This window comes from Panicum virgatum, chromosome 1N, assembly GCF_016808335.1.
Source record: "Panicum virgatum strain AP13 chromosome 1N, P.virgatum_v5, whole genome shotgun sequence".
NCBI classification, from domain to species: domain Eukaryota; kingdom Viridiplantae; phylum Streptophyta; class Magnoliopsida; order Poales; family Poaceae; genus Panicum; species Panicum virgatum.
Window position 1 is genome coordinate 57,145,618 of NC_053145.1, and position 68,588 is coordinate 57,214,205.

A 68,588-nucleotide genomic window follows, 5' to 3' on the forward strand; every position below is an offset into this window, starting at 1 on the left:
CCACCAGTGACACCATATGGCATAACTTTGTATTCATAATGACCATTATGAGTTTGGAAGGCAGTTTTATAAGCATCATGAGGAGACATCCTGATCTGATGAAAACCAGAGCACATATCCAGTGAAGAGAACCAACAGGCACCATACAATTCATCTAAAACTTCATCAATAATTGGAAGAGGATACTTGTTCTTGACTGTCAAAGCATTGAGTCTTCTGAAATCAACACACAGACGCCAATCTCCAGTCTTTTTCTACACTAGCAGAATTGGGGAAGAGAAAGGACTGACACTGTGCTGAATCCACCCTTTTTGTAGCATTTCTGTGACTTGCCGTTCAATTTCGTCTTTAAGTGCAGGGCTATAGCGGTAAGGTCGCAAGCGAAATGGTTGAGCACCAACAACTAGAGGAATCTGATGATCACCTGCTCTAGGAGGTGGTATGGTGGTAGGTTCTTGAAAAATGTCAGAAAACTGAACTAGCAATTCTTGAATAGCAGGTGGAAAGGAAGATTCAGTCGATGGTTCTGAATCCACAGCCAAAAGATGCACCATGTGACTGATGGAGTTGTGTTTCATCATTGCATTAACTTGAGTTGCAGAAACTGAAGATCCAAGTATAGTATGAACAGGAATATCTTGCAACCGAATAGTGGAAGAGTTGTGCTCAAACAATAACCATTTGTGTTTCCAATGGATTTGCATGGGACTAAAGGATTCGAGCCAATCCATGCCCAAGATAGCATCATAGTTGCCCAGAGGAAAGATCTTGAATGATGTTTTGAATGTATGACCTTGAATTGCCCAAAGAAGATCAGGGATTTCATGAGTACACCACAGCATATTGCCATTTGCAACTGTAACAGGGAGGGGTTGAGGCAACTGTTACCAGCCAGGAATGTTGACAGCCAACAGTTCATTAATGAAACAAGTTGTACTTCCAGAATCCACTAAGAAAAGTGCCTCCTTATGCTGCAAAAAGGCTCTGAGTCTAATAGTTTTTGAACCCTCTATACCTTGCATGGCCTGAACAGAAATTGTACACAGATCCTCACCAGAATCTGAATCATCCACAGGAAAAGATTCTTGGTCAGAACAAAGCTGCCAAACTTCCTCGATAGCATGCAGAGTAACTGATGCAGGACACTTGTGACCAGGATTCCACTTTTCTCCACATTTATAGCAAAGCCCTTTTGCTCTTCTATATGCTTTAAGTGCTGTAAGCTTATCATCCACAGCTTTAGATTTGACAGATTCAGGAGGTCTCTTATCTTCAGATGGACTAGAAAACAAAGACTTGTGAGATGAAGCAGGAATAGAAACCCCCGAATTTTTGCTGACATCAACAGAGAATCTCCTTGAATAAGAGGTGCCTTCAGATCGTTTGAATTCCCTCTTGGGACAATCCAGTGAAACTTCCTCCTGCAAAAGTGCCAAAGAGCTAGCAGTATCCAAATCTTGAGGGCGATGGACAATAACAACTGCTCTAATATCATCTTTGAGACCATCAACAAATCTATTAGTAATAATTGAAGGAGCAATAGTGGGTTCATGAGCCAACATTTGATGGACTAGGTCACTAAAAGTTTCTATGTAATCAGCAACAGAGGATGTTTGCCTGTGGTGAAAGAACTGCCTAATAATGTGGTTTTGTTCATCACGATCAAATCTAGCACACATAGCAGCACAAAGTTCCTCCCAACTCAAGGATTTGACATTGGATTGAACAGATTGGAGCCAAAATTCAGCTGAGCCGATGAAATTCATGATTGCTAAATTGATCCAATAGTGTTTATGGACAGAATAAACATCAAAGAATGTTTCAGCCTTACGGATCCATAATTTAGGGTTTGAGCCATCAAATTGGGGAAATTCCAGTTTGGGAAAAACATGGTGGAGATGGGAAGGAAAACTCTGGTCACGGTGCTCCGAGTCACTCAAATCAAAGGAAACAGGAGTGAAGTTACGGGGTTTTGGCGCACCTGTGACCGGAGGCGGATGAGGAACGGTATAAACCACTCCAAATCCAGACCCCCGGTTGTAAGATTCTTCACGGTGGCCATGAGGCCCTGACGCCGCCTCCTTGGAGGTCGTCACCAGATGTGCGGTGACCGGCGCCTGTTGCGACACCGACTCCGGGATCTCCGATGTAGGAAGATCGGTGGAGAAGCCGGTTCTCTTAGCAGCCGATGGAGAGGCGGAGACGAGCTGGTCGAAACGGACACCGAGGTTGTCGACGGCGATCTGAAGATCCGCGACACTCTTGTCTACTCCGGGCTTCTAGGCTTCGAATTCGTCCTTCGCGACGCGCATCTCCGTCATCGCGGACTTGATCTCGACGAGGCCTTGCTTGTTCTCTTCGAGCATCTTGAGGATACGGTCGAATTGCTCGTCGGTCTTCATAGTGGTCTGCAGACGCGTCTGGTGGTCGTGGAACGCCAGGATCGTGTCTCTGATACCAGATGTTACCGAACTACTACCGGAGAAGTAGGAATCGTCGGCGATATGGTGGAACTGGATGGATCGGATTCTCAGGCGACGGCGGATTACCGTCCCTGCCAACGCCGGCGACTCGCGCTCGGTTCAGTTTAGTCGATACATTCCTGTTCAACTTCTTCTCCACGCAGGGAGGCATCTCATATACTACTTCCTCACCACTCTCTCACTTGGGCCTAGCCTGTTACATTCGCGATCCAGTCCGGCCCAACAAACCGGGTGTTCGGCTTGCGGTGGCGCCTTGCCGCTTCCCGCTCTCCCTTAGCTCTTGGCGTAGTAGTAGGTGCTGGTAACTGGTCGGTAACACTCTGTCCCTTTTAACTGTCGCTGTTGGAGTGTATGCCACAAATTTGACTCGATTTATAAAAAAAATGTAAAACATTTGTATCTCCAAATAAATTTATTAAAAAATTAGATTAAAAGATTTATCTAATGATATTAATTATGTATTATAAATATTAATATTTTTTAACAACTTGAGGCTTTGACGTGACGAATCGGTATGTGATTTAAAATTAATTAAAGTTATTTCTTAGAAAGCCAAAGCTATAGTTATTTAGAAACGGAGGGAGTAGGTCTTCCTTGCTTCTGCTATCTTGGTCTTTTCTCCTCTCTGCCGCCTGTGCCGTCGAAGTTGGAATCGCTTTTTGCTCTTCGCGATTTGCTGCGTCTTGCGTTTCGCCAGCTTCCTCCATGCGTGCTCGCTGCCGTTTCCTCCATTCTCCATGTTGACCTCCCGTAGTTTCTGTGATTTGCTCTTGCTTGTTCTGTTTTCCTCTTCCTCGCTACGCCTCCTGTTGGATGTGTTCGCGACTCAGTAAACAACGATTCAGGTACGCATATTATTCTGACCCTTTCCACGGTACATCGACTCCGTCATCTCCTTCCCTCCGCCATGGATGTGCCAAACTTATGGATGAAGCATCAGGCAACAGCGGCCGTGCTTGGTCCTTGAGAGTGACGGGGCTGCTCTATGCCTCCTTCATATACTGTTTCCTGAATCTATCAGCACTTCTCCTCACGTCATAACTGTTGCTTGAAAGGTGCTCGACAGAATGCTCCAGTTGTGACATGACACAACAAGCTCTGTTGGCAATGGAACAATTCTTTGGCAAAGTGAAGGCTACATCCAGAAGATGGACTTCTAATTGTTTTACACTTACTATGTATTTTTCCTGCTTGATCAAGATTATTTGATATTAAGTCAATTCTTTCATTCATTAGGTTATGATTTAAAAGCCAAATTGAAATCCTTTTGCTTTCCTAGTTTTTCCTTTTCAAGTTTATTCAGATTCCATTCCATTTAGTGTAACATATCTAATTAAATGCCCAGCTAATCTTGTATTCACTTATTACTTATTGCGAGCTGTCAATTTATCTTGTCTTTAACTTATACAGTGCTTTAGTATTCCAAAGAATCTCATTTTCTCCTTTCCAATTTATTTTGATCAGTGGCTGGTTGCAACTTATTTTGGTCAGTGGCTGGGTTCTTCGTCTTTATTGCTTAGTGAATCAGAATGACAAACACCTTACAATCAAGTTACTCCAACCATTCATGTCGGAAGTATGCTATTCCTTGTAACATCATTAAATCCACTTGCTTTGCATCTATCGCAGCAAATCAAAATGCCATGCAGATAACCCTTCCAGAAATATTTGTTCAGAGCCTTCAAATGACAGCAGCCATGAAACAAATAGCGCGGGCCCCTACCAACTTACAGGCAAATGACAAGATTCTAGAATGGCTAATATTTTGACAATTACATGTCAAATAGTTTTAGATCAGTAAACCCTTTAGAAAAAATTCTGATCATTTGAAATTGATGTGCAGCTCGTACCTGATTGAAGCTATATAGAACCTCAGTGATTAAAGATTAAGATGCCTTGACTAAAGTATCTTATTTTTCATGGTTGAAGTTGTCAGATGATTCTATATATACTTCCTCAGTACTACTACTAATATTGTGTAAGATGGAACAGAAATAACAAATGTACCTGCAACCACTTTCTATGTTAGATCCATACTCTGCAATGAAAAATGATACTTTTTTATCTATATCTCGGATGTTTTTTTTGTGTAATTTTGTTGGAAAGAATTTCAAATGAGTTAAGCATCTAAAAGTGTTTGTGTTTTTGGTTATCTGGTCATGCAGGACTTCCCAAAAAGCTTCAGAGCTTTCTGCACTTGGGTAAAAATTTGTCCATATGTTATCTGCAGTTGAGCAATTTCAACAAAGTTTAAACCTTCATTGGATCTGCTCTTACTTGAGGCTCCAATTATGTGTCGCAACAAGTTGTCTATCTGATCATCAAGCATTTAATTTTCTTCAGTTAAGTTTTGCAAAAAGAAAAAGAAATCAGTTAAGGCATGAATTTTGTTGTAGAGTTAAAGAAAAGTATGAGCCAATTTGATTACGCTTTTTATTTCCATATTTCCACATGTACACTACACAATTTTCATTTGCAAAGATTTCCTTTTACCAATACCTTATCTATATGGAGTTGATCAACAAGGGAAATACAAAAGGTACGTTTGAGGGCTTCATCCTCCTATATTCATCATTTACGTAGGCTGTTCAAAAGTGAGGTAGGGTAGAGAACATTCTGAGTATCGTTCAAGTTCAGTTCAGTTGCTACTTGGGCGCTGTAGAAATGGCAATAGATCGAACTAAATAATATGTCATGTCTACATGTTGATATGATTATTCCTTTCCCACGGACAGCAACAAGCTCTCTTAGTTTACGGTATTATGAAAAATGCCTCTCCATGCTAAACTAATAACCGTGTATGTTATATATGGCGTGATGTCCGCGTATCGTGTTACCATGAAACGTGTGATCTTTTGAGTCATGGCGAATTCAGCACATTATGAAAAATGTGGAGTGCCACGTGCATAAAGATATCTGTTTATTGGTTGCTGTGACTTTAGCCTACGATACAATATAATTTCGCACTGCAATCTTATTTTTCCCTTTCCATCCTAGCCACTTTTGAAATACTATTCTTTATCGTGCGCATGGGCGCGCGCAAAACACTAGTGCTAGACACACGCGCGGGTAGGGAGCGCCGGGGACTGGCTCTGGTTGGCCGGGGCTTCCATTAGCCATATCCATAATCTATCATCCGGGGGCACCTAACCTACGTACCGAAGTCCGACGAACTGGGCAGCGGGCGGCTGTTAATCCATTTCCTAGCGCCGAAGTAAAACAGCACACTTCGCCCCCGGTTGCCCGGGCCCATGCGGTGGCGCTGCAACTGCAACCACGTACGGAGCCTGCAGGCCGCACCGGCTCGGCGTGTAGCGATCCAGCAGCGACCGTTCTACCCATGTTGGCATCGGCAACAAGTTCAGGGAAGGTCAAGGCTTTCAGGGTTCGTGCTGCGCGCAGCTGCCTTGCCCCGGTGAAAAACCACGCTGTTTTGAAGCGGTCTCGCCTCGCGCGCCCCCAATTATTTTACGTGAGCCGACAGCAACTTCATCTGCCCCATTATCAAATCACCTGCGGACCCGACCGACCGAGCTCGCCATTCACCAACCAATCTCTATCACTGCCTGGACGCTTCTTCCTATATAAGCCGCTGCCTGCTGCGTCGCAGCAGCTCTCGGCACCAGCACATCGCCGGAGCAGCGCAGAGGAGCCGGCGGCCGGAGGTCGGAGCCTGACCGGAGGAAGGCGCCGAAGCGCGCGCGAGAAGCACGGCTCTCTTGGCGGGATCAGCTCGTACCCGTTCCCAGGAGCTACCTCGGACGGCATGGATGCGGGGGACGCCATGGAGAGGGGCGAGCGCACGCGGCTCCGGCCCAAGGTAACCTAGCTCTTTCCGTTCGCTCTCGATCTCTCGCATAGTCGCATGGAGACGGCTTCGTTCTGCATGCGTGGGAGAGAGCGAGACGATTAGTTCCCAGGGATGAGAACATGGGAGGAGTAGGTAGCTCTAGCCGCCAGCAACAAAGACCAAGTCTAAAATGAAAAGGAACTTATTAAATTTTTATCCACCGGCACTTCTTATTGTCACCCACCGGCACAACTGGAGTTTTTTTTTAACGACAATTTATTTGTTGCTTGAATTTCCCTCCCAAAATATGGTTGAGACCTTGAGTACTCCTATGTTTTTTATCATCCTCTCCACCCATCCCCACTAAGATGAAACTGTTTTGGGCTACCAGCCCAACATATAGTCAAGCATGAGCATGACGACGACAACTGACGCTGTGCACTCTGCTGCTTGTAGCTGCTCGCTCTTCCATCAGGCCTCGGGCGCTCACCGTCCATGGGCACTCCACGCCACCTGACACTGACGCCCCACACACCGTCCAGGAGCACTCCACGCCGGCGGACGCCCCGCACGCCGGATCGGCTACGATGGACGATTGGAGCGAGGAGCCCAGTACCAGGAGGCACGGAAAAGGTAAAGAAACATTGCCTTGACTGTGTTCGATTAATCAATTTAGTTTTATTTTTTATGAAGGTTGAGTACTGATCTTGTTAAACTAGACAAATTTCATGGTAGAATATCACAATAATTGCTAAATGGTAGTACTGCTATTTTTGAACCTCAAAGCATATAGAGAGGAAGAACTGTTAGATTCTGTGGATCATCTAGGTGTGGATCAGTCGGGTAAACAACTTTCTGCTGGGGAAAATACCTTTGCTCATGTCCTCTGTGACCTCCACGTCACGTCATCGTCGAGGAACGCAAGGGTGGAGGACTCGCGGAACAGAGGCGGCGGCTACCTTGACGAAGGCGTGACGCAGTGGCAACGGCGGCTGGTGGCGCTTCCCGTCGCTTCAGCACATCCCTGATCGGCTAAGGTTTCTGTTGGGGCAAAGGGCGACGATCTTTAGACTATCTGTCACTGACCCCCACTCTTCCTTTTATATGTGTGCTGCGCGACGGGGGCCCACCAGCCTTCCATGGGCTGGGCGCCCCCGATCAGGGCGCGAGTCAAGGCCCGTTTGGTCCGTTGGGCCCAAACGGTGGAGATCAACACTAACATTCTCTCCCCTTGATCTCATCTCGTATTTTAACCTATCTCAATCTTTACTTCTTCATTCTTGATTCTTTATCTACCTACTCCATTACGGATTAGTGCATATGAGCATGCCTCATCGTCACGGTCAATAGCCGATGGACTTAACAGCTACAACACACCTCTCGGTTTTGAAATAGATATTTTAACTTTGGGCCCTTTATCATCCGGAAAACATAGGCTATACCATAAACCCATGTCGACTGTGTGTTCTCTGTACACACTAGGCGGCAAGCCTTTAGCAAGCGGATCCGCAGACACTTTCTGTCATTTATACTCACAATGCATTTCATCATGATTCCGGACTTTCTCCTTTACAACGTATAACTTTGTGTCAATGTGTTTGGCACCACACTTGACTTGTTGTCGTAGGAGCAAACTACTTTAATGGTTATTGCTGTTGTCAACCATTATCAACTACGGGTACAGGTTCCCTTAATCATTTTGCCTGACCCTCGGCCTCATATCATGCTATACCATGTTTTTGCATCACATTGATGATAATTGTTTCATTTTGGAGCTTTTCCACACAAAACCTCCAAGTGTGAAAGTTAGCGACAATTGTGGATTTCGCTACACATTTCACAAGTTCTACTTTTGTACTCACAACCTTTTGAGAGTACTTGATCTTTCCAACTTAGCATGAGGCCGATATTCTCAATTTCACTCCAGTGATCTATATCTGGATTGAACTTTTGCCAAAATAACCCGGATACACAAAATATGTCAGGGTAAGTTCTTTTCTTGCGCGCTTATAATGCTTTCAGCAGCTGAAGCATTTAGAACTATTTCCATTTCACATTGGTTCCTGGAACACTAAAGTTCTCAAAACTATTACCCTTGACGATAGGAACAGGCATTAGTTTATTCATATGCATACTTCATTTCTTTAGAATCTTTTCCAAGTATGTCTTTGTTGTAACCATAATACCCCTTCCTTTTATCTTGATGTGTTTCAATTCGTAGAATGAAAACCCATCACCAAGATCAAAATTTGAGGACAAGAGTTCTTTATCTATAACAATACATTAACACCACCACAGAAAGTAGGATGCTATCTTTATTTAAGATGTGGAAATCAGATTCCCATTCTTTAACTTTTCTTAAAAACTATTGTCCTCCTCAATCTCTTGGAAACCCAAAATTTCATACTGTTTCATTTAAACTTTAGATACCACCGTCTCTTGGCTTTCTTCAATCCATAAATGAATTTACTATTGTGGTATCCCGTATGTTCTTTCTTCTCTTTGACTAAAACTTTTGTCACAAATTTTGCTTTATATCTTTCAACATTCCCTCTAGAGTCACATTGCATTTTATAGGTCCATTATAACCTACTGTGATGGCTCTTTTAGGAATCACTTCTTTTTCCATGACCTTAACCCATGGAATTCTCGTAACTCTTCAAATGGGGTGGAATCAACATCAATTTGATTTTCTTTACTTTGTATAAGGCTGTTGTTGCTCCTTATTTGCCAAATGGCAATAGACTAATGAGATCCTGCATAACAAGATCCTTCTTTACTTTATTCATTTTCTTTAAGAGCTAACAACATGTGTTGTATACAACATCAGCACGTATGAGAAATTTGTTGTTCTCGAATCATCGAAGTGGACACGCATTCCCACTTCTCTTCAAGTCTTAGATCTCTACATGCCATGCTCCCCCAGATTTTGCCATCTTTTAAAGATGGCTATCAATAAATCTCTTTGTTTGGGTTCTGTTTGTTAAAAATTTTATATGTGCTCTGTAAGTATCATCTTACTATCTTTGAGGGCCGTCCAGCATAAATACTGGAATTTAACTATTTTTTTACATAGGGGTATCAGTATAGTGACTGTTGTACCCCCCTGACAGTCACATTCATTCTTTAATAGATCATCTCTTGCTTTCAATGCATAGTACGCATCAAAAAGTGCAGGGAAGTATCTTTCTTAACTGTTTCACATTTCTCCCCCCTCGAAATGTGGCACGAACTTTTCTGCCACAATTTCGAAATCTATTCATAACTCTTGTGAATGAGGAAACTTTTATTACTTCATCCACATGATTACGTCATGCAGGACAAAGTAATTTCTTAATTCGTATGGGAGTACTTTTTCCACATTTCACTTCGAGAACTCAGCAGAGTCCTTTATGACCGGTAATTTAGCGAGTCACGCTCGCGTATCATCCTTATCTTGAGGTTCGCATTTAACTTTCCATTCTTCTTAAACTCATTAAGCGCTTAATCACTGTGACACAATAGAAGTGCCCGATCAATTTTAGAATAGCATAAGAGATACTCCAAAAGTTCTCTCCCAGACTGGGATGCACCAAAAGCACATGAGTCATCACAACTTTCTCCCACCATGCGGGATAAAACTATGCCAATTTTAACTGCAATGCGGGTATTATTCTATACTTTTCCTGACAAAAAAGTCAGGATTGGTTCTTATCAAATTCAGAAATAAATCTGAATATTCCATGACACACATGCTTAATCTGATGTTGGTCAAATTAAACATGTATTGACTTATCACAACTTTGAATGAACTCAAAATGAATTCTTATTGATAGAGAGTACATAAGAGGCATTTCTCAAAATGAACTCTTATTGCTTTATCTACTCTTCTTGGATAAATATCCTGAGTACTTTTTCCAGTCAAGCCGTTCTTTACAGAGAATATATTCTCTTATGTAATGACCTTCTTTCTTTCTAAGTCACAAGTACCCAGTTCATTGTCTTTCGTCCTTCAAGGACAACATAGAACTCTTTGTCTGAAAAGTCAATGATCAATACTTTAAGTTCTATTCTATATCACAGTTGGGCAGAAATAGAATAATCTTTTACATTAATTATGTATCACCGTTGGGCAGAAACGGAATTAATGTATGGAAAACTCAATAAACTTTAAAACCATATATCTGCTCATCAAAATTAAATTCTCCCGTTGATTCGAATTTAATTAGAGGATAATCAACTTTATTGCAGCGCAAACTAGAAAATACATTTCTCTAGTTTGAGAGCAGTTCTTTAGCTATTCTCTGAAATGGTCACTTTGATGCAACATTTACCAGAGACCTTAAACTTCAAGGTATGATTCATGGAAAAATTATAATAATGTTATCATCAACGTTGGTCAGAAAATAACAATACCATAATTTACTTTGTGATTCCAGTAATGCTCAACTTTGAGACTTCAAATGGCAAAATGATGCCAAAACTTATCTTTAACTTAAGACACCATAAGCTTTTCTGAGACTTTAAACTTCAAATGTGTATTTAACCCACAGGGAAAAACTCATTTAAGAGTTTTATACTATTCTTTCAATTAAATCTTCTCGTTAGTTCCGACTTAATTGAAAGATAACATCATTGTAGCAGCGGAAAACCTTTTCTTTACAGATAAAACGCTTTGTACTCTTTAATTGTACTTTGTACTCTTTTTCTCTCCAAATAATTTATCTCGTTGGTTCAAAATTGAATAGAGATAAAACTGTACAAAACTTACTCAAAGTAGGCTCTCTAAACATGCTCTTAAAATTTAATTGTCCCGTTGGTTCGAATTAAATTGAAGGAGCAACTATTTAAACTTTGCAGCGGAAACATGTAGGAATTCTATTTTCAGAAGCATTACTGTACTCTTTTATCTCTAAACAATATACACGTTGGTGCAAAATTGAATATAAATTCAAACTATAATCAAAATCATCAAGAAAAACTTCTAAAAATAAGAAAACTTGAAATTTTCTTTTCTGTTGAAGCAGCCCGCTTGCGATTTTGGCCCGTGGCCGGCTCGCGCACGCCCTCCTGGGCCTTTGGCCCGACAGCCAACGACCGGGCCGCTAAACCGGCCCGGCTCGGCTCGCCCTCCTTTCCCTCACGGGCCGCATCCCGGCCCACGAGGATCCAGCCGCTCTCTGGCCGTCGGATCTTGATCCGACGGTCGGCCGTGTTCCCCGCGGGAACAAAAATCCCGGCGACCGGCCCTCCCCCTGAAACCCTAGGCCATTTCTTTCCCTCCCCCTTCTCTCTCCACGACGGCGGCGGCAGCCAGAGTGAAGGCATCGACGGCCATGGCGGCCGCGGAGGAGGACAAGGCGGCGCCGCCGCGGCTTGCTCGCCGGCGCGCGCTCTCACCGGTGGGTGAGCGCGTCGCCGTCGAGCTTGTCGTTGACGGCGCCTCGCGTTCGCGTCCGCGCGCATGCGCCCCGACGTCCCGGCGGCGAGCGGCGGCTCGACGTGCTGTGCTCCGGCGATCCGGCGTCCCGGCATGGCCAGCAGCCTGCGGTGGAGGAACGGCGGGTACGTCCCTCCGGCCTCAAACCCTAGGGTTAGGGTTCGTCGAACCGAATCCTTCTGTTCTTTTCCTTTTCGATTTGAGATCTATTTTCTTTTATTCTTTCGATCTGAGGACGAATCCTTCTTTCCCGCACCGAGTGGGCGGCGCCGCCGCCGTGCCGCCAGGCCCGGCCACCGGTCCAAATCCGGTGACCCTGGAGCGAGCTTCTCTTTTCTCTAGCTCTTCTTTCTCCCGGCTCGGCGTCCGCGCCGTCGACGGCCTCACGCCGCCTTGCCGTCCTGCTCTCACCCCTTTCTCTTTCAGCGCACGGAGCGGCGGTGACCATGAGTGGCCGAGGAGATGGCGGCGCCGCCGAATCCTCTCTTTTGGTCTCTGATATGAGATCCAATTTCACTTTCTTTCGTTCTTTTGATTTCTGATCGAAAACATTTCTTTTCGATCCCCAAAACTAGATCCACTCCGTAGAGCAGCTCTGATACCAATGTTAGATTCTGTGGATTGTCTAGGTGTGGATCAGTCGGGTAAACAACTTTCTGCTGGGGAAAATACCTTGCTCATGTCCTCGGTGACCTCCACGTCACGTCACCGTCGAGGAACGCAGGGGTGGAGGACTCGCGGAACAGAGGCGGCGGCTACCTTGACGAAGGTGTGAAGCAGTGGCAACGGCGGCTGGTGGCGCTTCCCGTCGCTTCAGCACATTCCTGATCGGCTAGGGTTTCTGTTGGGGCAAAGGGCGACGATCTTTAGACTATCTGTCACTGACCCCCACCTCTTCCTTTTATATGTGTGCTACGCGACGGGGCCCACCAGCCTTCCACAGGCTGGGCACCCCCGATCAGGGCGCGAGTCAAGGCCCGTTTTGGTCCGTTGGGCCCAAATGATGGAGATCAACACTAACAAGAACAATCTGCCTCTTTTTTACAGTGCATGCTCATGCTCAGAAAGCATAAAAGATGTCCACCAAAGATAGCGAATATCGACAATGCTTAGATCATATTGCTTGAATTTTGGTGGCACACCGCTGTTTAAGTTTGCATCGTCATGGTTGGAATCATAGATCCTCACTTCTGCTATGCAAATGGCGTCCACGTCATACCATACCGTTGGATTTTAGCCATGACATTTCAATATTCAGAGAGTAAACTACGCAGATTCATCATTCAGTGACAGAATTTGTACAGTTTTCTCCATTGCAGGGTCACAGGCCAGATCCTCAGGACGATAGCTTGCAAGTGCCGCTCCTGAATGAAAAAGAATGCACCGGCAGCAAGGCGCCAATGGTAGTTCTCGGTGAGAAAAAAGCTCCATGTTGCATTTGTTCTTTTCGAGGAACAGAATATTTATGACACCTTTTTCTAGCGGAAAAAAATACAGACACAAAATGGTAGTTTTACTGTGATAATTTACAAGAACCGAATCTAAAAACTTTGGAACATTATGTGTTCGGAGCCGGTACTAATTGCTGGAGGACCGCTGCCGCGCGCAGGGTTCGAGTGCTTGGAGAGCACAGCGTTCAATGGCATCTCGACGAACTTGGTGATGTACATGGAGACCGTCCTCCACGGCAGCAACCTGGCCAGCGCCTCCAACGTCACGATGTGGTTTGGCACCAGCTACCTGACGCCGATCTTCGGCGCCATCATCGCCGACGCCTTCTGGGGCAACTACAACACCATCCTCGTATCCCTCACCATCTACCTTCTTGTATGTGCCCTGCTTTCTCGTGCATCCCAACCTAACTGATTTGCATTCCGGACAAGGACATTGATCAGTCATGTCCTCATGGCAACTGATTCTACATGGCAACTGATTTTATCTGCGTGTGCCGGCCATCTGCAGGGAATGATCCTGGTGACCTTCTCCGCATTCATGCCGGCAGCCACGGTGCTCGCTGCCTCCTCGGTGTTCAGCGCGCAGACCGTAGCGTTCGTGGGGCTGTACCTCGTCGCGATCGGGAGCGGCGGTGTGCGGTCGTCGCTGCTGCCGTTCGGCGCGGAGCAGTTCGATGACGACAACGCGACCGACCGGGAGAGCAAGGGGTCCTTCTTCAGCTGGTTCTACCTCTGCGTCGACTTCGGCCCGATCGTCTCTGGTCTCTTCATCGTGTGGATCCAGGAGAAAGTCAGCTGGGGCCTCGGCTTCGGCATTTCCACCGCCTGCCTCGCGCTCGCCTTCGCCGCCTTCGTGCTCGCCACGCCCATGTACAGGCCCGTATCTGGGCACGTGCAGGCCGTGCGACCGCACAGGGCCCCCCGAATTCGAAGGGCCCCCAAAATATTAGGTATATATTAGATATAGTCATGCAAACATTTTAATTTAGTTGATTGTTTAACCCAATTTGTGGTAAAATATGGCCCAAATTGCTCCTAAAAGATAAATTGTCGTAGGCGTAACACTTGCCACTTTTTTTTTACATGGGTGCTATTTGGGGTCACGTGTGTGATCTCAAGTGTATCTGTCACAGCACCCCAACCTCTTCAAGATTTCATGTTTTGGAGATAAAATCGGCCTAATAAACCAGACCCCTCAATGCTTTGTTGCTAGAACAAACTTTTTTTCGGAAAAAAAATTTTGTTGCCCAAACAATAACAATTGTTCCAGCAACAAAAAAAATTTCCGGAACAAAAAATAGTTATTGGGCCTTATGTGATGATTTAACTATCAGTCACACGTGTGACTTCTAACATTTGTGCTTTCACACAGCACATCGCGCTCGTGTGACTTCTAACATTTGTGCTTTCACACAGCATATCGCGCTTGCCGACTGGTATCGCTTGGTATTCATGATCCTTCACTAGATCACCAAGGCCCAATCCATTGTTTCGCTCAGGGCCCCCGAATTTGCCGGTACGGCCCTGCCCATGTACAAGCTCCCCGTGCCCACGGACAAGGAACCCGCCGACGCTGGCACGCTCTGCGATGACGGCGACAAGGTGGACATCATCTGCGAGTCGGCGGACTTGAAGGATATACCGGAGGAGGCGGGCTCGTCGTGGAGTCTCCGCACCATGCTGCAGGGGGAGGAGCTCAAGATCCTGCTGCGGCTACTGCCCATCTGGGTCACCAGCATCGTCATGTCCTCGGCGTACACGCAGATGAACACCACCTTCATCCAGCAGGGCAACGCCATGAACGTGTCCATCCTGTCGGTGAAGGTGCCGGCGGCGTCGATGGGCTCATTTGAGGTGGTCTGCGTCCTGACATGGGTGCTGCTTTACAGCAAGGCGATCGTGCCGGCGCTGAGGGAAAGCGGATTCTCGTTCGGCGGCAGCGGCGAGCCGACGCAGCTGCAGCGCATGGGCGCCGGCCTGCTCCTCATGGCTCTAGCAATGGCGATCTCGGCGCTCGTGGAGATGAAGCGGCTCGGCAGCGCGGCGCGCGGCGAGGAGATCACCATCGCGTGGCAGATCCCGCAGTACTTCTTCCTGGCGGGCGCGGAGGTGTTCTGCTACATCGCGCAGCTGGAGTTCTTCTACGCCGAGGCGCCGGAGACCATGAAGAGCACGTGCACGTCGCTGGCGCTGCTCACCATCGCGCTGGGCAGCTTCCTGAGCTCGTCCATCTATGCCATCGTGGCGGCGTTCACGGCCACGGGGGGTAGTGCAGGGTGGATCTCCGACAACCTCAACCAGGGACACCTCGACTACTTCTTCTGGGCCATGGCCGCCATGTGCACACTCAACTTCTTCGTGTACACCGCCTTCGCCAAGAACTACAAGCTGAAGAATCAAGACTCCGTTCTCATGACATGATTAGCAGCTGCTCTGTTTGCTTCTCGTATCTTGTCCATTGTCCATAACAATGTTGCCCAATTGCCAAGTTCTTGCTCCATGGTTAGTATATCTATCGATAGGAAATGTACAGAACAGAGGTATTGTATAAGAATATAACGGATGATTTTTCCCTATTGTGTTTTTTCGTTTTTGATAAAAATGGAAAGTGCACAACAATTTTTTCTTAAACTTTTGGTTACTTCTTCCAGCTGAAAGATTACATGACATCAATGTCAATGCGTTCCTTTTCTATTGTACAGTTGTATATACTCCAATTCGTCAAGGCAACGTATCTAGTGCAAACCAAGGACCTCGTGCAAACCCGTGCAAACCTACTAAACAAAGTTTCAAAAAATTCTGAAAAAAATCATGAATGTGCTTCTCACGTTACGTCATCAATATATAAAATTTCATGGTCAAATTCGTCTTACTCTAGAAGTTACAAAAAAGACAAATTTGAGATGCATTTGAACCATTATTGTTGTCAGAAAATTTGTCTTTTTTGTAACTTCTAGAGTAAGACGAATTTGACCATGAAATTTTATATATAGATGAGGTAAGCTGAGAAGCACATTCATGATTTTTTTCAGAATTTTTTGAAACTTTTTTTAATAAGTTTGCACGGGTTTGCACAAGATGCTTGGTTTGCACCGGATACGTTCCCATTCGTCAAAGTTTTTTTTTTTTTTTGAATTCCAATTTTGATGTCGCTTATGCATTTTCAAATAAATTGAGAAGCGGTTGGATTGGGCCTACATTTTGCTTCCACTGGTCCTTTCTGGCCCATCATGAAAACAGGGAATAAAACGGTGTGCGCCGCCGTACCCATCGTTTGACGGGACGGAGTCGCCGTCTCGCAGACCGCGTGCTTGCTACGCACACCCACCTTCTCGTGTAAGGATCGGACGGCCCAGATGCGTTCCCAGGGCATATGCTCGAGAAACTTCTAGCCTTCGTCACAAAGGCTTGCACAACTAGTTCTGGCCTTCTGGGAAACTACTCCGCAAGGACCAAGAGTCCAGAACCTCGCCAGCTTTCATCAGCTCCGGCGACTTGGAGAAGGACGAAGCCACAAAATCCGATCGAAAGTTTGGTGCTTGCAAGGCGAGGGGAGTGGATTTCTGTGCGTGGTGAGGGAAGTGGATTTCCGTGCGCGGATGGGGCAGGCGTTCCGCAAGCTGTTCGATGCCTTCTTCGGCACCAGCGAGATGAGGGTATGGTTGTATTTTTTTTCTGAGAATTTTGTTCCCGCTGTTTGGCTGATGTTCACGAACTGCTTTCTTGTATCTTCTTGTTGATTTTGTTTTCGTGATGCTTGATTTCAGGTCGTGATGCTTGGGCTGGATGCCGCGGGCAAAACCACCATCCTGTACAAGCTGCATATCGGGGAGGTTTTGTCGACTGTTCCCACGATTGGTAGGTTCCAGAAACTGATTACTATGGTGATTTTTTTTAGTTGACTTAATGTTACCAAGAATTTACTGATGTATTGCTGAGGCAAAGAGGAACTGAGGAAGAAATTTATGCTTTTGCTAGATGAGGGTTGCGACTTTGCTGTTACAGATTTGTCCTAATGATTAGCTGAGCACCCTTACATGACCAGTACATCTCTTGTGATTAAATACTTATTGTAGCAAACTCCTAATAGCCAATTCCAGAGTTATCCTGCTAAACAGCTTTACCCTATCAGCTAGTATGTTTTAAGGGTTTTATGAGGTCAATTCCAGGAACATGTTTTGCTTTGCCTGCAAAGTGCAAACTAAGTGATGATTCTATGTTTCTGATGCTACTACCCCTAGGTTTCAATGTCGAGAAAGTGCAGTACAAGAATGTGATGTTTACTGTTTGGGATGTCGGTGGCCAAGAGAAATTGAGGCCCCTGTGGAGGCACTACTTCAACAACACAGATGGCTTGGTATGTTCATTTACTTTGGAGTCAAAAGAAATTTGCAAAATGATAATGTTCTGTACCCTTTGCTGTGTAATCATTCTGCTTACTGAGCTGTATTATTTAAAATGGTTGAAATTTGTGGCTCTCGAAAGTATATTGTAATGTGATTCTTGTTGCCTATCTATGATCTTCAGAGTTGTTTCTGAAAGTATTTGTTCAGTGAATTAGCGTGGAACTGGGGATAATCTTGAAAATATTTAATATGTGAAACTTTATTCATTTATCCCTTCTTACAAAAGAGTTCAGCTTCGAATTCTGGAAAAAATTTCCATGATCATGACGAGTTATTCTTTATAATAGATTGCTGAATTTCTATGCATGTCCTGAGTTGCAGATCTACGTGGTTGATTCATTGGATCGAGAGAGAATTGGAAAAGCCAAAGCTGAATTTCAGGTATTTTAAATTGTTGTACTCATACCTGCTCATCTGTGAGTTGAACTTTCATTAACCAAGCTAATATTAAATGCCTTTGTTGCAGGCAATAATTAATGATCCTTTGATGCTTAACAGTGTCATATTGGTATTTGCCAATAAACAAGATATGGTGAGTCAACAACACTTGGCACCTCCCTGGCTCCCTTTAACACAAACATTCTTAAAAATAATCTCAATTGGAGTACAGTGGACATGTTTTCCTTTATCTAAGTTACAACGCTGCTTTGTTATAATGTATTTGACAGTTTGCAAAAGTATTGTACTTATCAAATCCTTTTTGTGTCCTTTGATTTAATTTTTAATTTCATATGTTTTACACTTATGTTAAAAATTGATGACCACCCCGTCCAATCCTTTATTTTTTAATGGAATGTGGTAATGTCAGAATATTTGTTCTTGCTGAAAATTGATGCCCAAGCTTTTCAAACATGCATTTGTATTCCAAGAGGCACCTTTACTTCATTTGAATGAAGATTAGTCCATATGAATAACTCATATAAAACTGCATTTCATCGTGTCATATCAAAATCTATTGTCTTTTTGAACAAATCAAAACCTATCGTCTTAAAGAATGCTTCAGTCACACCTTAACTATATTGTGTTGGATCACTTTTACTCACAGTATGTAGTATAATTTATGTGTATATGAGATTGCATTTCTTTGACATCCTTGTTATGAGGTGAGTACTGCATGGAAAAAATAGAATCATGTGCCATAAAACATATTATTACAGTCTGCAAGCTGCATCTCATTTGCTTGCTTGTTGCTATAGATAGTCTGTGTCTGGATCAGTTCCTGTACCTGTACTGCATAGAACGCCCTCTGTATCTTTTTGATGAGGTAGCGAGTAGACATATCTTTGCTGCTTCTCTTTGAACTTTTTAGACTTAGCTAACTGAAACTTCTGATGTAAATTTCCTTGTTTCTTCAGAAAGGGGCAATGGCACCAATGGAGGTGTGCGAGGGCCTTGGCCTTTATGATTTGAAAAATCGCATCTGGCACATCCAGGGCTCTTGTGCCCTCAAAGGTGATGGTCTATATGAGGGCTTGGACTGGTTGGCAAGCACGCTGAAGGAACTGCAAGCTTCAGGTCGCCTACCGTCAGGAGGGACCTCGTTGTTCTAAGCAGCAAGCCTGCATGTAAAATCCTTTGGCTGGAGGATGCGCTTTTGTCCTAGATTGTACTCATCCCTGGGATAAGGGGATGACCATTTCTTGTCTATGATCTAACCTGTGACGTAGGTCTTGTAAATTTCGTTGCAAGTTTATATACAAAGCTAACTGGGCGGATGCATTTGTTCATATATGAGAACTGATAAGTCAAAATCCTTGTGATGTAAACGTTTCTGTAAATTTGAGTTGGCAAATGCAATTTATCTCGACAAGTTGCTCATTATAAATTTATATCTGATCTGATGGTTCATCGGGATGGAGGTTTGCACGAAACATGAGCCCTGTGCCTCCTAAAATTCTGGTCGGATCTTTTGGTGGGCTGCTACACCTAATTCGCTTCTACCTGTTCTTCTGGAACGCATTTGAATATGTGGTACCTACGGATTTTTTTTATTTGATGCGGTGCCTAATATGTGTGTGAATAATCCAGGTCGAGAGCAGCCAACGTAGGCTGTACTTGTGCCATTTCTTTTTTGAAAAAGAATCTTCAGTCATGCCTAACCGCTACAAAATAAAAAATAAAAATATCTTGGAAAACCAAGCCACGAGGCAGAGAGACAGCAGCAAGTCGAGGGCCATGTTTAGCTATGGGTCACATCAAAATTTCACAAAAAAGACGAATGCCATCAAAATTTCACAAAAAGACGAATGCCCACATGCAGTACTAAATGAAATCTATTTGCAAAAAAAATTTAGAAATTGGTGTAAATTTTCGAGACGAATCTAATGAGCCAAGTTTTATCATGATTGGGTACAATTAAAATTTCACAAAAAGACGAATGCCCGCATGCAGTACTAAATGAAGTCTATTTGCAAAACCTTTTTAGGAATGGGTGTAAATTTTCGAGACGAATCTAATGAGTCAAGTTTTATCATGATTGGTTACAGTGATGCCACAGTAACCGCACCCAATCATCTTCTAGTCGTATGGTCAAAGACCTAATTAGCTAAAGCAACTGCTACAATACCATAGTTGTGGAGGTAATTTTATAATTAGACTTTATTTAATACCCCTAATTAGTGGTCAAAACATCATTTCTCTGAATTGGAAACGTTTTCACGCCTAAACCAAACATGGCCGAGAGGCGAGAACCGTGACGAACACAGCGACAGAAGGAGAACAGGAGACGCAGAGCGAAGCAGCAAGCGAACGCAACTCGGCGTGCGCCCCGTGACCCAGTTCCCAGCAGCAGCCACACAAACGGACCGCCCCTCCCGGCCTCAGCTCTCCCCAGCTCACCCCCTCCACTCCTCGTCGGCTCGTCGTCACTCGCGCGCGGTGCGGAGTGACCCTCATCGCGAGGATGAGATAGGAGCGAGGCCGCCCGCCCGGCTCGCTCGCTCGCATGACGCCATCGCCAGCGTCAACTTCAGCCTCCGACTCCGGGATGCTCGGCCGCCGCCTCGCGCTGCTCCCGGCGGCGGCCGCCGGGGCGCGCGGGGCCACGGCGACGCGGGCCCGGATGAAGGTGGGGTGCGTGCTGCTCGACCACGTGGCCCCGCGGCTCGCGGTGGCCTCGACAGCGCTGGTGGGAGCGCGGGAGGTGATCGCGGCAGCCGCCGCCGCGGGCGCGGGGGGAAGCGGCGCGGTGCACGGCGCCGTGGCGTCGACGCTCGCGCAGGTCGCGGTCACCGCCGTGGCGATCGCCTCGGGGGCGTGCCTGTCCACCAAGGTCGACTTCCTCTGGCCTCGCATCGAGCAGTTGCCAGGTAACAACGTTCTCTGTGGAATTGTGTCGATCTCTTGTAGTCTAGTGAATTGACTACCTAATTGGAAGTATAGGAGCATTTCATCAAGCAGTTAATTGCTGAAACGTGACTGTTTTTTTGGATGCGATAAGCAGTTATCTTCAGCCATAAGCGATTCAGTGAACTGCACGCACAGTTCTATTTGGAACGAACTAATTGAGCATACCTCTATGCTTCCATTTCGTTAGCATGGATCCGTGATACTGTTGGAATATAAGTGAATTGCCCACCTCTCCCCATCAGCTTAACCTTTTGGGTTGAACTGTGCACCGACCAGTTCAACCCAAAAGCTTAAGCTGATGGGGAGAGGTGGGCAATTCACTTATATTCCAACACTCCCCCTCACGTGGAGGCTCCCTCAGGCCTCGGACGTGGAATAGGAGCGATCAACAATTATTTTATTTAATTGCGCTAACTAGGATTCGAACTCGAGACCTCTGGCTTTGATACCATATTGAGTTGCATGCACCAACCAGTTCAACCCAAAAGCTTAAGCTGATGGGGGGAGGGGGGCAATTCACTTATATTCCAACAATGACTATATGCTGTTTTCATTGCATCTTAACTTATTTCGAATTTTGTCTTGTTTTATCAAAAGGCATTTCGTTCCATATCAGAATGTAAGACGCCAACATGCTAACTCATTGGATTAATTTTTTTCTTTGTGGTTTTAACATTGTAAATCAGTAATCCAATTTGGTTTGTACCTTGTAGTTTTCTTGTAGAAACACTCTTACTTCACCGCTGGGATTATTGACACAGTTATAACAATTTGTGACTGCATGATCTTCACCAATTAGATGTTTGTATCATTCTGATGACTATCTCATATTGCATTCTGTGCCTTCGCAGATACACTTATATTTGAAGGAGTAGAGGTGACAGGATACCAGATATTTGAGGACCCAAAGGTGCAGAAAGCAATAGAATTTGCTAGTACAGCGCACCTTGGCCAGTTTAGGAGAACAGGAGATCCATATGTTACACACTGCATACATACTGGGAAAATTTTAGCTGCCTTGGTTCCATCAACTGGAGAAAGAGTATGGCTTACCTCTCTTTTTGTTTTCCGTGAGTATATACTTCATTTTTCTTCCAAAGCTTAATTGGTGAGTACTTTTCTTCTTTCATGAGTGTTTTTCTTCTTTCTTCCCTTGTAGGCGGTTAATACAGTTGTGGCTGGCATTCTTCACGATGTTGTTGATGATACATCAGAGAGTTTGAAGAGCATCGAAGAGCAGTTTGGTGATGATGTTGCTAGCTTGGTATCTGGTGTATCAAAATTGAGCTACATAAATCAGGTAACATCTATGTTAGTGAAATGCGTTATTGAGCATAGAAATAATACCCTGCTAAGGGCCTGTTTGGGACCGTGGTATGCAGAAGCGGGTTGCAAATAAGCAGAACGCAGCTCTCCCCTCGCTTCTCGCGTTTTGGCCGCTCCTAGTTCATTTGCTCGCTTATCACGTTGAGCGCGGCTGTCGAACGCGCATCCGCCGCAGGCCGTTTGGCAGGATTTTTTTGCTTTTTTCGCTGAAATGCGTCGTAGACGCCGTCCCAAACACAAACAGGGCCTAACATTGTTGAGGAATCCTTGATGGCTCAAGTACTCAGACATATGGTTTTGGAATGTAATACATTATTGAAGCATGCCAATTTCCATTTATATTTCTCCATTATATTGAAGCATGTCAAACTATCCATTATACACCTTACACATGTCAATTCCTTTATTCCATGTTGTTAAATTTAGCTCTTGCAACTTTGATCTGTCCAAAGTCTTTATTAGCTTTATTTAAATAGCAGCCCCTCTGTTCTTTTTTAGATGTTGTTTTAGCAATCAACATATGGAACTTGGAATGAGAAGCAATCAATTCATACACGTATAACATGTTAATCCCATCTTGATTGCCTAGACATCCAATCAATGGCACCCAATCAGCCAACCCACCACACTCATTTGATCCAAACTGCACCTTCAAATAGTTTTAAACATGTGCTCTTCAGGAAAACTCCACCTAGAAACCAAAAAATAAGACCTATTTAAGAATATATCCAACTTTCCTTGTTTGAGATTGGAGAGAGTGCTTTATTTCTGTCAGAAAAGTTCTTGCTATTATTCATTATTGTTTTCTGTGAGTTGCAGCTACTGCGCAGGCATCGGCAAAAAAGCACTGGTGGGAGCACTCTTACTTCAGAAGAAGTATGTTCCCTTCTTCTAGCCTTTAGTGCATGGTGATGTGATTATATTGAACTATTTCAGTCCACTTGCTATGTACAATTTTAATATCTTCAGATGCCAGAACAATTAATCAGCATTCTTTTGAAAAAAGCTGTCAGATGCCAGAAAAGTATATAACACTGCTTTCTGGAAACCCTGGCTTGATTATCCTCTTTTTGTCAGTCAGGCAAATAATCTGCGTGTTATGTTACTGGGGATGGTTGATGATCCTCGTGTGGTGCTCATCAAGCTGGCAGACCGCTTGCACAATATGCGAACTATGTATGTCATGTCACTCTAAGACTTTCACCATTATTTTGTGTGTCCTGCTTGTTATTTATCCTTTACATGTAAATATGCCCTTTTTATCTTATAAAAATTTGAGAGCTTCAGTTCTTATCGATGTTCTCTTTATTCACCATGTTCCCTTTCCATGTTATGCTGTCAGCTTCTAATATTTCCATCAGAAAATAGCAAGCCTAAATTTGAAGGAATTAGGAATAGGACTGCTCATGGAGAATGAGCCATAGCAATGCAGTACGAACCTTTTCCCCCCTCAAATGCGCAAGAGAGCTGTGTAATTGCATTCAGGAAAAGAAAGTGACTACAACCCCGACACACTCCACACAAGGAATAGTTTACATTAGCGCCACGCATGAAAGGAAGATAACGACCCAAGACACACACAGCCCTAAATCAAATGTCCAGATGCGCTAACCCCCTGGCACCAGCATACCCCAAAGGCCAAAGCTGTGGCTCAGCTCCATTGAAGACACAATCATTCCAATGCTTCCATAGCATCCAAGCACTAAGAACAATCAGCGAATTCAACCCCTTGTTTTATGGCCAGGCCACCAAGAAATTGACCTTAATCCACCAATCACTGAACACATTATCCTCTAAAGATGGCGCAAGAACCTGGAGACCATCTTGTTGCAGCATGTAGAACCACACCTGCAGCCTCCTTGCAACATAAGAATCATTTCGGCGTATCATAAGACAGTCCAACTCATTTCAATGCTTACCCTTCTAGGTACTTTACTTTATCTGCATGCAGATATGGTCCAGTTTTATTGAGATACTCCTAATCTTGACTTCACTATGCTTTCAAAGGGCTGTTGGATTCCATAAGTTTCGGACCTTACAGAAAGCTTTATTGCAGTTATGCTCTTCCTGTACCGAAAGCTGAAGCTGTTGCTCAAGAGACATTGGCTGTCTGGTGTTCACTTGCTTCTCGTTTGGGAGTCTGGGCTTTGAAAGCTGAGCTGGAAGATTTATGCTTTGCTGTTCTTCAGGTTTTAATTCTATTTGACATATTGATTTACTGTGAAATGTTTACTTCGTACCATAGAACTTCAAGGAGTCTAACAGGCATCTAGATGCTTTGGAAATTTCAAAGAAACAATTTTCTTGTTGAAAGTGTGTATTCATTCAAATTGGTAAATCCATGCAAGGCACACAAACAAACCTTTGATGGTCTTCTATCCTTCACGCCTCCTTGGCTGGGCCCCAGTTTTGTAATTTGCCATTTTACCCTTTATTTTATTTTTGAAATAAAGTTTCTCTGTAATGCACTTTCATAATGTATGTATGTGTATATTTTAGTTATTAAATACCTCTGTTATCCATGCAGCCTCAAATCTTCAAGAAAATACGATCTGAACTTACTTTAATGTGGAGTAGTACGGGCAAACCTAAAAGTATGAGAAGATCATCAATTAGAAGTGAATTGCTTGCCTCAATGAAAGATGGGCATATGGCATCTATCCAAGATTTGTTTAGTTCATGCAACCAAGAAAAACCAAATATGAAGGTGACTGTATTGTAAATTGCAAATGTTTGGGTTTTCAGTGATGCCTGTACACTGATCTTTTATTGTCAACATTGACATTTTTCATCAGTATTCTCATTTGCATTTCCTAATGGCATATTTGTTTTTTTAATATTTTCATATAACAGCAATTACCTCTTGTATGGACATATAGATATGAACAAAAGCAATGAATCATTCCTGATGTTCGTTGCCGGGTAGAGCATCCGTATGTGACATCCAGTATCTTAATATATGAATTATGCTTTCTATGTGCAGGACCTATTGCAGGCTGTATTGCCATTTGACATCTTTTTGGATCGGAATAGGCGCTCGTACTTCCTTAGCAATGTCAATAGTAGTTCTGGAGAACCTATACCGAAACCTAAAATTGTTGGCGATGCTGCTGTTGCATTAGCATCTTTGGCATCTTGTGAGGAAGAACTTGAGCGAGAATTACTCATATCAACATCGTAAGCTCGATTCTTATTAATGTCCTGAGTGCACAAAACAGTCCCTCATTTTGTTACCATTGCAGAATACTAATATTGTAGTGATTTTTAATTCCTGAATTATGTAATTTCTTGTTTAGGTATATACCTGGGATGGAAGTGACTTTGTCGAGTCGACTCAAGAGTTTATACAGTATCTACTGCAAGGTATTACTATATATACAGAAAAATCAAGTGTGTTGTTTATAAGTACATGTCTCATCTACCATGACCTTAAAACGTAATTAGTTGTGCTGGAGTTTTGAGTTAATCAAATTATTTTTCTTTTGGAGGAAATTATTATTTTTAGTCTAATCAAATTAGTGTTCTTGTATCAACTGCATTCTATGTGATGATTTCCTGAGTTACTAACCGTCTAACACATTCCATCTCACAGATGAAAAGGAAAGATGTAGGACTTAGACACGTGTATGATGTTCGAGCATTGAGGGTGATTGTTGGGGACAAAAATGGTGCATTGCATGGACCTGCTGTCCGGAGTTGTTACAGCATTCTTGATATAGTACACAGGTAATTAGCATCTTTTGCTGGAATTACTCATGTCAATGAGGCAAGACATACTAATGCATGACTTGATATAAGGAAAAAAACTTTAAAACATTTTACATGCGTGAACTTATTTCTGTATTACCTAATAACTAGGTCTTATCATGTTTGTCGCATGAAAGTTTGTTGTCGGTTAATTTGATATCTGTTTTTATATTTGATTTGAGTCCACAATGCACTAGATGATGTTTCAGTTTAAAACTTTTAAGTTGTTCGCTTTCAAGCTTCATAAATTGTCTGCTCTACCTGCAGGCTATGGACTCCAATTGATGGGGAGTTCGATGACTACATTATCAATCCTAAGGGTAGTGGTTACCAGGTAAGAATCATCTAACCTCAATCTACACATAACTTGCTTCGTTAATTTGAGGCAGTACCCTTAGCAACCTGGAGCCGGTAGCCCAGTCTAACATGCACATGTAGCCACTAGCCAGGATGAAATTTTCCAAATGTTAGCGTTCTGAGTTATTCAGTGGCACTGTTGTGGTGGCCCAGGTCCCAGGCTAGGAGTACGCCAGTTCCATTCATGGACTGGGCAAGAGTTGAACTGATTTGCTTACAATTGTAGGCTGCTGAAAATAGTAGTACACGTCTGATTCCTCCTCCTTTTTTGCTTATTAGTTTGCTGGGTTTTTTTTCTCTGTAGTCACTCCACACAGTCGTTCAGGCATCTGATAGCTCACGACTGGAGGTCCAAATTAGAACCCAGGTAAATAATTTTCTCTCTCTTATTTGAATAACTTCATATAGTTCATGCCTCATGTTTATCCTGATGGAGGCCACTCTTCACAGCGAATGCATGAGTACGCTGAACATGGACTTGCTGCTCATTGGCTTTATAAGGAGAGCAAAGTTGAGTACAGAGGTGGCATGAGTAAGAGAATAAGCCAAAGTACGTCGTATTCATCTAGTTCTTCAGAAGATGAAAGTTCTATATCAGATGATCTTCCATCAAAGTACAGTTCTTTGAAAGTGGGGCATCCGGTGCTACGAATTGAAGGTAGTCACTTGCTAGCAGCTGTCATAGTCAGGTATAGCATCATTCAGAAACAGAAACTGTATTTTATTCTGGAAGATCAACTTTCAGCTGATATCTGTTTATATCAATTTGCAGTATAGATAAAGGAGGGAAAGAATTGATTGTTGCTGTAAGTTTTAGCCTTGAAGCTTCTGAAGCTGTAGCTGAGAGAAGGTCATCTTATCAGTTGAAGCGTTGGGAAGCCTATGCTAGGCTTCATAAGAAGGTCAATGTGATAGCAATTTCACTCTTCCTGAGTTATTGTGATAATATTTTCTGTCTAATACAGTAATACCAACACTAATTTCAGGTTTCTGAGAAGTGGTGGTGTGCACCTGGACATGGTGATTGGTCAACAAATCTGGAGAGGTACACATTATGCCAGGATGGCATATTTCATAAGGTCTGTACTGTACAGGTGAAACATTATTATCTCTTTATCACTTTGTTTCGCTTCTGTCTTTTGTTTTGTTCTATATTTCCTGAGAATAGAGGACTGCTCTTGCGTGTACATTTGGAACCATTGAAGAAACTGAAAATTGTAGCAGTGACACAAGTTACTTTTTTTCCCCCTGAAGTCCTAATGTGCCATTTCAAGTCATGGTTATGATTATATCTTTACATCAATAATATCTTGTTGCAGCAAGACCAATTTGGGAGACTTTTGCCTACATTTATTCAAATAATTGATTTGACGGAAGAGGAAGAGGAAGAGTATTGGATGGTCGTATCTGCCATATTCGAGGGCAAAGAGACTTCCAGTCTACCATCTGAATCGAGTTATGCTGATAAATCGCCATCTGATCCTCCGAGTTCTACTCCATTAAGTGACCCCATCAACAATAAGGTTAGCTAGCCTACTCTATCTGTCTACATGTTCTCTCAATTTTGAGAAAGGAAAGCTTCTATACAGTCGTTGTAGCTGCTGTTCTTGCACCATTCAGTGTCTACATCTACTTATCTCTCTGTCTCTCAGCTTCTTTCATGTGGAATTGATAGGTATTCCAATTTCCAAAGGGAATATATGAATCCTTATTGTTTCCATGTGCTCCGACAGGTGCAATTGCTCAGGACCATGCTTCAATGGGAGGAGCAAGTTCATCGTGGCACATCTTTGGCAGAGAGAAGTCTTGGTGCAAGCACCTGCACAAAACCAATCCTGCATGAGGTGGCCATAATCTTCTGGCCAAACGGGAAGATTATGAGGATGAGCACTGGTAGCACAGCCGCTGATGCTGCTAGAAGAATGGGCGTTGAAGGGAAGCTACTTTGGGTCAATGGCCAACTAGTGCTGCCCCAAACAGAGCTCAAGGATGGCGATATAGTTGAAGTGAGATTGTAGATGCAATGCAAGCTCCAGTTTCTGTTACTCCTTTCTCAGGATTATTGATCATATGTTCAGATCAGATTGGTTCCTCAGTTCTTGCCTGAGTCTGGCAGTGCACTAGACTGGAGAATTGTAGACAGAGAACCAAACCCCAATTGTACAGTCCATTTGTCGAAATGAATCGAAGGATGCAGGATTTAGGTGTTGTAAGTGTTGTATCGTACACGAGTTTACTGTGTAGTGTGTACATAAGCTACTGCAAGTATAAGCAATATGTCTAACTGTGCTTAACCCACAGCTACTGCGGCAGTGTAAATTCCTGCAAGTAAACGCTGTAGTATTGTGTAGTCAGTGATGCACAGTTCAGTAGAGGGACTCTTAGTCTGCAATGTGTTTGTACGTAACGGCGTGCAGATACGAAGTATCACTACTTACTATTGGATTTCCCATACTATAAGTTTTTCTGTCCATATTATACATTTATCTGTGTCCAGTATGTCCAAACTTTATTCCCCATAATAATAATAATTTGGCAAGTAAAGATTGCAAGAAAAGACTTGGAAAAACGCAAGCATTTGCAACTGCCAACTAGTACTTCGGAGCGATTTCAGAACAAATCAGACGAACGCTGTGATGAACTGATGATGACTATTGATTAACAGCATGGATTGGCTGATTTTATGGTCTACAATTTCGAAATGAAAACAGAAATAAAATTGCGCTATTTAGCTGGTTGCTTGTTCATACTACCTATCTTGGCGAGTTCAACAAAGCAACACGACTTTTGTTAATCGAATGGTGCCCGTTCACACCGAAACGTGGGCTCTTCATTTTCCAGATCAAGCAACAAAATATGAAACGATACGGGTCGCAATTCCAAGTGGAAAGCTTCAAAACACCCGTCCTTGGCCTCCTCAATTAACGCCTTCCAAATACCAATGGGAGCCGTGTTCACATCTCGTTAATCGCCCCCAGGCCCACATGCAGCGACGCTCTCAAACGGATGCTAATCAATGGAAGAGTTACTGTAGACAGCGTGCGCCACCTCTGGGCCCACTTGCAGCGACACCTCATGCTCCACTAAACGCCATCGTGGTCACGGTTGGGTTCAGCTTGCAAGATACGCCGCTCCACGAAGCCGCCACGAGGCGGCCCCTGAGCCGAGCCGAGCACCGTTCAAACTTCAAATGAGAGGGGGGGGGGGGAACCCTAGACGAGCCCCCTCGCAACGGTCAGATCCATTCCTATATAATCCCCATGCCGCCGCCCCCCTCCTCCGCATCTCACCTCTTGATTCGCCAAATCCACCGCGCCACACCCACGCACGCACCCGGAGGAGAAGGTAAGAGAAGGTAGGGGACGAGATGGAGGCGGCGGCGGCGGCCATGGACTTCCACGCGCTCTCGCGCCGCGAGCTCCAGGCGCTGTGCAAGCGCAACGGCGTCCGCGCCAACATGACCAACGCCGCCATGGCCGAGGCGCTCCAGGGCCTGGCCTCGGTGAGTCCTGGATCCCGCATCCGTTTCCATGAATTATTTCGGTTTTCTCGATCGCGTCCTCTGTTCTCCGGTAGTACCCCCATTTGTTTCGATGGAATTGGTTACGGGTTCCTCTTGTGCGTCGATGAGGCTTTTGGAAGGCGGGGTGGTCGTTGATTTGGGGTTTTGGTTATGGATCAGGTCGACGGGATCGACGAGATTGACACGACGCTCTGCCTCCCGATGCCGGGGAGGTCGGCGATGAAGTCGGCGGCGAAGAAGGCGGAGCTGGCTGATGAGGAGCAGCAGCACGGTAGCCCGCTCCCGCGCGGCCGCCGCGTGTCTGTGAAATCGCCCGAGGCCATCCGGATGGAGGTCGAGGAGGGCGAGGACGAGATGAAGCGGGATCTGGTGAAGGAGATCGTAAGGACCCACGGCGTGGCGCTGCGCAGCACAAGCCGTCGCGCGCGGCTCACGCCCGCGCCGCTCCCAACTCCGGTGCCGGCGTCCAGCGCTCGCGCGACGACGAGGAGGGCCCCCGCGCGGAAGGCGGAGGAGGTGGCGCCGACCCCAGGCACCCTGCGGAGGAGCCAGAGGACCGCGGCTCGGAAGGCTGCGGCACCCGTGGAGGAGGAGCAACCCGCCGAAGATGTGTCCGCGGCAAAGAGAACGACGAGGTCCACGAAATCCAAGATGACGTTGGCTTTAGACCAGGAAGAGGAGGTGGTGGCAGCCGCATCTAAGGAGGAGGAGAAGGTGCAGCAAGAGGAACCAAAAGGTGAGAGGCTTTCACTTTCCCTGATCAACTTATTTTTACTGTTCGATTTCTCGGGGCAGCGTTTGATGCTGGTTTCGTTATCATGTAGCCGTCGCCTCTGATGTGCGATGTGATGACCCCGACGAGGACGAAGTTACCAAAGACAATAAAGAGGAGGAAGCAGAGGAGGGCCTGGAAGGTGAGTTTATGTTCCGCACTGTGCCCGTTATTTTTAGTCTTAAGTTCTTCCTTTTTTTTCTGTAATTCGAAATATTATGGTCAGATACTGTTCCCGAGCAGTCATTGATTCAAATTTGTTTAAGTGCAGCTGATTCTTCTGATACGGCCATCGGGTCTGCAGTACCTTCAGATAAGAGTTGCGACGATACTAAGATGGAGGAAGTGATGGTTGTGATGGAGGAAGAGGACACAAAGACCCAGGAAGGTGAGATGCATTCCTTATTCCTAGTTGTTGAGATTATTATGAATTATATGTGGCATCATGCAATGTATATATTTGTTTGTTGTTTGAATTTATTATGAAATATGGCATTATCCTAGTTTGTTGTTTAATATGAATCCTTCATCTGACCTTTTGCTCCTATCTCAAGTTATTAACTGTGAATTCCTAAATTCATCCAGTAGCTGTTTGCTTCCTCTGTAGCTGCTTATATTCTGAACTGCATGCAATTTATTTTTTGAACCCTTTTGTTCATTGTTTATTGTGATTCATCTGTCAGGAATTGTTGAAGAAAAGGAACCAACCAGTGTTGAGAAGCCTGCTCCCTTGGCAACCATGGAGGATTCACCAATCCTAGGCGTCCTGTCCAAGTCTGAAGCCTCGGAACCAGTCATTCAGAAGGCACAAGATGCCACACTTGGAGATGATGAGGGCTGCGCTGAATGGTCACCTGTGACAGAGATTGCTGATGAGATCGATGCTGTCATTGCAGATAAGGAAGTGCCTGTCGATGAGGAGGCCATCAAAGAAGAAAGTTGCACTATCACTGGTGAGACTGATAATTTCCATGAGATACTTCCCACTGCTGCAGAAGAAGATGAGACCAGTGAGGACAATGGCCTCACTGAAGTAAAAGAAGGGGCTGCTGATGAGATGCCTCAAGCTGGAGTGGAAGCTGGTGAAGAAGATGACCTTATTGAACTGAAAGGAGGGGCTGCTGATGAGGTGCCAAAGGCTGAACTGGAAGAAGATGACCTCACTGAACTGACAGACGATGAAACCAGTGAAGAAGAGGAGGAAGATGACCTTCATGAACTGAAAGAAAGGGCTGCTGCTAAGATGCCGCAGGCTGAACTGGCAGATGACAAGACCAGTGAAGAAAATGAGGAATGGGCTTCAGATGATGCTGAGGCCTCTGAGGAAATTTACTCCACTGATGACAGCGATGAAGAGACTGACACCGCGGACGTGGTCCAGAGGCTGCAGGGAACTGTGATTGCTGAAGAGGCTGCAGTGGAAGATGCTTCTACTGAAGATGATGATTTCAGCGGTGACCTACCACCAGAGTTTGACGATGTTGCAGTATTCAATGATTCTGATACTGAGAGTGACATTGCTGCTCCGGTGCTCGAGGAAAACCAGGATCTTGTTGCATCTGCAACCAAGACTGCTCTGAAGCCCCTGGACGACTCTGACATCACTGAAGAGCATGCGCAGGAGGCTGATGCTACTGAAAAAGCAGTGAAAGAGGTTGACAAAATTATGAAGTCCTTGGATGCATTCACGATCAAGGAGGGAGAAGCAAAGGAGGAGATGCAGAAGCTACCACAAGTTGATGATTATGAAAGCATGAGCCTGAGGAAGCTTAAGGCCACATACAAGGAACATCTTATGGCTTCAAAGGTATAAAATCATCGGCTCATTTTTTTTTTGGTGCATTCATATAGCGCTGCTGTTACCAACTTTTGTTCTTTGGTATCTGCAGGCCGGGAAGAGGTTTCCGCTCGAGGAGGTAGATGAGAACGCCTGCGGCGACTGCTGAATGGCAATGGTGGTTAAACGGGATCAGAATTTTTTTGTGTGAGGATGGCATCTGCTTCGACGGGATTGAATAAAGGACGCTCTGGTTGTGAAGTGATAACTAGGCTACCGTTCATTTCCGAAAATTTTCATGTGTGAGAGGAGGTCGTGATCAGGTGTGAAACCGTGGTTTCAGCCAACCAACTTGCAGATTGTGTTGGTTCTATCTTTCATCTTCTTTGTTTTTTGTTCGTTTCGTGTCAGTTACAAGGTTTATTCAGTGGATATGGGGTGAGTAATGATGAGACCATGTAATCGGTTAACATATAGTATGATGGTCTTGAGTCCATGCTTTACGTATCTGCATTTTTCCTTGCGTATTTTGCGCACTTGCTGTCTTGATCGGATGACAACTTCCATGGTAGTCATCAGTTTGAGAACTGAATGGCCATTTGATGCTACTTCAGTACTGTTTCCTGTGGGAGCTATTTGCAAATGGTTGGGGCCTATTTGCAAATGCTGAACTTTCTAGCCTGTTTTCGAGCTAGAGGTAACTGCAAAAGTTCAAAGAAACATTAATTTCACTATTTCGGAGTAAAGGATGGTACTTGACTCCTTATAAACAGGCAGAGTTGTAACTGAATGAACAATACCGAAATTGTTCAAAAAAACAAAATAATGCTCACCCTTGGTCGCACGGGCGTTTGGTGCTCTCTTGAGCTTTCTGAAATTCGTCCAATTACAAACTTCCCCTCAGAACGATTGAACCAGCCACTCGGCCCAGTCCACGAGGGCCCAACTAGAGCCTTAGCTCTTATGGGGACGGCCTTGATATACCCATGCGACCCCGCCGCCACCAGACATGCCGCCCAAGCTCGACCCATCGCAGGTGGTGGAGGTGTTCGTCCGCGTGACCGGCGGCGAGGTCGGTGCGGCCTCTTCCCTTGCCCCCAAGATTGGTCCGCTCGGTCTCTCCCCCAAGAAGATTGGTGAGGACATCGCCAAGGAGACGGCCAAGGACTGGAAGGGCCTGCGCGTTACCGTCAAGCTCACCGTCCAGAACCGGCAGGCCAAGGTCTCCGTCGTGCCCTCAAGGCACTCAAGGCTACTGCAACTCGTCATCAAGGCACTCAAGGAGCCCGAGAGGGACTGCAAGAAGGTCAAGAACATCAAGCACAGTGGCAACATCAGCCTCGATGACGTCATCGAGATCGCCAGGACCATGAGGGTCAGGTCCATGGCCAAGGAGATGGCCGGCACCGTCAAGGAGATCCTCGGTACCTGCGTCAGCGTCGGGTGCACCGTCGACGGCAAGGACCCCAAGGACACCTCCAGCAGGAGATCGACGACGGCGAGGTCGAGATCCCGTCAGCTTAAGAAGGTATGATGTTGAAGTTTATGTTATCTGATTTGGAATGTGGATATGGTCCATTTTGCCTTGCCTTTAATGCTGTTTAATGTTTACGATATGTTGTGCTCAGTGAAAACTGAGTATAAATTGATATGCTGCTCATGTGTTGTGTTAACGGAATTACCTGCATTCAAGTAACTATTAGGAACTGATGACCATCCATGGTTAAAAGTACGATTCCTGGGATCTACTTTCTTGAAAATTGAAGTATTTAGTGCCCTGAATTGGTAGTTTAAATACTGTTGCAGTAGCCTGAGTTTGATACCTACATGGCAGGTTTGCAGTCGAGGAGGTGGCCATGGGAGGCTGCTGAAGTAGTTCTTTCTATCTAGCTGTTTCCTGATTCAGTTGAGGGGGAATGATACATTCACTTGGACTTCAACTCCTGATGAAGAAACTTCTGTCATGCTTTGGTGGTCGAGACTATTTTTGTCAAGTTTTTATGAACATTCTCAAGAAATATCGATGTTATTAATGCGGTTAGAAATATATGTTGTCCTGCTGAGTTCTGTTGGAAATCTTGATATGTTTTGAATGTTGACTATATTGCTGGTTTACTGACTGCCTTGAGTTTTCAGCGAACCTGATAGCTTTTCTGTTGGCCCTTCGGTGATCTCAGGTCGGTTGGGACTAAGAGATATTCTGTGATGAGCGGACTCCATCTTTATGATAAACAACGATTGATCCTGTTGATGGTCTGAATTGAAAATTGGCAGAATAGGCGTTTTCATCTTCAACTTCGCCTCGAGGGTCCAATTCGTTTCAACTTTTAAATAGACCAATTTAGCCTCTGAATTTTTATTCTTAGATCAAACTCATCATTATGCTGTTGTGGTGCTCCATATTAACATGAGGCTAATGAAAAAATCATTTCTACCCCTTTGCTCCTTCCTATTTGTAGTTTCTGTTGTCGTTGTTTGCGCTTGATATGGTCATGATGCTTATCTGATCAAGCAGACCTAGCTAGTAGTGCCACCAAATCCAAGAACTAGTGCCTTTTCCTTTATGCTTCTAGCACCATTGAGCAAGCGACCTAGGGTCTATTTCGATACAAGGGATAATCTTTAGCCCTCATCTTTTAGCTCTAAATTATCCCTTATGTATCCAAATATGTGGGATAATTTTGAGCTAAAGTGGATTATTCATCCCAAAATCCTTAGCTCCACAAGAGGTAATAATGGAGCTAATTTTGCATGATCCCCACAAAAAAAAGTGAGTATGCACACACATCTAGACATGAGAATGGGAGAGAGGATGGGCATTAGTCCATGGATCCAAAGAGCCTACCATGAGCTAATTTTTAGCCTACCAATTAAAGGCTAAATATTAACCCTCAAAATTAGCCTTGAGCTAATGTTCCAAACATAGCCCTAGTAGCACATTAACTGCCTGCTTGTTTCTCTCCAATCCGAGCTTCCCCAGAATTAACTCCCATTTCCCTTTCTCCGTGAAAGCTAACAAGGAACAGATACAATGCACATACTATTTAGCATCTCTCTGTCCTCACCCACAATCAGTAAGCAAGCAGTTGGCCGCTGCTCTACTCCAATTTCTCTCAGCAAATAAGCCACCAACATTAACATACCACATGTTAAGAATAGGCCATGTACAAAATAGCCCGCTATAGTCCGCTATTAGCTTTTTAAGAGATCTACCGCTACGCTATACAGCATTTGTCCGCTATGTCCGCTAAAGGGGTTTTTACATGATTTAGTGATAATAAATGTCCGCTACTTCCGCTAAAGATGTAGTCAAAAGAAATAAAGAATCAATATAACTAGGGTGGACCATAGACAAAGCAGCACGGGCACAGTTAGGCAGTCAAGAGACGTGTTGAGTCTATTTTAGAATGTTAGACCATGGTGCTTCTAATTTTGTATGTATTATGGACGTATGGTTCTGAAAAGTTTGCTGAAATTGGTTGCATTACTGGTTTTATTGACCACATTATGCATATCTTTTTTGCAAACCGCTAAATGGATAGCTCCGCTATAGCTCTCTTAGCTTTTTGGAAGAGATTCCGCTAAGCGTCTTAGCCCGTGATTTTAAACATGGAGAATAGGACAATAAGTTCACAAAAAATGTATGTGCAAACCCCCTACTTGATCACATGTTACAACAGTGCCGGCAGAAAATAAGGAGAGGAAGAAGTATTTAGGGGTAAAAAAGGACTTTTAGCATTAGTCTCATACCATTTTGGAGTGCCACATTAGCATAAGGATAAGTTTGACCCAAAAATAGAAGTCGAGGGACTGGATTGGCCGATTTGAAAGTTAAAGGATAAACACATATTTTGCTCTGAAAATTCACATACATTTTGCCTTGAGACAAAAAAAGAGGGACTGAAACGCATATTTTGCCTTGAAAATTCACATTATAGCTACATCATGATTGCATTTGACCTCTGATGTGTGCATTGAGAGTTTGAGTGGCTCCTGTTTAGTTCTATCCTGCTCCTGCGTATGTGTATCCTAGCAGTGCTTGTGATTTCTCATTTATAAACATGTGAGAATTTTTTTTTCGAGCCATATAAACATGTGAGAATTGATATCCTAGCAGTGCGAGTTTATAAATGTCAGTCCTTGGGATTTCTCATTTATAAATATGTTCCGAGTTCACATAAAAAGTCAGAGAAACCTGCCGTGTTGTTCGCCAAGTTCAGTATGCAAGGGCGTTGTAGCCAACGACCCCATGTCGCAAGTCTTCAAACACGAAACCTGCCGTTATATATTTTTCGCCTGTGCATGGTTACTCCGAACACAAGAAAAGAAGAAAAACTCTGATTCAGTCGGCCATTGTAGCTTAGTGTACCATAAACTCGATTTTCCAGACGCTACCCCAAAGCAGCTGCCCTGCAACATCACGAGAACTTGTTGCCATTGTCACCTCGAACCTTGGAAAGAGGACAGGTGTGCGTGACTACAGAACTCAACCACCTCTACCCACACCAGCTCAGCCAACATAACTTAGAGCAGTAGATGGGTGCCAGAATTACAGACAAAAGACCAAATCAGTTAACCGAGCAGTGTCTTGGCAACAGGACATATAACACCACATACACAACGCACAAGATATGCATCACATCAAGTACCTACAGCCACACGGCACCAGAGCACAAAGTAGACCATAAGACACACACAACGCACCGCATCAGAGTAGCATGTAACAACAAACTAGACCATAGCACACACAACACATGAACCGACGTAAAGGACCCGAGTTCACTCGTCATCAGAGTCACCATCCACGTCGAAGTCTGAATCATCAGTTAACTCCACCACTTCATCCTCTGGGTCGCTCTCGGAGATGTACACAGGCTTACTGGTGGTGGCCCTGGCTGTCCTCCTGGGTTGCGGGGCAGCAGCTGGCTCTGCAGAGCTGCCAGATGGTGGTGAAGCCTCAGCGGTAGTCTCAGAGCTTGATGCGGCAGCAGTAGAGGCTCTCTGCAAGATCGAGCCACTCTTTTTGTTGAATGGAGACTCCCTCATCTTCCGGACCTTCTTCTCAGGAGATGGGGCGCTGGTGTTGCTGTCCTCTGTGGGCTTGAGCATCATGGCCTTGCCCTGCGCTGGCGCCCTCTTTCTGGTGGCAGCAGCCTTCGGCTTTGTAGCAGCAGCATCAGTCTTCCTTCCTCTACCTTTCTTCTCAACTTGGACTTCTGGGACTTCCATGGCAAAGTCAACATCGTCATCCTCATCATCAGAAATCACTGCCAAGGATGACAACCCCTTCTTTACTCTACCTCTTCTGCTTGGTCCGTTCGGCCCTTTGTCTTCATTCTGGTCTTCTGTAGTTTCAGTTTCCAAGGCTGCAAAGTTGTTGGACCATCAGCTCAAACTTTTGAAATAGAGTGAGACCATCAGTTCAAATCGACATATTATACTTGGGCATTACCAGAACTATCCGGAGAGAAGTCATTGATACTAAAAGCGGCCATGCGATCTTTTAGTGTGGGCATGTCATCTTCATCCACAGGAGCACTTGCCTGTGACATTGTCGAATTTCAATTGTAAATAGAAACAGTAAAAGAAGTTATTACCGAATTACTTAAAGTATAGCTTTGAGGATCTCACCTTCTTAGTTTGTTTCTTCTTTTGGTGTTCCGGTTTAGCATTTTCAGCTACATAATCTTCATCGTCAGACCCAGCACCATTCACCTTAAGGATGTATGTGATTTTGTCAGTAGAGGGCAACTACGTGGTCAATTGAAGGGTCGACATGCTAGGTTCTAACCTTTTTGGCTGGTTTTTTTCGTTGAGCTCCACGCTTTGCAACCACAGGTTCAGCACCATCTCCTGGTATGGGCAAGTTTCAACATTAGTTCAAAGTACAAACGGAGCCAACACATCCCACAGGAACATGACATAAAAACTGTGTGCAATGCAGGAGCAGATACCTTCCGTGTCACTTTCCACTTTTGGCAGTTGAACTGCAGCATTCTTGCGTTGTTTCTTGGGGGCAGCTTTCAGTCCTTTATTAGTGTTCTTTTCCCTCTTCTTTCTCCTTTCCTCCTCATCTGCTAGATCAATTTGATCAAGCACCTGCATCAAAGTTGACAAGTGACCTAGCAGAGCAGAAAACTATAAACAGAACATATAAGAATGGCATTACTTACATCCAGTTCTTTCTCTAAGGTGTCAAGGTCTCTCAACCAAAGCGATTTTGGTGCAGTGTTCTCCAGTTCCTCAACATCTTTCATCAATTTCTCTCTCTCAGCATTGAGCTCCTGTATCTTCTCCAAAGTTAAAGTACCGATTGCCATTGAGAGGAGATACTCATAATCACTAGGACCAACTCCGTTTGCAGCTTCAGGACTCTCTTCTTCATTTTCCTCCTCTTCTGTAGCTCCTACAGCAGCTGGTTCAGCTTTCTTCTTTTTCTTCGGGAAAGGATCGAAATTCTTCTCCCGAAGCTCCAGAAATAGATCTGCCCTCTTCCTGTTATTTACTACAATTTCATTGTCAACAACACAGCGGATAAACCTTATTTTGTTTTCATGCTTCTTCAAGTCCAGCTTGATATTTTGCAATAATGCTTTCTGCAAAAAAAAAAGAAGGGTGGCAGGTAGGGGGTGTTAATTTGGCATTGAGCAAATATTCAAAAAAGAACAAAGTACAGCAGCAAATATTCAAAAAAAAAGAAGGGTGGCGGGTAGGGGTGTTAATTTGACACATGTACCTTTCTGTTAACATAGAATTCAAGCCTTAATTTATAGAACTCTTCAAGTACTGCAGAAATGCCACACTTTCAGTGATTAGATGACATATCAAAAAGGTTTCCGTAGCAACAAATAAGATGAGATACACTTACTTTGCTCAGGAGTGTCATACTTCCGAATTTTGCCATCTGAGTCAAACAAGTGCATGTTTGATGTTCCAATTGTTGTTGTCAGCTTAAATTTTTTCACCAGTCCTTCTTCCATAACCTTATTCATGTTGTCTTCAGTTAGTTTGAGCACAAAGTAAACATCGTCACTATCACCTTGCATTGTGAACTCCTGTAAAATAATTCCAATTGAAGAATAATGGCAATTAGGTATCAAATATTACAAACTCAAGTGAAGGTGTTTTCCAATGATAACTACCTCGATAAATGTTTCCTTGTCTTTGTCCTTTGGATCAAAAGTCACAGAGTCTATAAAGTCTTTGTAATCCTGAGTCCAACGGCGAATTGGCAGTTCGGTAATCCTCAATGTAGTGCTGTCAACAGCTTCTATGATGCCGGTGATGGTATATGTGGCACCAGCTACCTTTGCATTATGTGACTTCACAATAGAACCCTGTTTATTTGTGCAAAAAAATTTTGATTCAATACAACCATTAATTTCTTTTACAGAACTAAGCCTTAGTGCAGCAGAACTACGAAGACCAACTTGTATTACTAACCTTGAACCCTCTGTACCACGGATGCATTGGCACAGTAGACTCATCATTCAGTAACCGCCTGAGGTTAGCAACAATGTCTCTAGGATTGTAGTTTGGAATATATGTGCTCCATCCAGTACCAATTCCTTCACTTCCATTGACCAAAACCATGGGAAGGATTGGCACATACCTAAAGAAAATAAGGTTCATCTTAGCTACTTCAAATAATATTAATATATATAATATATATAAAATCATAATAAACGAGGATGGATCATTCAAGTCATTCAAGAGCTAATATTACCAGCTGGGTTCAACTGACTGCCCATCATCATTCAGATAGTTGAGAAGAATGTCATCATCCTTCGGGAAAATCGAACGTGTGATATGTGACAGTTTGGTGAAGATGTACCTAGCATTCGCAGCATCTTTGCCTCCCTGAAAGTAAACAAGCATAACAAAAATTGTGACCATGTAATCACAAAATACTGTGGTACACAGTTTTTGCACTACTATCCCACCTGACACCTGGTACCGAACTGGCCTCCAGGGAAAAAAAGGTTTATGTTATTGCTGCCAACAAAACTCTGAGCCATTCCAACAATTGTGCTTGCTAAACTCTGCTCGCCATGGTGGTATGCTGAGTGTTCTGACACATAACCAGAGAACTGAGCAACCTGTGTTCAAGAGAAAAACAGCAAAAAAAGTTAAAAAGAATCTCCTGATAATCCATAATATAAGAAAAGGATTCACTCATTCTCTTGAAGGTCCTAATTCCTAAATGACGCACCTTAGTTTCCTTAACAAGATTCCTCTTGAATGCGCAAAAAAGGATCTTCCTCTGACCTGGTTTAAAGCCATCTACCATTGAAGGTATTGATCGCTGCAGGTCCACCATCGAGAAGAGAATCAGCTCTTTGTTGATGAAATCACGGTACTTGATTTTTTTCTCTTTGTGGTCAAGGTAAGTTCCAGGCTGAAAAATGGTTGGCACATTATCATTGATCCAGCATATACAAACCATGCCAAATTGGCAAAAGAAACAATAGCTAACCTGAAAGTTCGTAAGCCACTGTTTCCTATCAGCAATCCTTTTCTTGCTGAATGCCAACTCAATTTCATTGCCATCTTGATCATCTACCCAGACAAAATCCTTCTTGTGGTTTCCGATATCTGAAAAGTATTCTTTAGCTTCTTTGGATGTGCTTGTTCCCAACCCCTGTATCAATCATGATTCACGTAAGTGATTAAGTATACAACGGTGGTATCCTCAGCTAGTGACAATAGAAACAACACAAGACTACAAGAGGACACATGTGGCACCACACTGAAGTAACAACAAATGAAACTAGAGGGGCAAAGCAGACCTTATAGTATTTTATGGTCCAAGAACTTGCACTTGCTCCTAATTTTCTTTTCCATTCTTCATACTCTGGTATAGTGTAAAATGCTTGGGTCTTATTGTTTTTTGTTGCCTGCACATGTAAATTCAAGTGTCAATATTGCTGCCAAACAGACACTTTACATAAATTACACATCTGGAGAGGGAAAAAAAAACCTGCAGTGCAAATGATTAGGAGACCAATAATGAATGTTGAAAGTGCAGAGAAGATGCACATAGACAAACCCCAACTGATACCCACCTTGATAATTGGAGTGGTGAACTCTACCAGGAAAGATGGAACTTTAAGAAGAGATGGCCAGAATGAGTGAATGAAGTTGATCAACAACCCTTTGATGTGGGAACCATCATGGTCCTGAATTTATTTGTAAAAAACAAGTGAATGATTGACTTGAGTTTGATTAGTTGATATAGAACTGGAGATGTATGCCAAACCTGATCTGTCATTATCATGAGATGGCCGTATCTCAAGCCTTTGGTGCTGTCATACTGCTTCCCATGCTGCAAACCAAGTATTTGCTTTATGTTCTGAATTTCAGCGTTATCCATTATTTGCTTGTGGCTTGCTTCTCTCACATTTAGAAGCTTTCCCCTGAGAGGAAACACACCATAGTGATCTCTCCCAACTTCAGCAATGCCCGACATCTGCAGGGTAAAATGCTTAGCGCTTCAGTTTGGTAGATTACACAATTTGCTATATGGCAGGTTGGAATTACTCACAGCAAGAGCTTTTGCCGAATCTCCTTCAGTCAGGATCAAGGTGCACTTGTCAGAGTCCTTCCCACCAGCTTCATTTGCATCTTCAAGCTTTGTGAGTCCAGAAATTCTTGACTTCTTACTTCCATCAGTCTTCTTAAGTTCTTTGCTTAATTTGAAATCAGCCCAGGAAAGGACATTGCTGACAACACCGATTTTCTCAACTGCAACCGTGAGTGAACATTAGCATTGATGATGTAGCCAAACTACATGACAAAGGCTACTATAATGTATTGTTTCACATACCATCCTTGAAGAATTTAGGAGAAAGCTCGCACTTTGACCCAAAGCTTCCCTGACGAGTTGTCAAGGTCTCCTTGGTCTGCGAGTCGAATGCAGGGTTGTCAATAAGCGCATTAACGAAGACCCACAAATGGCTCTTCACATTATGCGCTTTCATGTTTGCATGCTTGTTTTTCTTATTGACAATGGTCATCACATAGTTGGCAATTTGGTTGGCGATATAATCAACATGTGTTCCACCCCTTATGGTTGCAATTCCGTTGACGAAGCTGACCTGCAATAGCACAACAGTTGTTTAGGATGCAAGTGTGACCATAACACAGGAAGCTGCTTGCACATAACAAATAACCGAAAAATACCTGCTGAAACTGCCCTTCACTTTGAGTAACACACACCTCCCACCGCTCATTTACATACTCATAAGCCCTGAAAGGATAAACCAAGTCTGAATGCTCAGAAACTCCACACAGCAAGTATTGTTCGTGGATATCACCCAAAGTGATGTTTGAATGGAACTAATACAAACTTTTTGAGAGCGTCAGGTCTGTCACTGTTAGCAGATTTCATATACAGGTCCACATAGTCAGAGAAGCTCTTCACCGACAACTTCTGGCCATCCAATTGAACCTTCACCGTGTTGCCAAGAGTGCCCGCCATATCAACTACTCTCTTCCTCATGAGGGCTACAACATCATCTTCGAGATGGGTCATGTTGAACTTGGCAAGATCAGGCTTGAAGGTGACCCTGGTCCAGTTCTCCCCCTGCTTGCACTTGGTAATCTGGGGCTCTGACTTCTTCCCCATGTTTTCAGAGAAAACCTGCATTTGTATTCATGGATCATCACACTCTGTATCTGGATATTTGGGGCGGCTGTCCCTTAACTGGAATAGAATAATTCATATCAAGTGTGTCATTAGCAACAACGTGTATGTTTGATGCTAAAGCTTACTGACCAATGCTACAGCCAATAATCTTTCAACAGTTTAAGTATGAAATTTCGTCACAATTTACAACTTAGCATGTCTTACAAAAGAACCATACATTAGTACTGAATCTAAGAGGGTCTGAAATAACCATGTCATATAGAGGAAAAAACTATAGACCTATCCACTCCAAAACATTTAGCCAATCGAAAGAACAGAGGTACAGAATGTTGGTGATATGCCCAAGAGCCCATCATCACAATACGGTTTAAAGGCCCAAGAGGATATTGATCCAAGAGGGATTAGGATTACTAATGAGCCTATGAGATAGAAGCCCATTAGTACGCCCTATATATATGAGGGAGGGGCTAGGGGGCAACAGAACCCTGTGAGCCGCACCACCTCCCTAGCCGCCCCCCCCCCTCTCGGCCGCCGCCCTTGCCGTGCGTGCGGTGCTAGCACACCGACGCCCAGCGTTTCATCCCCGTACGTGTGGACTCCGTGGAGGCGCTGCTGCGACTGCTGCGCTGATCGGCTGTTGGGATCAAGTACGAGGAGCTCGGTTCGTGGGACGTGATCGACTACTTCCTCTACATCGATGCGCGACTTCTTCCACTGCACTGCGCGTCTAGTAGTAACGATCTATGATCTTCTACTCGTAAGCATCTTGGGTATATGCGGTAGTGATACTAGCGTAGCCTGCCCGTTTACCTACACAGAACTGCTGACAAAATTTTGTGCAGACCTACAGTTCCAGTCTTGCAGTCAAGTTCTCTACTCACAAGTTTACAAATTGACAACAGAAGTCACTTGGTCCAAATAATTGCATTGCTAGTCAACAGAAATACAAAAAAAAATACAATCCCCCATATGTTTTTGCAGATCTGCCCAGACCTTCATTTCTAAACCAAGCCACACCGTAATAGCAACGCAAACGGCAAAATAACTGTATTAAGAGCGCTCAAGAGAGCCAAAGCATCTCACCTGTTTGTACTTCTTCTGGCGACGCCCGTCGGCTGTCTCTATGACGAACTCCGTGGAGAAGATGTTGGTGAGCTTGGCTCCGTATCCGTTCCGCCCGCCGGTGGTCTTCTTCTCGTTGTCGTTGTAGTTGCTGCTGGTGAGGAGGTGGCCGAAAATCATCTCCGGCACGTAGACACCCTCCTCCTGGTGGACCTCGACGGGGATCCCGTCGCCGTTGTTGTAGACAGAGATGCAGCATCCCTCGACGTCGATCTCGACGCGGAGCGAGTCCATCCGGGGGTCCCGCTGCTTGTTGTCGGCGGCGTTGACGAGGATCTCGTCGAAGATCTTGTAGAGGCCCGGGACGTAGGTGACCGAGCGGTACACCATGGCGCCGACCTCGTAGACCCAGAGCGTCTGGGTGTGCTTCTCCACCGAGCCGATGTAGGTGTCTGGGCGCAGCAGGATGTGCTCCAGCTGCGACTTCTTCTGGTACATCTCCTCGATGGTCTTGCCGCCGCCCCCGCCGGCGGCGGCGTTGTGGCCGGAGCTGGAGTGGAGAGGGCCCGTCATGGCGGCGCCGAGCAGGCACACGGAGGTCGTGTGCCTGCGTTAGGGTTTCGGGTGGGGGTGCGGGCGGGTCTGGGGAATTGGGGATCTGGGGGTAGAGGGGAATGGGGCGGTGGCCGGTGGGGTGGGGGGTTATCGAAGCCCAAGGGGTGCGGGGCGGCCAACGGTGCCGGGATTCGAAATTTGAATTCTGGATGCGGGTGTCACTCGACACTCGGTGCCCTAGGGAACGGACGGTGGGGATCGTGGGTGAGGGATCGTGCGGCGGAAATTGAACCGGCGGGGGTTATCCAGAGGCTTCTCTCCGACGCTCCAGGGACGCGAATCCATTACGGCGCGCGAGCGTCAGCAAGCGTGCAGGCGCTCGATTCCAGACCGCCCAATGTTTCACGTGGGTGGAGCCTGCTGAACTATTTTTTATTTATCATCCAATTCATTTTCTTGCACGCATTTAATTTCTTTCCTCACATGTTAATTTGGCTTGTATTAACTAACTTTTTCATGCGCACATCGCAAGCTGTAAGATATAAAAGTCTAGTTATGTAATTTAGAGTCACATAGTCTTTTCTTTACCTTTTTTTTCAATCTTTTTTGTTTTACCTTCTTTATGTTTTGTTTTTAATATTCTTTTTGACAAATACTGAGTTCAAAGTAAGCTAAAAAGTTAACTCGATAAGTTGTATTTTTACAAGTTGTATCATGAACTTATGCATCAAAGTTGTGTGAGAAGTTTTGGCGAAAGTTATGTTCAAAGTTATCATTTGGTAAGGAGGTTGGAAGAAGTTATGCGTAAAATTTATAGGTGTCATGTTAAAAATTATCCTACAAAAAGTTGGTTGAAAAAAGTTATGCATAAACTTACAAGTATAGTAAAAGTTGTGCTGAAAAATTATCATCTAGGAGTAATAGTTATGCGTAAAAATTTATACGTGTCAGTTAAAAAATTGACCTACAAAAAGTTGGTTGGAAAAAAGTTATGCATAAAAGTTACAAGTAAAGTAAAAATTGTGCTGAAAAATTATTATCTAGAAGTAATAGTTATGCTGGAAAATATCATCCAATAGTTGTCTAAAAAAAGTTATACATGCAACTTTTACTCATAACTGTTTCAGCCTACCTTTACTCATAACTTTTACCCATAACTTTTACTCAAATCTAAACATAACTTCTATGTAAATGTTATCAGAAAAATTTCTCACACAACTTTGATGCATAAGTTTGGCATGCGTGTGTAAAAAAATACAACTTCTCGATATAATTAGAAAGGAAAAAATTAGAAAGGAAAAGAAAAAATAAAGTAATTGATACCAGTCACATCACGTATGCAACTGGTATGAGAATATGAATTCCAACCAAGGCTGGACGAAAAACTCGTAACTCGCTAGCTCGCTCGACTCGCTCGTCAGTGGCTCGGCTCGAGCTCGACTCATTTTATAATGAGCCAACTCGTTTTATAACAAGTCAGCTCGTTTTATAATGAGTCAACTCGAACTGGCTCGCGAGCCATAACGAGTCAAGATAAATAACAAATATTATATGAATTACTCGAATTGATCAACGGATAATGATTGATCATGATCATGAATGATAACATACTTATATTTTTCATTATAAAATTCACATATATTTTATTTATTTCACTTTTAATATGCATGTGATGTATTTTTTATGGATTTACGGTTACCATCTCTATGTAAATATTTTTTAGGCACCGGCTCGCGAGCCAAAGGAACTAGCTCGAGCCACTAACGAGTTGAGCCGAGCTACCTTTCTGGCTCGTTTGTAAACACAGCCCAAGAGTGCCATGAAAGCAGCGTGTCTGGTATTTTCAAAAAAGAAAGCAGCGTGCCAGCGTGTCTGTGATTCAGAATGTCAGGCCCTGTTTAGTTCCCACCCCGTAAACACAAAAACGCAAAATTTTACGAAAGAATCTTACTTATTTGAAGTACTAAATGAAGTCTATTTATAAATTTTTTTGCATGTATGGGCTGTAAATCACGAGACAAATCTAATGAGCCTACTTAATCCATGATTTGTAACAGTGATGCTACAGTACCCATCCGCTAATTATTGATTAATTATGGATTAATTAGCATCATTAGATTCGTCTCGCGGTTACAACACATCTGTGCAAAAAGTTTTATAAATAAACTTCATTTAGTACTTCAAATTAGCAAGGTTCCGTCGCAAATTTTTTTTCGTTTACAGCATCATGGAACTAAACAGGGCCTCAGTACCGGATTCTAGTGAGAAATTCTACTGAGAAACAACAGCTTTGTTCCTATTTCTCCCAGAAACCACAAACCAGAGAAGCAAACTAGGGAAAATGTAACCCAGAAACTAGCATGTCAACATTTTCCGTATTGAGCGGAGTGCAGTTCACGATTTTTCTCATGAACTTACAAATATCAAAAGTCATCATATCCCCTACTCGTGGTTAGGCCAGCTGGAGTTAGTATTAGCAGTAATAATTTCCAATTTTCCATGTTGGTAGCTGCCGATGCACGCACCAGAGGATATTGCGGGCTTGCGGCACGAATCAAGGCAACCGCCAGTTCACAACGGTTTTCCAGTCGATAAATTTTGAAACCTCGCTCCAACAAACACAGGTTAAAATCTGTCATACAGAATTCAACCACCATTTATTGCAATCAAAACTTAAATAGTACTTCCTCCACTCCAAATTTAGTCGTTTTAGCTTTTATAGTTGCAAATGCATCTAGAAAATCAAAATGATTAATAATAACTATGAATGGAAGAAGTATTTCACTGTCTGCTTTTCCATCAAGATAAGATACAAATCGGGGAAATGTTGACTCAAAACAGGTAGTTGCTTCATAGTTCATATCAACATGACAGTGAAAATGTGGAATAATCTTTTGTTGACTATGGAGGAAATTTCACATGGACGACTAGACTGTTACATCATTTGGATTTTTGAATACTTGCCTGCTATATTACATCGAACTACATACATGCTTCTAAACATACAGTTGAATCAACTACTTCTCAACAACAAATAACCGACAGATCAGGATATAATTGAGGCATTATACACGACATCAGGAAACCTATGACCTATAGACTATATATATAATGATGCAAATGTTTTACCTAAATTGACACCTAAAATGCTGATGTTAGACTTTACAGGAGACAGCTGTGCCGAAACCAAAAGACATGGTCACTAGATGCTAGTTACACAAAAGAATGCCCCTTCCTTTCATGGAATCGATGCCTCAGCTTCTAAACTGCTGTGAAGCATTCATGATTTCAGTCTCCAGTCAGAAATACACAAGCGTTATTGATCTTTACATGTAGTCACCACTGCTGATAAGAGATCAGCTGTTCCAAGTTATCATGAAGCAACCATATCAATCTGACTCTTCACAGGTGTTACCAGATGATTGAATGGTCCGCCTCTTCAATTAATAGGAACGTACATGAAACTTGCAGGTCTACGGCTGGCAACACCAACCGTATGTAGTATCACACTTGAAGCCTATGGTGGATCCCGCATTGAGGGACTAGGCATTCTAACACGGTGAGCAACAGATAGAGGTGGCCTGCCAACTGCTTCCAATATCCTAGTGAACACAACCTTTGCTGGGACACATGTCACTAGAGGAACTGCTCCTCCTGGCCCTGATCTGATTAAACCACCAAATATGTCATTGCGCCAATGTGCCTTTGTTTGGCTACCTTCTCCATGATGTTTTTTCCCAGTGGAAATGGAAGACAGGGCTCTAACTTTCTGGCTCGAGAGGTGTGTTTTTTTGGAAGATTTCTTGTGGGACTTAGCTGACGACCTCCTAGCATTTGAACTGCTTTTCTTACTCGTCTTAACCTGGTGATTTGAAGAAGATGAGTACTTTCTTAAGGTTGGTTTCATCTCCCAGTGAGAATAAGCAAGGCCACCATCATTATCACCATCCAACAATGCTCCTGATGGATTTGAACGGGGAACTCTTTGCATGGCAGTCCTCCTGCCTGTTGGCCAAGCAGGTGGAGCAGCTGTGCTCTCTTGGATACTACTATCACTGCAGAATACAAGATGATCTGTGGAACCATCTTCAAGTATTTCAATTTGAATAGGGTGTCCAACAATTGCTTTGCCATTCAGTCTGCTCATTAAGGAGACAAGAGGGACATGCTCTCCTTGGTAGCTGGCCTGAACTTTCAGGTCAACATCAAACAACATTGGTCCCATGCCACCAAAACGCGAAGTGAACTTTCTTTGGTAAAATGTAGGTCCATCCCAATATTCATTCCGATCAACTCGATATACTTGATCAGCATCCTTCTTTAGGGGAGAAAGATTTGAAGAGCCATTCTCGTAGTCATTAAAGTAACTATAGCTCCGATTAAGATCTCTAGTGGTTCTCAAGGATGAATGATATTTTTTACCATGGTACAGGTTAACCTCTGAATGGCTTGTGTCCTCGAATAAATCAGTTTCCTCAGAATCATAATTGGGCTCCTCTTTAACTTGGTAAAAACTTTGCCCAAGAAACTGGTCACCAGAGGTTTGCATACTTTCTTTTCTGGGTTTTCCACCATTTGTCTTATGCAAAGGCCCTTTTAATGAACTATTGTATTTATTTAACCAGGTATTTCCATCTGTCATATCCACCAATCTCTTCGCTGCAGTACGGCTGTTGCGTTTACCTTTCATATGCCACTGGGAGACGCCTAGCTCAGAAGAACCATCTTCTTCCTCTAATTCATTCAACTGGGGCATATAAGTAGAATAAGTGGTCTCGTTGTCATCATAATCAACATGCCTGAACTTGTCAGAAGCTGGAATCGAGTAAGGATCAGGAGCACGTGACTCTGTAGGTAGAATCACATTCGCAGCTGCCAAAAGATTTCCATATCAAAAGTCATCAAACAAGGAAAAGATTGAGATCTCTTCAGAAAACTAGGATGCAAGAACTTGTACTAGTAACGTAATATGAATTTCAGCACTAAAGGCCTATGGCAAAACAGAAGGTATAACGAAGGTAACATCAAAATAATGATGGCTTTCTGGCAATTCTTTTGTTATCGAATCAGGCTCCAGGGTTGCTCCCAGTTCCTTGTTTTGCATGATTTTTGTCGAAGTTATATTAACTCAGCTATATTCTGATTGTGACATAAGAGCATCTCCAGCAGATTATTATCTCCCGTACCCTATATATTTTCTCTCTCTGTCACCAATAATACTTTTTACATTTTTGGTGGCAGTATTGTAACAGATTACTCAAAGGATAGGGTGGAGGGAGGAATCCCCCAACATTTGATCAAGAGGGAGGTGTGTATTGGCGATCACCAAAAATTTTTTGTTGTTGGCGATGGAATTGAGTCTGCTGGAGCACCTATTACCAAAAGGACAGGTTTTTGGTATTGGGGAGGGGGATGAGTAAACTGCTGGAGATGCTCTAAGACCAGAAGGAAAAAAGAGCATGCAAGGCAAGATTGCAGAAATAGTAAGGAGCAATAATCTACAAGTTAGACCTCTAACCTACAAGTTTCAGAAACGCCAACTTTTAAGTGATGGATTACTTTGAGAAAATGCTAATGATCCAGAATATACTTAATGACTAATTATTGCATTACTTAAAAAATAATTATTGCATCTTTCCGAGTCTCATAATACTATAGAAGTATGACCCCTTGTAATTGATCCCTCCACCTTATACCAATAATATTTTAACCGGTCAAGGGCATCATATCGCTCATACCTACAGTTGTTCTTGATTTTTTTACATATTTACCTCATAAAACCGAATCAATTATTCATCAACATCATCCAACACAGCCTTCCCCATGGTTTGAACAAATGATCACAACTACATGTAGAAAATAATTATAGCAATTAAGTTCTTCGTCACCCTTAACCCTGTGCATGTATATACTTACAAATAATCAAGTAGTCAAAAGGGGTCAAATGGTCAATCATGCTATGTATAAGTAATTCAAGAATGTAATCTGAGGCATGTTTGCGTGAAGTGAAAGCTTCGAACATGTTTTATACGAGGAAATGAAATGCCTACCATCAAAAGTTACAAAAGCCATGTGAGCCAAACACCTGCCTTGCCATGTTTAAGAAGGGATATGTTTAAAATGACTCCCAACTGCAACGTGTAATTTCAATCCTTACTATCGATATTTGCATCACTAAAGCAGTATGTGATGCAAATACTAATGTTTTGGTATGTCGTCCCATGCTATAAACCAGCATTTTTTTATAGTGAAACATGAATTCACATTCAAACTTCATAGAAAGCATTGGAAAGAAGAGAAGTGAGGTATATACACATACTTTGCAAAAGTTCAGCATCATCTTCAGTCTCACTCTCTGAGCATTCCCTCTCTGAAGACTCGGTTATTTGTTTTTCAACAAAGTCAGAAGAAGTATGCTCCTCAGAAAAATAACCAGGCTGATGATAGCTTTCATTCTCAAAATCAACTCCTGTAGAAGCCATTTGTACAGAAGGTAAATCACTATGACTTTGAGTTTCACCAGAATCACTAGCCAAATATGTATATTTAGTTCTTCTGGACCGAGAGGTGGCAAGTGATGGATTATTCTCCCCAATTAACAAAGCCCCGTAATCATCATTTTGCTGAAAATGATGAGGCAATTTTTCACTGCTCTGCAAAACTTGAGCAAGGGGTCGGCGTCTATCAGATTTTGAAACAAGAGAGTCTTCAAAATCACTTCCGTCCGACCTATTCTTCTTCACAATTGTACTTCTCTCGCTCTCTAAAGTTGCACCTCCCTGAGAATGTCTCAAATGGGAGAAATCACCCATGTGATTACTTACAACATTTCCTTGTGCAAGGAATTCCGAAATGTTTCTCTTTGAACCAGCATGTAGAAAACATTGACCTGCTTCTTTCTTTACTTCAGGAGGAACAGACACATCTTTACGTTTCTTGCTCTTTTTGCTCTTGTAGCGAGTACTTCCAAGGTCTTTGCGGTGTTTAGTGCAAGCTGCATTCCATGAAGATAGCAGATTTTTAGATGCAGCGCACTTGAAGGTCAAGCATAATGTATAAGTAACAACCTAAACAAGAACACTGTACTGTCATCTTAGAGAACTTACCAGAGATGTTAACATGTGGTCCAGGCCGGAAACCTTGAGTCTGATACTTCGATGCAAGCTGCTTCCTCTCCAATTCAAGAGCATGAAGAATAGCATCCTCTCTCCGTGCGTACTTTTCTCTTTTCTTCACAAGAGTCCCTTGAGTTGCCTCTGCCTTCTCAATACAGGCATCAAACTCCCCACACCTAAATGCTTTAACACGCTTCGATTTCTCAAGGTTATACCAGTCCCTAAGAAGCAAAAGGGTAATAAGTAAATACAAAAGGAATAATATGTGAGGAACTTCAATTTTCAGATTATGCCAGGTAGTTAGCACCAGTAAAAAGGGGCTTGAAGGAATGAAAAGTATCCAAGGAATCATCTCTCGTTAGTGTTCCACATGCCAGAATCATCACCTATAATCAAATAGTATTATTCCTGGTACTATATTTCTATTTCATATTACTACCATCTTTTATCATTTGTGTGAAGTTGGTTTTCATCTCTAGTCTACCCCAACTTGCTTGGGGTTAATGTTTTGTTGTTGTTATGGTTTTGAATGAAACGGAACTGAAAATGGAAGAACAATTGGAAGAAGTCTTAAAGATATGCATAACTTAGCTGACAAGCATTGTAGAAAACAGATCTGCCAGAAAGGAAGTTTTGGAGGTATAAAATTAGAGGTAATAATGTGATCTTTATAATAACGGAGAAAAGGAAAAAAATAGTGACCTCTTGAATCATTAACACCTAAACACCTCACAGATAATAATTCTACATTATTATCTTTTTTAAATGCATTTATCGGGACTATATCTGCCATATATTCCAAAAGATATCACATGAAAGAATCCACACAAGAGCAAAATCATGAACGGCGTCTTCCTCAAACTAGTGTATGTGTCTTTTACTCTTCCTTGAATACTCATCCAATCAGGATATCAAAAGCAATCTACTATATTTTTTTATCTATCCTGTCTCACAAAACAAGATACAGACCTACATGGGAAAGTATCATTCTACAATATGTCTATCAACAAATTTAGAAGCTTAGAATATTGCACAAGAGCAAGTACTATAAACATTGTAATCTTATCTACAAGCCGTTTCAGTTCCATGAGAAAACAACTCTATGTGCTACATAACATCTGCACAAACAAAGTACTGTAATCAAGATGTTATAGCAGCCCTAGAATACATACACCCAGTAATTTCAGTTCTTCAGAAAGCATGGGATACAAAGCAACCACAATTCCATATTCTAGATGTGCCCTATTGTTTCCACTGCATATCATGAATTATAATTGTTTTCCACTTCTAAAACTTCCATAAATCAAACTGTTTCCACTACATATCCAACCAAAGGATACCATGAAACCACCCGTAAAAGTTTTCCAAGAAAGAAAGAAAAAAGAACAATTAACAGATTCAAAGATATAAAGGAAGTAGAGTCGCTATATATTCTACGAACAGCAGCTCTAATTTTTCCAAAGCGTATGACAATAAGGTACATAAGAAATAAACTAGTGATCAGGCTGACTACAAACAAAGGAAGATCATATGTCCTGGTGCACCCCCATTCTCTTTGGCAACCCAAGTTCGTTAAAAGAAATAACTCAGCATCTCAAATGGATCAGAAATAACAGGAAGTCTGAAATGTAAATGTAGCACAGCCCTCCGGGGCAAAAACAAAATAAAAAAACTAAAGGCAAACAGGGACTGGAAGTTTACACGCTTGCGTCCTCCCGGCCGAGGAGCTTGACCGGCGTTCCGGACCTCGGGGACATGATCTGCGACGGCGGGAGCTCCTCGGGGCCCAGGATCCTGCCGGGCCACCACGACCCGTTCCTCCGCCGCACCCACACGATGGTCCCCGGCGAGGTATCCCCGACGCCGCAGCAGCCCCCATCCCCGTCCGCTCCTACCTCCACCGAGCTCCCCACCATGCCGCCTCCCACCAAACCCTAACCGCCGGCCGGCCGGCCCGCCCGCCTCACCCCGCTTCGAGAAGCTCCCCTCCCCCTCGAGATCTGGCAACCATTCAACTCACGGTGGGTGCCGGCATCCAGAGGCGCACCCTCCCCGGCGGCGCCCCCACGCGACTTTTGCCGCCGAGATCACGCTCGCCGCGGCGCTCGCTCGTCCCTGCCTCCGGGAGCTTCTAGAAGCTTCTTCTCCTCCGGGGCTCCCAGAGCCCCCTTCCTCCTTGTACTGCTCCTTCTTCTCCCTCCGCCCCCGCCGGCGCGGGGGGTAGGGGCCTCCGCGGAGTCTCCGGCTCGCTGCCGGCGAAGCGGTCGGTTCCGGCGCGGGCGGCCCCCGGAATATTATTTCCCTCTCTTTTGTGAAGGAAAAAAAGGCGTGAAATAGAAAGGTTTTCTTTTCTTTCGGGGGCAGTTTGGCTCCTGGTTTCGGGTGGTCCGGTCCGCGTGTGAGAGAGAAACAGAGGGGGCGAGGAAATGCCAGAGGGGGCGGGCGGACCGGCGCGGAGGGAAATGGGAAGGTAACCGACGGGCCGGCGCGAGCCCTGTGGCCGGAAGGAAACGTGTGGGCCGAGCCGGGGCGGGCGGGCGTGCTCGCCCGACCGCGGCGCTCGACAGGGGCAGACAGCCCACGTGGGTGACGGCGTGAGAGGAGGAGCGTCACGGCTTGTCTCTTCCCGTTTCGCAGCTCGACTGCTGGTATACACACGTACGAATTACTACAATACTGCTCGTATGATCGGTGTACCAAAAAAAAGATTATTGGTTGTGGACACACAGTGTACTGATGTCGAATGCATATATGTATCATCAATTCGTCAATAGATTTGGCTGCTAACAAAGTTTTAATTTTACTGTAGCTAATAGTCTAGCACTAGAATTATCTAAGTGAGATCGGTGTTTTTGAGTTTTCACCTCCTTTTTTAAGTCGTGTTACTAAGTATCACCATGTAAAACTTTCGCAAAAAAAAAGTACCACCATGTAAAACCCTCGCGGGTGCTATAATTCCAAAGGGCAAGGTGCATGAATCAGAGTAGCTATCGGATTTTAACACTTATTGAAGTTATTTGAAAGTGAAAAATAATATACTTTGCTATGTTTTTTTTTGAAAGATCCTAAACCTTTCGGTTCAGCGTATATTGATAAGGACAAGAGAATTGACTCTTTTTATAGGTAAATCGAATCCAAAAACTGCACAATGTACTACAAAATCTACCACTACAACGCCTACAGCTAGCAACACCAGCCGCTTGGATTGGGACATCAACAGGAACTCACTCGATTTTGGCTGGTTGGATTGGGACCTCGAACCGAGCCACCACAACCTACACTCCGCCCTGTCGGATTGGAACATCGACACGAGCTACCACAATCTACACTCCGCCCGGTCGGATTGGGACATCGACACGAGCTACCACAATCTACACTCCGCCCGATCGGATTGGGACATCGACACGAGCCACCACAACCCTAAAGAACAGAGAAATGAAGAAAAAAAGAAAAAAAAGCCCTTTCGGAAGCCGCCAACGCCGAGGGAGCCTCCATGCCAAAAAAAACCCGACACAACTGACATGGGAAACCGACGCCCATGGCCACAGACATGAGTTATGTCAGAGCTGGAGATGCTCGACAGCGCCTTCAAAAAAGTTATGATGCCAATGGCGTCATCGACGCCGTCCCATGGAGGGATAGATTTTCACCCGCATCGACACCACGGTGAAAAGAGACGGCCGACGTCACCAGCCCCACCACCATGGTGTAGCTAGTTAACCATCGCATGGTCGCAGCCAATGACGCCACCACGGCGACGCCGGAAAACGCTCGAACAAATCGCTCTCGGCACACACCACCACGGCGGTGCCAACACACCTGAAGCGTCCCCTCATAAGAGGTGACTCAAATGTGATACAAATATCAGTCTCAGGAGGCTGATAACACATTTATTATATCAGATGGTACATCACCATACAACTCTACGCGGTAATGGGCAATGAAGCGCCACTATCGCGAGGACAACAACTAAAACCCAAACAAGAACGTGAACCACGACGAGGTCATCAGAGTCTTGCGCCATACAAAGCTTCCTGCGGGTGACCCTAACCATAGACAAGGTTGGGTGCAGAACGGAACCCCTACTCAACGTCCTCGGGGATAAAGTCTGGATCTTCCTCTGTAAAAATTTAGCAAGGGTGAGTACATATGTACTCAGCAAGTCCAACGACACCCACGGAAGGGGTATAACAGAATATATGCACATGATAAATCATGGATAAAGTTAGGGTTTAATTTGCGGAAAGCTAATTTTTATGCATGAGTTTATTTCGAAACAAGGTTTTTCTTAAAACAAATCTTTAGTAACTGAGTGGGGTTGATCCTACACAAAGGATCCAAGTTTTAAATTACTACCGGACTCCTCATCCGCCGTAGCACACGACACACCTGCCGGACACTTTTTCAAAACAACTCACGCCAACCCATCCATTCCCAGAAGAAATACTAGTTGTGTGACCAAACCGTAACTTGCCTAGTACCGTGGGCACGACTATTCGAATAGGTTTTAACTCTGCAGAGGTGTGCAACTTTACCCACAAGTGGGGCACTACAGCATGATCATCTTAGTGTCGGTGCAGATTCCAACAAAGCCATTACCACCTTAGCTAGACCTGACTAGCCAACACGGAATCCACCAAGGGGTCATTGACCTATTACCGAAGTTTAACCGGGGCATAAGTCACCACGATTTTATCCCTTCTCCTTGATCACTCGTTGCTCTCAGCTCTCCTGATGGCTATCAGACTAACTAGTGGGGTTTATGCTAAGCTGTTGCCACATACAATGGTCGAGTGATTTGCATGATAATTGAGTTAGGTAAGATGGCACATCAACTCGGTCCTTAATTGTGACAAGATGGATATCTCCCAACCTTGCTCAACCACACAAGTACGAGCACACCCTTTGGCGTCCCACACAGGAATCACCATCCATCTCATCTAAACATGTCTTTCGTTTATTTTCCAAAAATCACATTCTTCCCATTTTGATACTCACGCTTTTCTTTGTTTTGAAAATGTTTTGTAATAATATTTGAAGTGCAATGAGTAACCGGGTCCTAAGCGTTCTAGCCAAGTTTTTTTTTCCGACCGGTTGACCCAAACCGCCGGCCACCGGTTCCGGTTTACCGGACCGGTTGGACCGGTAACCGGTTTATACCGGCCAAACTCAAAATTGAATTCAAATGTTCCCGTTGAAACGGTCAGTACCGGTTAGCCGGCCGGTTTGACCGGTTTATCGGCCGGTTAGACCGGTTTACCGGCCAGTTTGACTGGTAACCGGTCGGTTTGGCTGGTAACCGGTCAAATTCAAATTTTTTTCTTTTTTGGTTTAAATTCAAATGCCCGCAAAGTATACTAAATAAATATTTGTATAACATATTTTAATCTAAATGAACCCTCCAACCCTCTTTTATACTACTTTTACATTGTATTTTTATACTTTTGTATGCACGTTTTTTTTGTTTAACTTCAAATCCCCTCAAACTATACTAAATGAACAAATTTTTGAGAAAATTTGACACCATTAGATTCGTCGCACCTTGAAGTATTTTTAGGATTTTTTTTGGGAATTTTTCATTTTTTGAATTTAAATTTAAATTTTGAATTTGGGCCGGTTTGGTACCGGTCCAAACCGGAACCGGTCCGGACCGGTTTGACCAGTAACTGGTCAAACCGAACCGGTCCGGACCGGTTTGACCGGTAACCGGTTTGACCGGTTTGCGGACCGGTTCCCACCGGTTAGGTGAACCCTGGTTCTAGCAGGGTTTATCATCCAAACATAGTAAATCATATTCAGAGACAAACCTAGGTTATCAAGGAATGGTCAAAGCAATCAAGGAGTGGCTATCCAACCGTGTTTTAGCAGCAAAACAATATGCAGTTTTGAAAACGGGCCAATAGGTTGTGTTTATAAAATTGGGACAAAATATGCCTCAAAGGATGAGATTGAACTTGTCGTTCGCAAAGCCTTCCGGGAAGTCCTGATCGAGGTACTGTCCTTCGGGTTTAGGGTCGCAGTACTGGTCCTCGCACACTTGCTCGTGGTACTGTTTGCCGACGGATTCTTCCTCATTCACACCGTGATCTACAGCGCACACAAACAAGCACACAATAAAAAAAATAAGGGTTTTACCGTTGAGCTCGAATCGGGAAAAATTAAGATAGGAAGATAGGAAGAATATTTTCGGAAGGTTTTCTAATGGTACAGCTGAAATTATATTGGAAATGGCATGGTCGAGTTTCAGGTCAATCAGAGGGTGTTTGGCGCATGAAATGATAAGCTCGGGAAGTGCTTAAGGGCCAATTAAAGGGGCAAGGGCCTTTCTGCAACTATTATTGGGAGGAAAGGGACTTGATTGTAATTTCTAGAAATATTTGGGCTACTCTGGAAAGGGCATTGTGACATCCCAGAAAAATTTATTAATTAAATCACGCGCTAAGTTATTTTCAAAATTTATTTTTCATCGTTGAGCTCAAACCCTAATTCCTTCCCAGAGTTTTCCGCCGTCCCGACACCCAACTTCATTCATCGTTCCACCCTTTTTCCGCTGACCGTACTTCTCTCTTTTTCCTCGCCGCTGTCCCATCCCGCGCCGCTCGACCGCCGGTCGGCCACGCGTGACCGATCGCCGCGGTCGGCGCCGACGCGCCTCCCCCTTTCTCTTTTTACTCTCCCCTTTTCTTTTTCTTTTTTTTTCTTTTTCCCATTTTCTTTTCTTTTCTCCATTTTTCTTTTTCTTCTTCCCTTCCTCCCTTCTTCTCTCTCCTTCCTCTCTCCTTCCCCGCACAGTCTGCCACCACGTGCTCCACCCACGCCGCCTCGCACCCTGCTCCCCCTCGCGCGCACGCCCACGCTCGGCACCACCCGCGCAAGCCCGCGTGCTCCACCCCGGCCTCCCCTCCCTGGTCGAGCGACGCGCCACGCCAAGCCGGCCCGTGCGCACGCGTGCGCGTGCACGCGCTCGCCGTGCCATGGCACACAGAGCCGCACTTGCCCACGGCACCGGCCGCCCGCGCGCAGCCGTGCCAAGCCAACTCCCCGCGCGCACGCACTGCCACCGCCCTTCCCCGCTCGCCCGTGCACCGCGTGCCGCACCGCCCGCCGCGCCGCTCGTCGTCAGGATGGCCGCGCGCAGCATCCCGCCCTCGCCGCTCGCGCCATCACCCCTGTGCCCGCACAGCATCTCCCCCACGTGCTCGACGATGCCCTCGACGCCATCGCTGCACGCCGTGTCACAACACAAGCGGACGGCCGAACGCCATTAATATTGCTCCGCGCCATTCGCCGGCCTCCACCTACACCCGGACTCACCACCGCCTCTCCTCAGCTATAAAGCGACCCCCCCCCCGCACCGCTCCTTCGCCCCACGACCACCTCCGCCACCTCCAGCACCTCTCTCCTGGCCCGCAGCGCCGCTGCCGCACACACTACAGCACGCCGCCGCCGCTCCCGTCGCCCCGCTTCTTCGTGTCGCCCCGGCCCAAGGTAGGGGGGCGCACTGGGTTCCTTCCTCCCCTCTCTCTCCCTTTGCCCCACGCCTGCTCACCCCGAGCCACCCCTGCTCGCACCGCCCAAGGCCGCAGTTGTCCGCCGCGACCATGGCCGCCACGCTCACTCCTACAGGACCCCTTCTCCGAAATTGGAGAGGGGAATCGAACCCCCAAGCCTCCACCTCCTTTTTCCCCATGATCCCGGCCACCCTAGAGCCCCAGACCACCGGCCCAGGGCCGCCGCCGGTGAGCCCTCTCCCTCCCCTGTTCCTCAGCGCGTGGGGAGGAAGAAGATAGGGCATATTAGCCCATAACCCCCTCCCCTTTCTCCTATTTAATTAAGAACCCTCCACCCTTTTGGAACTTTCCAAAAGAAACCCTTTCAACAATTCTATTTCAAAATAAACCCATCCCTCATAAAAACTTAATTCTAAATAGACCCCTGACCTTTCCAGAATGACCCTGACATTTCCAAAAATTGTAAACAGGCTCCTGCCTTCTCGAGATTAATTACAAACAGGTCCCTGGACCCCTGTTTAACCCCTAAACCATCCTGTAACCTATCATTTCATGCGCCAAACGACCTCGGATCTACCCAAAACTTTACCACGCCCCTCATGACATAATTTTGTCCATGCCATTAAGAAAGCACCCAAAAATATCACTCCTATCTCCATATCTGAATTATTTCTGAATCGAGCTCAACGATAAAGCTTTTATTTCTTTTTCTTGATTGTGTGTTTGTTTGTATGCGTCGTAGACCACGGTGTGAATGAAGGAGAGCCCGTTGATGAGCAGTACTGCGAGCCAGCGAACGAGGACCAGTTCCACGACCCCGAGCCCGAAGGACCTCCCCAAAGGCTTCGAAGACGGCAAGTTCAATCCCATCCTTTGATGCATGCTTTTGTCCTAGTTTTTATAAACACAACCTATTGGCCTGTTTTATAAAATTGCATATGTTTTGCCTGCTGAAAACACGGTTGGATAGCCACCCCTTGATTTGTTATAACCATTCCTTGACCACCTAGATTAATGTCTGATTTTGTTTGGACGTTAATCGCTGCTAGAACGCTTAGGAGCTTATACTCAATACATCTATTTTATAAAAGGAAAATGTGTGAGTTTGTGGGAAGGGATAAAAGTGGATTTTCGAAAGATGAGTCTAGACGGGATGGATGGCATTTCGGTATGATTTGCCGTTTGGTGTGCTCGTGCCGGAGTGGTAGGGCAAGGAAGGGAGATATCCATCTTGTCACAACTAAGGACCGAGTTGGTGTGTCATCTCACCTAACTCCACTATCGTGCAAACCACTCGATCGTTGAACAGGCAACGGCTTAGCATAAATCCCACTAGTTAGTCTGATAGCCATCAGGAGAGCTGAGAGCAACGGGTGACTAAGGAAAAGAGATAAGCCCCGTGTGACTTATGCCCCGGTTAAACCTAGGTGAAAGGTCGATGACCTCTTGGTGCATCCCGTGATGGCTAGTCAGGTCTAGCTATGGTGGGTAATGGCTTTGTTGGGATCTGCACCGACACTAAGGTGATCGAGTTGCGGTACCCCGCTTGTGGGTAAAGTTGCACACCTCTGCAGAGTTAATAATCTATTCGAATAGTCGTGCCCACGGTACTGGGCGAGTTACGGTGTGGTCACATAACTAGTGTTTATTGTGGGATGGGTTGGTGTGAGTTGTTTCGGAAATGTGTCCGTCAGTTTTGCCGTGTGCTACGACGGATGAGGAGTCCGGTAGCAGCTTAAAACCTGGATCCAGTGTGGATCAACCCTTTGTGTTACTCGGTATAAGAAAACTAGTTTTGAAAATCCTTACTTTCAAATGAACCCTTGCATGAAATGTTGCTTTCCGCAAAAGTAAACCTAACCTTATCCTTGAATTACCCTGTGCATGATACTCTGTTTATTCCCCCTCCGTGGGTGTGGTTGGACTTGCTGAGTACGTTTGTACTCACCCCATTTTTAAATTTTATAGAAGAAGATCCAGACTTCGTTCCGGACGACATCGAGTAGGGTACCGTCCTGCACCCAGCCTTGCCTGTGGATTAAGGTCACCCGCAGGAGATGCCGCATGGCGCAAGACTCTGATGACCTTCTTTTTGTATTTAATATCGTTGCATGCGTGTGGATTGTAATCCTCGCGATAGTGGCGCTTCTCTGCTCACTACCGCGTAGAGTTGTACGGTAATGAACCATCTGATGTAATAAATGTGTCATCAGCCTCCCGGGACTGATATTTGTAACACATTTAAGTCTTCTCTTATGAGGGGACGCTTCAGGCAGGGGCCTAGATGTAATTATATTTGTATAGTGGAGGGGTTTGTTTTCAGCAATATGGAATGGGAGGGGCTTCTTTGCAAAAGGATTATAGAGAGTTGGGGGTTCTAATTGGAAAAGGGGAGAGGACAGGGGGCTAAGGGCAAAATGCCCTTTCTTCTGCCTCCTCCCTCCCGTGAAACAGATGAGGGGAGGGGCGGCAGCGCGGACGCCGATTCCGGTGGTCCAGGGGGCGGCGGCGGCCAGGAGGGAGGGGAAAAGGGAGAGGGAGTCGAGAGGAATCGATTCCCCCACTCACCACGTGCTGGGGCGGCGTGAGGAGGCGGGGCCATGAGGGCCAGCGGCGGCGGGCAGAGGCACCCCTGGTGGCGGTGCAGCGAGGCCGGGGAGGGGGCGCGCGGTGGCGAGGGCGGTGGTGGTGGCCGAGAGCTGCGCGGAGGCCCTATTTATAGCTCGGCAGCCATTAATGGCGCTTGGAGTCGTCGTGGCGTCGCGGAGTGGCGGCGCAATTCGCGGCGGCGGTACGGAGCGATGGGATGGGTCTGGCAGAGGCCGAGCGGCGCGCCGGGCATCCCGGGTGCGTGTGGAGCGCGTGGGAACAGGGCGAGAGTGCGTGGCTCTGCTCGCTGGCGGATGCGAGAGCTCAGGCGTCGAGGCGGGCAAACGGGTACGGCGGTGCAGGCGGGGTAGGTAGGGGCGGCCGCCAGTGGAGGGGAGGTGGCCGGTGGTGGCGCTTGGCGCTGCCGAGCTTGCTCGGCCCGTGCAGCGCGTGCGGGAAAGGGGAGAGGGAGAGAGAAGGAAGAAAGAAGGAGGAGAAAAAGAAAAGGAGAAAAAAAAGAGAGGAGAAGAAAAAGGAGAAGAGAGGGAGGCGTCGGTGGGATTCGCGGCGGCGGTCGGCCACGCGCGTGAGCTGCGGCGTTCGGCCGGGAAGCATGCATGCGGATCAAGAAAGAACAGAGAGACGGGATTGTGATTAGTACTGGTGTCGGGGCGGCGGATCGCCGGAAAATGATTTCAGGAGATTGGTCTCGGACAGAAAAGATTTTCAAACGATTTGAGCTCAACGACGAAAAAGATCTTGAAACTAATCTTTAGCGAATGATTTATTTTGGTGATTTTTTTGGGATGTTACGACACCACAGCTCAGGTTGACCGAACACCGCAGCATAGGTTGCCACCGGAGCCGCTACCGCCGCACCTTGATGCGGGCCGGCCACGGAAGGTGCCGCGGCCGCCGCGATGTATTTTTATTCTTAAAACAAAGGTTCTATCCTCCCACTATAGCCATGTGTTTATATAGCAAATAACAATCGTGGAGTTTGCCTCTCACATCAATACACTTCGTCTATTTGAGATGGACATTGGTGTTTTTTTTAGGTATTTGTAAAAGGATGATGGGAAATATATTTATTCTCGAAATACTCTCAACTTGAAATTTGAAAGAATCTTTACAATCGAAAGCTGGGTTCATTCCTTAGCACCAGAGCGGGCCACGTCGCGGCCTAGCCTCGGCCCACATCGCGGCCTAGCCTCGGCCATCTGATCGAGCACGCAGACGGCTCATATCGTGCGTTTCCTGCTCGTTTTGCAAAAAAACACTCTCGAACTTCAACGAAATCAACCCTCTTGTCTCAGGAACTTTTGCAAAAAAGCCCTCTCTATCCATCAAAATCAACACGCAGCCCAGCCTTCAAAGTTCGGAGAAATTTGCAAAGAGAACCTTAAGTTTTCATGAAATTAATCCGTCGTCCCATTCTTCTCTTAGGATTCTTTTAGAAAAGACCCTTGGATTTTAATTAAATCTAACCACGACTCATTTCATTCGTTACTTCTACACGAGCAACATTATACGCATAAATTGAACACCAAAACACGATGAAATAAAAAGTTGTTCAATATAATCAAAACTTCAAAAACTACAACCTTATTATAGAGCAAATTTTAAAATTAAAAATACTTTGCATAAATACTTACATACTACCTGTTGCTCCTACGATTTGAACACCCAAACGACTTCAAATCAAAAGGTTATTATATAGTACAATTTCACATTCATTGATCCGAATAAATATTTACGTAGGATCCATTCTACCTATGATTTGGACATTGAAACATCTTGACTTAAATAAAGATTCGAATACAAATTCTAAAATAAACGATAACAAAAGAATACTACAAATAAAACTAATAAATATAGTAAAAATGATAGTTTCATTTCTATATCTAAAATAATATTATACTTAAATAATAAATAATTGAGTCATGACAATAGAGAGAAAGAAATATAAGCCAGAATGTAGCTAATAACCAACTTACTTCGAAACTACAAGCACATAGCTTACGTAACAAAACAACACTTGCATTTAAAAACAAATACTCGAGCTAATCTGCTCTACGTTAATTACATACTGGTACAATAACTTGGCTGCATCAAAAAGTGTTCAATACAACAGTTACTCATAATTTTAAAATCTACAGCTTTGTTATATAACAATTTCATATTCAAAGCGCTTCTAAAAAAAGTTTAGAATATAAAAATTGCTCAAAATTCCAAAACCTAAAGCTTTGCTACACAACAAAATTGTAAATCAAAAGTATTTCCATAATTTGTTAAACACATAGGATCCTATTTTGCTAAATAAAATATTGTACTGCCGTTAGTCTATAGCTTCAAACATAAGATCCTATTTTGCTTAAAAAAATATCATACCACCATTTTTCTATGGCTCCATATAGTAACACTACAACAACACGATATATTTTAATATATCCGCTACTTTCTTAAAAAATAATTTTATCCCTCCTTTCACCACAAAAAAAAGAAAAAATATCATAGACTCATTTTGCTACCCAAAATAATATACGGAGTACTACTTAAATAATAGTGTCACAACAATAGAATGCCCAAAATTATATACCAAGTGCAACAAGAACTCTAGTCCATGACACCTATGCACAAATAAATTTTACATTTGCCTGCGTACAATAATAATTACTATATGCATGAACTAAAGTCCGCATCAACTATAGTACTACTACGACGTGAGATACATGCCCCGTTGTTGTGGGTCTTTTCTAGTTTTACATTTGATTTTGGAATTAAGAATGACTTTTTATTTCTTATTTTCTTTTTAAAATTGTCGTCTTTGATTTTAGCCTGACAATGATGATATCGTAGTTGATCACTCGCTTGACAGTTAGCACAGAGCCATTGTTGTAGCTTGACGACCTGAGCAGTGGGTGGGGCTGAGTGGCAAGGGGCGTACTCTAACGAGATGAGAACCATCGACCATATATCATGCCAGATGATAAGGGCGGTGAGGTGCGGTTGTGGCGACGTGGTAGCAGCGGCGAGATGCTGGATCTTGACTATTTAGATTGATTGTAAGAAGTATTTGTTTGAAGAGAGAGGTTGGATGAGATAATTCCATCTCTTATTTTCAGAATGGAGTGATTTTATTCTTGTGTTTGGAGGAATAGATACTCATTTGATCCCAGACTTGGAGGGATCAACGACGAAGGGTTCGCGAACACCGTAACTATTGAATCCGTTTGTAAGTTTCTCTTCTCTATCTCTACTACTACTAGCTTATTTAGTTTCCAAAATTTTTTCCACGCTACAATAATTTAAAATATTTGACCACTAATTAAGAGTATTAAATGTGAATAATTAATAAAACTCATTCCATAACCCCAGGCAAAATCGCAAGAAGAATCTAATGAACCTAATTATGCAATGATTAGATAATGTCATGCTACAGTAAACAATATCTAATGATATTTAATTAGGCTTAATAGATTTGTCTCGAGATTTCTCATACACCCATGTAATTAGTTTATAATTAGTATATATTTAATACTCCTAATTAGTCTATATCTATGCTATAAAAGTTGAAATAATTGAAAATATTTCTCATCAAAATTAGGTCCACCGTACCCCTCACGAAGACCCCATTTGTCAGGCCAAAAGGCTTGACCAAAGGGAGGGGGAGATTGGTTTCGTCAATATTTCCACCAAAATCCTATTACTTTTTACACCATTAATTTTCTATACTATAAAAGTTGAAACAATTGAAAACATTTCTCACCAAGGTTAGGTCCACTGTACCAAAAGGCTTGACCAAAGGGAGGGGGAGATTGGTTTCGTCAATGTTTCCACCAAAATCCTATTACTTTTTACACCATCAATTTTCTATGCTATAAAAGTTGAAACAATTAAAAACATTTCTTACCAAGATTAGGTCCACTGTACCCCTCACGGAGGCCCCACTTGTCAGGCCAAAAGGCTTGACCAAAGGGAGGGGGAGATTGGTTTCGTCAATGTTTCCACCAAAATCCTATTACTTTTTACACCATTAATTTTCTATACCCACCTCTTGTACCCACATATTACTTTTCTTTAGCATACACATATTTTTCTTTGCACATACATTGACCCATAATTCACATCATGTTTTCTTTTGGAAGGATAATAATTGACATCATTGTTTATGAAACAAAAAGAAAGACATGTATTAATGTATTATTTTCCTTTAATATACATATACTTTCTTTTGCACATACGTTAACCTATCGTTCACGTTATTTTTTCTTTTTGGAAGGATAATAATTGACATTATGTTTATGTTTATGGAATGAAAAGAAAGACGTGTATTATTTTTTAGAAAGAAAATAAATAACATAAATTTTTAATGGAAGAAAAATTAAATACATACCTGTGTCACGTACATCTTTATCCAAAATTTTTTGTCCAACTAAACAAATTGTAGTATCCTCGTCTCCCTGTGGCTCGGCCTCCCCGCCAACTTCGTATCTCGTCCATCCGATCAATCTCCGTTGGATCTGCACCGCCCACCACCTCCTCCCGACCCCCACCCACGCGCCTCCCACCCCGCGCGTACGGGGGTTCCTCTCTGCCGACCCCGCCGCCATCCCCCGTGCTCCCACGCCCAGATCGCCGCCGCACCGCTGCGGCGCTGCGCCACCTCGGGAGGACGGAAGGACGCCGCCGCGCCGCCTCGGGTCGACAACGCCGTCCCGCCGCGGTCGGGTCGACAACGCCGCTCGTCCCTGCACTACCGTCGCTCGAGCCAAGCACTTTGACAACGCCGGCCTTCCCCGCTTGATCCCCAGCGCTCCGCCTTCGCCGTCCGCCGTCTGCGAGCGCTTCTCTCACCGGCTGCAGGCCGTCCCGCGCTCGCGGGGGTCTTTGTCCCCGGCCGCGCGCCCGACTCGCGAACGCAGGAGCAAGAAGAAGCTCAAAACCAGCGCCGCCACTTCCGGAACCATCGGCGGCCGAGGATGACGCTGACGACTTCCTTCCAGCTAGGCTGTGGCGGTGAGAAGAGGCCGGTGGCACTTGGATTTGAAGAGGAACGAATCGAGCAGCACTGTTGCTTGGCTGAGAGGAGCAAAGGTGAGTGAGGAAGAGAGGGAGACTGCTCGATGGTGGATGTGCAGAGGAAGATAGGAGAGATTAGCGACGAGACAAACAGACAGAGATTGAAGGAACAAATTGCTACTGGTGTTTGGATTGGAGGTGCTCGATTAACTTGCTGCATCTCGGTGGAAGTGACTGAAGAGAGAGGAAAGGGATTGGTGCTTGGATTGAGCTGCAGGCTACTGATCGAGGGAAGGTAAAAGCCTCTATATATTATACTAAGAAATGTCGGCAATTTTGGTGTCGCCACTGCAATTGAAATACACGATTCAGTTTGTTGATATGGAGTAGTTCTGAACAGAGTCCTCCTTTTGAATGGATGCATCAGTTTATTACACAAATTCAGACAATGGAAACACAACATTATTTTGCTTTGCCAATGAATTAACAGATTTACTCCATAGCTAGATGATAATTTATAGAGTTAGTATATTACTTTGCGAGTCCGCATGACCATTCGATAGCTTCTGGCTGCATGTCAAGAATACATCTCCCTTATTCACCTATGCTTTGGACATTTTTCTGTTCCAAACAGTGATTGATGGCTGAACGACACTCTATAGGACCAATAAAACAAATGGACAAGAATATCTAAAATGAGGATATCTTAGGATAAGATGCACGATAGCTGAACTATAGCTGCTGGTTGCTCTGATGGTCAACCGCCGATGTTCGATTATATTTTGTGGTTCCTTGATCCTTGCTTGAGTGGATACTGGATAGCCTATATGTTTGCCTGTACTATCTACTGATTTTAAGAGTGCTTAAATTCTATTTTACTTGATGGCTATAGTACTGCATGTTAGCTCTCCCTCAAGCTGCACCTCTTGTGCAGGGCCCTCAGCTCACACACACACAGGCACACTGGTGGTGGAAGAAGAAGAGATGAAGAGAAGCAAAGGAAGACACGAAGTGTTGCTGCTTAATCTTGTGAGCTGCAGCTGCTCTCCTCTTTATAGACACACTTGGTCAAGGTGAGAATTTACAAGGCATGGCTCTATAGTACAATGCAGCCATGACTATTACATGCTATAGCTATCTACTGTTATCATGCTGCAATTAGCAGCTGCTACTATACACAATAGTCTTTGCCGCCCAAACTTGAAGTGGCAGCCTTGACTAAGGAGGAGCTAGAGCCCCTACCAGCATAGAACCTAGACAAGCTAGAGCATGGGTAATTATCTAACAATTCTTCTCCTAATTGCACTGCTTTTGCTTGATCTCCTCAACACCAATCTTGGTCCTCAACTCTGTGAGTCAAATGCGCCCAAGTGGCTTGGTGAGGATGTCCCCGAGCTGTCGAGCTGTCTCGACGTACTCGAGCTTGATCTGTCCTCCATCGACACAATCACGGATGAAATGGAACTTGGTGTCGATGTGCTTGCTTCTGTCATGGAGGACAGGGTTCTTTGCCAAAGCAATGGCGGACTTGTTGTCCACCATGAGCACAGGCGCGCAGGGCTTCTCCTTGATCACCTCCTGCAGCAGCCTGCTGAGCCAAACTCCCTGACAGCACGCCGTCGCCGCTGCAATGTACTCGGCTTCACATGTGCTCAGCGCGACCACCCTTTGCTTCTGCGACTGC

The 68,588-nt window shown here is 44.3% G+C and overlaps 7 protein-coding genes, 1 long non-coding RNA gene and 1 pseudogene across 15 annotated transcripts in view; 7 read left to right on the plus strand and 2 right to left on the minus strand.

Moving 5' to 3' along the window:
• The first annotated feature begins 3,071 nt into the window (after positions 1-3,071).
• Positions 3,072-3,843, plus strand: LOC120656907. Its single transcript, XR_005668035.1, has 2 exons — positions 3,072-3,328; positions 3,539-3,843. It is a non-coding gene; the product is annotated as an uncharacterized LOC120656907 (long non-coding RNA).
• A 2,186-nt stretch (positions 3,844-6,029) lies between these two features.
• Positions 6,030-15,722, plus strand: LOC120656908 (protein NRT1/ PTR FAMILY 8.3-like). The gene is made up of 6 exons (XM_039935134.1): positions 6,030-6,303; positions 6,730-6,906; positions 12,997-13,105; positions 13,302-13,519; positions 13,655-14,047; positions 14,614-15,722. Exons 1-6 carry the CDS (start codon positions 6,250-6,252, stop codon positions 15,565-15,567), a joined length of 1,905 nt encoding a protein of 634 aa, XP_039791068.1. The 5' UTR covers positions 6,030-6,249; the 3' UTR covers positions 15,568-15,722.
• Positions 15,723-16,520: 798 nt separating this feature from the next.
• On the plus strand, positions 16,521-19,377 carry LOC120656909 (ADP-ribosylation factor-like). 2 transcript variants are annotated; one of them, XM_039935136.1, is made up of 7 exons: positions 16,521-16,802; positions 16,914-17,004; positions 17,388-17,503; positions 17,874-17,933; positions 18,019-18,084; positions 18,749-18,816; positions 18,908-19,377. In XM_039935136.1, exons 1-6 carry the CDS (start codon positions 16,746-16,748, stop codon positions 18,788-18,790), a joined length of 432 nt encoding a protein of 143 aa, XP_039791070.1. In that variant the 5' UTR covers positions 16,521-16,745; the 3' UTR covers positions 18,791-18,816; positions 18,908-19,377. The 2 variants fall into 2 exon arrangements, with proteins under 2 accessions (XP_039791070.1, XP_039791069.1); XM_039935135.1 differs by lacking the exon at positions 18,749-18,816 and having other exon boundaries at positions 16,524-16,802.
• Positions 19,378-20,272: 895 nt separating this feature from the next.
• On the plus strand, positions 20,273-28,812 carry LOC120656911. 3 transcript variants are annotated; one of them, XM_039935137.1, is made up of 17 exons: positions 20,273-20,860; positions 21,752-21,942; positions 22,060-22,200; positions 23,046-23,102; positions 23,308-23,402; positions 24,283-24,415; positions 24,754-24,933; positions 25,210-25,403; positions 25,523-25,589; positions 25,819-25,952; positions 26,241-26,307; positions 26,635-26,697; positions 26,781-27,019; positions 27,103-27,232; positions 27,317-27,424; positions 27,650-27,853; positions 28,064-28,812. In XM_039935137.1, exons 1-17 carry the CDS (start codon positions 20,497-20,499, stop codon positions 28,346-28,348), a joined length of 2,652 nt encoding a protein of 883 aa, XP_039791071.1. In that variant the 5' UTR covers positions 20,273-20,496; the 3' UTR covers positions 28,349-28,812. The 3 variants fall into 3 exon arrangements, with proteins under 3 accessions (XP_039791071.1, XP_039791072.1, XP_039791073.1); XM_039935138.1 differs by having other exon boundaries at positions 27,317-27,409; positions 28,064-28,790; XM_039935139.1 differs by having other exon boundaries at positions 20,365-20,860; positions 28,006-28,812.
• A 685-nt stretch (positions 28,813-29,497) lies between these two features.
• LOC120656912 (nucleolar protein dao-5-like) lies at positions 29,498-32,909 on the plus strand. 2 transcript variants are annotated; one of them, XM_039935141.1, is made up of 6 exons: positions 29,498-29,832; positions 30,013-30,589; positions 30,678-30,767; positions 30,897-31,013; positions 31,309-32,432; positions 32,515-32,909. In XM_039935141.1, exons 1-6 carry the CDS (start codon positions 29,698-29,700, stop codon positions 32,569-32,571), a joined length of 2,100 nt encoding a protein of 699 aa, XP_039791075.1. In that variant the 5' UTR covers positions 29,498-29,697; the 3' UTR covers positions 32,572-32,909. The 2 variants fall into 2 exon arrangements, with proteins under 2 accessions (XP_039791075.1, XP_039791076.1); XM_039935142.1 differs by having other exon boundaries at positions 29,604-29,832; positions 30,678-30,747; positions 30,895-31,013; positions 32,515-32,905.
• Positions 32,910-33,399: 490 nt separating this feature from the next.
• LOC120656913 lies at positions 33,400-33,926 on the plus strand (annotated as a pseudogene).
• A 2,989-nt stretch (positions 33,927-36,915) lies between these two features.
• On the minus strand, positions 36,916-44,785 carry LOC120656914 (DNA topoisomerase 2-like). 2 transcript variants are annotated; one of them, XM_039935144.1, is made up of 22 exons: positions 44,134-44,785; positions 42,752-43,044; positions 42,585-42,651; positions 42,229-42,499; positions 41,947-42,146; positions 41,662-41,871; positions 41,468-41,581; positions 41,192-41,299; positions 40,879-41,043; positions 40,615-40,800; positions 40,346-40,501; positions 40,129-40,262; positions 39,846-40,014; positions 39,545-39,739; positions 39,271-39,457; positions 39,139-39,188; positions 38,576-38,998; positions 38,357-38,501; positions 38,194-38,255; positions 38,039-38,117; positions 37,855-37,947; positions 36,916-37,768 (listed from the first exon to the last, which is right to left on the minus strand). In XM_039935144.1, the coding sequence occupies exons 1-22, from the start codon at positions 44,683-44,685 to the stop codon at positions 37,182-37,184; spliced, it is 4,446 nt and encodes a 1,481-aa protein (XP_039791078.1). In that variant the 5' UTR covers positions 44,686-44,785; the 3' UTR covers positions 36,916-37,181. The 2 variants fall into 2 exon arrangements, with proteins under 2 accessions (XP_039791078.1, XP_039791077.1); XM_039935143.1 differs by having other exon boundaries at positions 37,855-37,945; positions 38,034-38,117.
• Positions 44,786-47,494: 2,709 nt separating this feature from the next.
• On the minus strand, positions 47,495-54,180 carry LOC120656915 (uncharacterized protein At1g51745-like). Its single transcript, XM_039935145.1, has 4 exons — positions 53,484-54,180; positions 51,774-52,003; positions 50,987-51,661; positions 47,495-49,539 (listed from the first exon to the last, which is right to left on the minus strand). The coding sequence occupies exons 1-4, from the start codon at positions 53,696-53,698 to the stop codon at positions 48,185-48,187; spliced, it is 2,475 nt and encodes an 824-aa protein (XP_039791079.1). The 5' UTR covers positions 53,699-54,180; the 3' UTR covers positions 47,495-48,184.
• Positions 54,181-66,437: 12,257 nt separating this feature from the next.
• The window catches only part of LOC120656916 (cell differentiation protein rcd1-like), a 13,119-nt gene continuing 10,968 nt past the window's right edge, over positions 66,438-68,588 (plus strand). For 2 of the 3 annotated variants that reach the window (XM_039935147.1, XM_039935148.1), the window contains exon 1: positions 66,438-67,199. The gene's annotated coding sequence lies outside the window, so the exon portion shown is untranslated. Of the gene's footprint in view, positions 67,200-67,838; positions 67,978-68,588 lie in introns of all 3 variants that reach the window. The other variant, XM_039935146.1, reaches the window with a different exon arrangement.

Coding starts and splice junctions, on each gene's coding strand:
- LOC120656912 (XM_039935141.1), top strand. CDS start 29,698: ATGGAGGCGGCGGCGGCGGCCATGGACTTCCACGCGCTCTCGCGCCGC. Junction 29,833..30,012: donor CGCTCCAGGGCCTGGCCTCG/GTGAGTCCTGGA, acceptor GTTATGGATCAG/GTCGACGGGATCGACGAGAT. Junction 30,590..30,677: donor GCAGCAAGAGGAACCAAAAG/GTGAGAGGCTTT, acceptor GTTATCATGTAG/CCGTCGCCTCTGATGTGCGA.
- LOC120656915 (XM_039935145.1), bottom strand. CDS start 53,698: ATGGTGGGGAGCTCGGTGGAGGTAGGAGCGGACGGGGATGGGGGCTGC. Junction 52,004..53,483: donor GGCCGGGAGGACGCAAGCGT/GTAAACTTCCAG, acceptor TTTGCTTCTTAG/GGACTGGTATAACCTTGAGA. Junction 51,662..51,773: donor ACCACATGTTAACATCTCTG/GTAAGTTCTCTA, acceptor CATGGAATGCAG/CTTGCACTAAACACCGCAAA.
- LOC120656909 (XM_039935135.1), top strand. CDS start 16,746: ATGGGGCAGGCGTTCCGCAAGCTGTTCGATGCCTTCTTCGGCACCAGC. Junction 17,005..17,387: donor GTCGACTGTTCCCACGATTG/GTAGGTTCCAGA, acceptor TACTACCCCTAG/GTTTCAATGTCGAGAAAGTG. Junction 18,085..18,907: donor TTGCCAATAAACAAGATATG/GTGAGTCAACAA, acceptor TTGTTTCTTCAG/AAAGGGGCAATGGCACCAAT.
- LOC120656911 (XM_039935137.1), top strand. CDS start 20,497: ATGACGCCATCGCCAGCGTCAACTTCAGCCTCCGACTCCGGGATGCTC. Junction 22,201..23,045: donor AATTGAGCTACATAAATCAG/GTAACATCTATG, acceptor TGTGAGTTGCAG/CTACTGCGCAGGCATCGGCA. Junction 26,698..26,780: donor AGGTCCAAATTAGAACCCAG/GTAAATAATTTT, acceptor CACTCTTCACAG/CGAATGCATGAGTACGCTGA.
- LOC120656908 (XM_039935134.1), top strand. CDS start 6,250: ATGGATGCGGGGGACGCCATGGAGAGGGGCGAGCGCACGCGGCTCCGG. Junction 6,304..6,729: donor GCACGCGGCTCCGGCCCAAG/GTAACCTAGCTC, acceptor TGCTGCTTGTAG/CTGCTCGCTCTTCCATCAGG. Junction 13,520..13,654: donor CCCTCACCATCTACCTTCTT/GTATGTGCCCTG, acceptor GGCCATCTGCAG/GGAATGATCCTGGTGACCTT.
- LOC120656914 (XM_039935143.1), bottom strand. CDS start 44,685: ATGACGGGCCCTCTCCACTCCAGCTCCGGCCACAACGCCGCCGCCGGC. Junction 42,500..42,584: donor GTGAAGGGCAGTTTCAGCAG/GTATTTTTCGGT, acceptor GTGCTATTGCAG/GTCAGCTTCGTCAACGGAAT. Junction 41,872..41,946: donor ATTCGGCAAAAGCTCTTGCT/GTGAGTAATTCC, acceptor TTTACCCTGCAG/ATGTCGGGCATTGCTGAAGT.